Here is a 72,089-nt window from a genome sequence, read left to right on the forward strand (position 1 = left end):
GTCTTCCCAAAGTAAGTATCTATGCAAATGATTATGACATTGCCATGTCCACATAGTTCAAGAAACAGAACTACTAGTCATCTTGCATTCTAGTCGTCTAACGTTTTCTATGCGTCCAATTTTATAGAAAACTCCGACTATGGACCATTTTCAACCTTTGACATTCAAGTTCACTTGATAGACATTTCTTAGTCACAGGACTGGTCCTGACAGTCTATCTTGAATATATCGTCAAATTGAAGGGACTCATCATTTAATAAACCACAAATTAAATGGAAAAATGAATTCTTTTCATTTGTTGTGAATGATTAACCAATAACGTTTTACAAAGATTTAAACTCTAAAACTTTAAAACATTAAACAGGGTCATCAAAGCCATTCTCCAATATGCTTGATTCCCATAGCTGCAGTGTGCGAGTTGTGCTTCGCCTGCGGCAGAGGTTTAGTCAATGGATCTGATATGTTGTCATCAGTTCCAATCTTGTTTATCTCGACTTCTTTTCTTTCAACGAACTCTCGTAGAAGGTGAAATCTACGAAGTACATGCTTAACTCTCTGGTGGTGTCTAGGCTCCTTTGCCTGTGCAATAGCTCCGTTATTATCACAATACAGGGCTATTGGTCCTTTAATGGAGGGGACTACACCAAGTTCACCTATGAACTTCCTTAGCCATATAGCTTCCTTTGCTGCTTCATGTGCAGCAATGTACTCCGCTTCAGTTGTAGAATCCGCAATGGTGCTTTGCTTAGCACTTTTCCAGCTTACTGCACCCCCGTTGAGGCAGAAGACAAACCCAGACTGTGATCTGAAATCATCTTTGTCGGTTTGGAAACTTGAGTCCGTATAGCCTTTAACAATTAATTCATCATCTCCACCATAGACCAGGAAGTCATCTTTGTGCCTTTTCAGGTACTTCAGAATATTCTTGGCAGCAGTCCAATGCGCCTCTCCTGGGTCTGACTGGTATCTGCTCGTAGCACTGAGTGCGTACGCAACATCCGGGCGTGTACATATCATAGCATACATTATTGAACCAATCAATGATGCATATGGAATCCCATTCATTCGTCTACGCTCATCAAGTGTTTTTGGGCACTGATTCTTGCTTAGAGTCATTCCATGAGACATGGGTAGGTAACCTCGCTTGGAGTCCGCCATCTTGAACCTATCAAGCACCTTATTGATATAAGTGCTTTGACTAAGTCCAATCATCCTTTTAGATCTATCTCTGTAAATCTTGATGCCCAATATGTACTGTGCTTCTCCTAGATCTTTCATCGAAAAACATTTCCCAAGCCAAATCTTGACAGAGTTCAACATAGGAATGTCATTTCCGATAAGTAATATGTCGTCGACATATAATACTAGGAAAGAAATTTTGCTCCCACTGACCTTCTTGTATACACAAGATTCGTCTGCGTTCTTGATGAAACCAAAGTCACTGACTGCTTCATCAAAACGTATATTCCAGCTCCTGGATGCCTGCTTCAATCCGTAGATTGACTTCTTTAGCTTGCATACCTTTTTAGCATTCTTTGGATCCTCAAAACCTTCAGGCTGTGTCATAAACACAGTTTCTGTTAAAACGCCGTTTAAGAAAGCAGTTTTGACATCCATCTGCCATATTTCGTAATCGTAATATGCAGCGATTGCTAACATTATTCGAATAGACTTTAGCATTGCAGCTGGTGAAAAGGTTTCATCATAATCCACACCGTGGACTTGCCTGTAACCTTTTGCAACCAATCTAGCTTTGAAAACTTCAAGTTTCCCATCCTTGTCCTTTTTCAGTTTGAAAACCCATTTGCTTCCAATGGCTTGGTAGCCATCTGGCAAATCGACCAAATCCCATACTTGGTTTTCAGACATGGAGTCTAATTCAGATTGCATGGCTTCTTGCCATTGCTTGGAGCTAGGGCTCGTCATAGCTTGTTTGTAAGTCGCAGGTTCATCACTTTCAAGTAATAGAACGTCATAGCTCTCGTTCGTCAAAATACCTAAGTACCTTTCCGGTTGAGATCTATATCTTTGCGATCTACGCGGGGTAACATTTCTAGTTTGACCATGATTCTCACCAGATTCTTCTAAAGATCTCTGAGTTTCATCCTAAATGTCATCTTGAGCAGTCTCTAGAGTTTGTTGTTCGACTCGAATTTCTTCGAGGTCTACTTTTCTCCCACTTGTCATTTTGGAAATGTGATCTTTCTCCAAAAAGACACCATCTCGAGCAACAAACACCTTGTTCTCAGATGTATTGTAGAAGTAATACCCCTTTGTTTCCTTTGGATAGCCCACAAGGATACATTTGTCAGATTTTGGATGAAGTTTGTCTGAAATTAATCGTTTGACGTATACTTCACATCCCCAAATCTTAAGAAAAGACACATTTGGAGGCTTTCCAAACCATAACTCATATTGAGTCTTTTCGACAGCTTTAGACGGAGCTCTATTTATAGTGAGTGCAGCTGTATTTAGTGCATGTCCCCAAAATTCTAATGGAAGTTTGGCCTGACCCATCATTGACCTGACCATGTCTAGCAAGGTTCTGTTCCTCCGTTCCGACACACCGTTCCATTGTGGTGTTCCAGGAGGAGTCAATTCTGATAGAATTCCACATTCTTTCAGATGGTCATCAAATTCATAGCTCAGATATTCACCGCCTCTATCAGACCGCAGTGCCTTAATCTTCTTGCCTAATTGATTCTCTACTTCACTCTGAAATTCCTTGAATTTGTCAAAGGATTCAGACTTATGCTTCATTAGATAGACATAACCATATCTACTGAAGTCATCAGTGAAAGTGATAAAGTAGCTGAAACCACCTCTAGCATTTGTACTCATTGGTCCACATACATCTGTATGGATTAAACCCAATAGTTCATTTGCTCTTTCTCCAACTTTAGAGAAAGGTTGCTTTGTCATTTTGCCAAGTAAACATGATTCGCATTTACCATAATCCTCTAAGTCAAATGGTTCTAGAATTCCTTCCTTTTGAAGTCTTTCTAAGCGTTTCAGGTTTATATGGCCTAATCGACAATGCCACAGATAGGTGAGATCTGAATCATCCTTTTTGGCCTTTTTGGTATTTATGTTATATACTTGTTTGTCGTGATCTAATAAATAAAGTCCATTGACTAATCTAGCAGATCCATAAAACATCTCTTTAAAATAAAACGAACAACTATTGTCTTTTATTAAAAAGGGAAATCCCTTAGCATCTAAGCAAGAAACTGAAATGATGTTTTTAGTAAGACTTGGAACATGGAAACATTCTTCCAGTTCCAAAACTAGCCCGGAGGGCAACGACAAATAATAAGTTCCTACAGCTAATGCAGCAATCCGTGCTCCATTTCCCACTCGTAGGTCGACTTCACCCTTGCTTAACTTTCTACTTCTTCTTAGTCCATGTGGATTGGACATAAGTGTGAGCCACAACCTGTATCTAATACCCAAGAAGTTGAATTAGCAAGTATACAGTCTATAACGAAAATACCTGAAGATGGAACGACTGTTCCGTTCTTCTGATCTTCCTTTAGTTTCAAGCAATCTCTCTTCCAATGCCCCTTCTTCTTGCAGTAGAAGCATTCGGATTCAGAAGTGGGTTGACTGACCTTCCTCTTTAGAGATTTGGCGCCAGTTTGCTTAGTTGGGCTGGCCTTGTTGCCACCTTTCTTAGCATTCCTCTTCTTTCCAGATTTCTTGAACTTGCCCCCACGCACCATAAGCACATCCTGCTTATCACTTTTGAGCGTCTTTTCAGCGGTCTTCAGCATACCGTGAAGCTCAGTGAGCGTTTTGTCCAGACTATTCATACTGTAGTTCAGTTTGAACTGATCATACCCGCTATGAAAAGAATGGAGGATGGTGTCTATAGCCATTTCCTGAGAAAATTGCTGATCCAGCCGACTCATATTCTCAATGAGTCCAATCATTTTGAGAACATGTGGACTTACGGGCTCGCCTTTCTTAAGCTTGGTCTCAAGAATTTGCCTATGAGTCTCGAATCTTTCGACTCGAGCCAGATCTTGGAACATGTTCTTCAACTCACTGATGATTGTGAAAGCATCTGAGTTGATGAACGTTTTCTGCAGATCCGCACTCATGGTGGCGAGCATTAGACATTTCACATCCTTGTTGGCATCAATCCAACGATTGAGGGCTGCCTGAGTGACCCCGTTGCCTGCGGCTTCGGGCATCGCCTCTTCTAGGACATACTCCTTTTCTTCCTGCATAAGAACTACTTGCAAGTTCCTTTGCCAGTCAAGGAAGTTCTTCCCGTTCAACTTCTCCTTTTCGAGAATTGATCGAATGTTGAATGAATTGTTGTTTGCCATATTTAAAACTACAATTGAAAAGAATAAACAAATAAATAACCATTCACAGTTTCTCTTAATAAACTTAAATTCTAGCATACATGCATAATTCAATGTTTATTAAGCATTTTATTCAAGTTATGTGTTCCGGCAGGTGTGAATAAAATGATTCCAAGATCCTAAAATCATTGAAGAACTAAGCACAGTTTGTCGACTTAATCCTAAAACATCTTAGGTAAGCAAAAGCCTTTTGCTAATAGTCTAGAAACTATTCTTGGTTGATAGGTACGTCTAAGAACTTATTAGGTAAACCTTGCCCCTTTAGGACCAATAAGTAACACCTCGCTGAGCGAAAACTATTACTAGATTGATGTAAAGGATATCCAAGCAAGTGTATATTTTGGCATGACATCTTTTAACTCAATTTTTAAGTTTGGAACTTAAGGCTCTTACTATGTTGGTTAGATTTTAAGTGAACTAAAATCCTTAATCATGCAACATAATCAAGCTTTTGATCTCATGCATTTTAAGACATATTTAAAAGCAATAAATAACTTAAAACATGCATAAGATAAATGTGATCTAGTATGGCCCGACTTCATCTTGAAGCTTTAACTTCAAAGTCCGTCTTGAAAATCTCCGTGGGAGGCACCATTTTCTTCAAATAGGATAAGCTATAATTAAAACTAATTACAACTATTTGATGGTACGCAGACCATATTTGAATTGAAAAACAACTTTGGTACTTTAGACCAATTACATTCAAATTAATGGTACGCAGACCATATTTTCTATCCTATTTGGGCCATACTAGTCACTTCATAACCTGCAAAACAGTACATATACAATATATACCATTCACCCATTCATTATCATGAATGGCCCACATAGCTGGTTAGTAAAACACATTATGCATCACGTAAACATTTGCAGCAATTAATCAAGGGCACCAATAATCTACCAATTATTCAGTCCTTATTAATTCTAATCAAGTTGTTTTAACCTTAAGGATTTGTAGACCTAATCAAGAGTTTATGACTAAAAAGGGGGTCCCACTTAAACCAATAAATTCATATGCTTTACTAATTTTAAACATAAAAATGTATTTCTAGTCTAACCGGAAACATACAAATTTAATTAAAATTTTAAAGCTCATATAAATTTATAATTGAATCCAAAAAGTTTAATTTAATTTCAGTCGCATTTAAATTAATTCATGATTTTAATTTTAGTAAAATAATTAGAATAAATAAAATTTATTATAATTACAATATTCAAAATTAAAATCCAAGAAAATAATTTAAATTATTAATTTTAAAATTAATTAAAATTACGTAAACTGAAAATTTCAAATTAAAATTTCAAAACGATCTAATCGCAACGCAACAACCCCACGCAACGTACGCCCATGGGCCACACGCACACAGCCATCGCTGGCCATGTGCGCGCAGCCCATGCGCTGCGTGGCATCGCTGCTGCTGCTTTCCTTCGCAAGGCATCACGCGAGGTGGTGCTCGCTGCGCGCGCCAGCATTCGATGCACGCGAGCCATCGCTCGCTGCGCTCGCTCGCCAGCGCTCGCTCCATGCGAGCCAGCGCTCGCTGCGCGCGCTCGCCAGCGCTCGCTTTATGCGAGCCAGCGTTCGCTGCGCGCGCTTGCCAGCGCTCGCTTTGTGCGGGCCATTGCTCGCTACGCGCGCTCGCCAGCGCTCGCTTTGTGCGGGCCATTTCTCGCTGCGCGAGGCATTGACGCTAGGCGTAGCACTCGTGGCACGCGAGCTTGCGCTCGCTGCGCGCGAGGCTCCGCACGCTTGCGCGAGGCAGTGCGCGTTGTGGCGCAGCTCGCTTGCTGCCCACACGCGACTGTTGTGCCTTGCTTTCGCCCTCGCCCATTCGTCCATTGCTCACAGCCCACGACACAAGGCAGGGCTGCTGCCTTGTGCTCGTGCACCATGGCCTTGCTCATTGCATTCGTGCCGAATGGGCGACGAGCTCCCTTGCTCGTCGTCACATGCCCGCACTATACAACACCCCTTAAGAGTTACACGTAGCGTCCATTGCTTTGTGCGTGCAAGTTATATGAGCGAATCGCATAAAATTTAAAAATTTATATTTAAAATTAATGACAAATTAATAAATAATATTAATTTCATAATTTTAGGGCGAAAATCGAAAATCTATTATTCAATTGATTTCCGATTAACATGGATTCAAGTCTAGGTCATAAAAATTTAAAATTTAACATAAATTTACAATTTTTATGGTGGTTTTTAATCATAGGTATCTAATTAAATTATAATTAATTATGAAAATCAAATTAATTCTAAATTATTCTAATTTTCAACGAATTAATCATAATTACAAATTAGATTGCATAATTAACAAGGCTAGGCATTCAAACTTGTTAAACATATACAGTAGGTCAATCAAAAATTCAAGATTTATCAACAAGAATCGCAAACATTTAATTTAACATCTTAAATTTACGAAATTTTGCATTCGAAAAACTAAAACCTCCGAAAAGTCATAGTTAGGCTTCGAATTTGAGAATTCTGGGTTCGGCAGAAAAATAGTTTTTTTGTCAAAATTTTAGAATGCCTTTTACATGCGGAATTGACACAAAAATCACTCGATTTGGATGAGTAACGAAGAAACTGCCGAAAAACTGCGTACGTATAATTAAATAAACGCAATTTGCAATTAATTAACAATTATGAAAATTAATCACCCCTTTTAATTCTTGCAAATTTGTAATATTTAACCATGTTCATGCAATTTAGATTATGAAAATAATAAGAGGCTCTTGATACCACTGTTAGGTTATGATACATATGACAATTCATAAATCATGCGGAAAAAACCATTAAGCCAGGAAAACATATTATTTACACATAATCATTTAGCATAGTTTAGATGCATACTCTTTGTTGCGTGCCTTCCCTAGCTGCGCCCGAACCGAACAAGAACAAGTCTTTAGGACTCCAAGTGTCGTCCCTCCGTAGATAGTCCACAGCACGTCCAGATCCGCCTTAAGATTGACCAACTAGAATCGCCCTCAAGGTACTCTGAATTTTCGGCACTTTATAGGCAATTGTATGACTGAATTTTGCTCTCAAAAACTCACTTTGAATACTTGAATGCTCGATGTAAATATGTGACCCTAGGCACCTATTTATAGAGTTATGGAAAAGGATTTGGAATCCTATTAGGATACTAATTTATTTAATTATAATCCTACTAGGACTCTAATTAAATAAACTAAATCTTTTAGGATTAGATTTAATCATATGACAAATCCCGGTAGCTTTAGGATTCGAGTAGCACACAAACACACACGCACGCACAGCAGCCCACGAGGGGCGCCATGCGCGCGCGCGCAGCCCGCGAGCTCGCAGCCCACTGCCGCAAGCCCACACGCTGCCGTAGCCTTGGCGAGCGCTGGGCCTGCCTTGCGGTGGGCCTTGCGCAGCCTTGGCTGGTGCGTTTGTGGCGCGCTGGCTTGCTGGGCGATGGCCTGGCTTCGTGCTGGGCCTTCGTCTGGCAGGCCTCGTCCGATGCTAATTCGTACGATACGCTTCCGATTAATTTCCCGATTCCGGAATTCATTTCCGATACGAACAATATTCAACATTTTCGATTCCGGAATCAATTTTCGTTTCGAACAAATATTTAATATTTCCGTTTCCGGAATTATTTTCCGATTCCGATAATATTTCCGATTCTGACAATATTTCCGTTTCCGGCAATATTTCCGATTACGGCAATATTTCCATTTCCGATAATATTTTCCGATACGTACCATGTTTCCGTTTCTGGCAATATCTACGACTTGGATAATATTTATATTTCCGATACGATCCATATTTCCGTTTCCGGCAATATCATTGTTTCCGGAGTATTCATTTCTTGCCTGTGACGATCTCAGCTCCCACTGAAACCAAGATCCGTCGATTCCGAATATCCATAGATGGAGTATTTAATGCCATTAAATACTTGATCCGTTTACGTACTATTTGTGTGACCCTACGGGTTCAGTCAAGAGTAAGCTGTGGATTAATATCATTAATTCCACTTGAACTGAAGCGGCCTCTAGCTAGGCATTCAGCTCACTTGATCTCACTGAATTATTAACTTGTTAATTAGTACTGAACCGCATTTATTAGACTTAACATTGAATGCATACTTGGACCAAGGGCATTATTTCCTTCAGTTCGGGTAGAAACGGTTTCGGGTTGATGCAAACGGTTTGTTATCGGGTATCGGATCTTAATCGGTTTAATATTTTCGAGACGGTTCGGGTTCGGGTTGATTGTTATCGGTTCGGTTAGTTTTCGGGTTCCAACTAATGGGTTATTAACAGTTCGGGTTCTTAACGAATCGGATTAACCCAGCGGGTTCAACGGTTCGGGTTGAGATTTGACAGCTCTAACTCTAAGCACAATATCTTCATTTCAAAAGTATATACTTCGATACGACATTGAAACATTGTCGCACAATCACACTTAATAAGATACTACGAGCATTGACAGACTCATACTAGATATGATACGATATAACCAAATTCAACCATACATACGATATAACCAAATTCAAATATACGTACTCCATGCTAGAATATGTAAAACTTGACTTATGCACCCCAATCGTGTTTTTAGCCAACTTCAAAGCAGACGGGCTCGGCACGAGCGACCATCGTTACCGGTCGTTGGGCTAAAAACACCCACCAATTAAGGGTAGAAGAAAGAAAAATATTCCGAAGAACTTTTTAAGTAAAAACTAATCTACTCCGTAAAAACGATATTTTTGCCTCACCTGATCGGCGCACTTTTGCTAATCTATCATCCTCTCTCATCTCTCTACTATCTAGGGTACCATTTTCGTCTCACCCGCCATTTCTGTAAATCTTTCGAGCTCTCATCCTCTACTAAAAATGGTGAGAACTGTAAGACCTAATTATCCGCAGCAAGAGGACGAAGAAGACGACGCCGAAGATGTCGCTACTGGTACTGACACCTCTTCTCACCGAGGTCTCTTCCTTTCTATTTCGCTCTCCCTTTCTGAAATTTTCTTGAATTTGTGAATTGTGATGTTTGTAATTTAAAATGGATGAATTGAATATCTGAATTGTGGTTGACGCAGAAGGGAAAAGTGCGGATCAGAAACCTAGCAATTATAGGTCTAAGCATTCTGAAACTGAGCAGCGTCGTAGGAGTAAAATCAACGAGAGGTAATTCAATTTTAGGGTTCCCATTTCTTCTGAATTTTGTTATTTGAGCTGAATTTGGATGTTTTGTTCAATATGATTCCGCAATTTTGGGTCTCTTTTGTTACTCTTGTTGAATTTCTTTGGATATATGTATATGTGTTTGGCAATTCAGAATTTCGAGTGTCCTATGATAGTATGATTCCGCGAGATTTTGAAGTGATTTTGAAGCATGCGTAGGCTTAGTGAAAAATATTTGCGAATTTTGCTAATTGATAGCCTTTACGATCCTAAGAATCTAAGTTATGCATAAAGTGCCGGAATTCGGAGGAATTTCTAATGCTGACTTGGGTTAGGAATGATTCTCTAATTTCTTTTCTATTAAATAGTGTAGAGCTGCCAATACTTTTGAAGAAAAAATAGTTAGTTGTGGTCATTATGTGAGTCAAGTAACATGCTTACACAGTTACACTCTAATCTGAAACAAAAGAATTGTTGAATTGGAGGCCGAGCCTATAAACCCGGATGAAGTACCATTACAAGTTATAGAAGGTCACTTCTCACGAGTCCTTTTATCCTTTCGATATAACATCTCTGCTAGTATTCTGTTGCATCTAACCTCTAAGTCATTATTGTTGTGTCTAACTTAAAGTGTTGGGGAGGTGAATGTTGCGAGCTTAGAAGTTAGTATATTGAAAATGAGATAGGAGAAGCGTGTTGATATGTGGTGTGCGGCCTCTTTCAAGTCTATCCCTTAGCAAGGGTTTCAGAGTTTTTTTAGGGGTATGTAGAAACAGTCTTTTAAGGTGATTTATTGTTTTTGAACAATATACAACTTGTACATGAGTTGCAGAAATCATTGTCTGGTTGTTATCTTTCCCGGATTCTACATTATGGCCCAGGATAGTTTCTGTATGCAGTTGTAATTTTGACAAACTATATGTATCTACAGGTTCCAGATATTGAAAGAGTTGATACCCCCAAATGATCAAAAGAGGGATAAGGCCTCGCTCTTGCTAGAGGTGCATAATTCGTTTTACATGCTATTGCCTTTTGTAACGAGTATTGTTATTTTATTTTCTTTACATTTTTGGTTTCGCAAGGGACCTTCTCTGGAATTGGTTAACTAATTGTTTGAACTTTAAAGGTCATAGAGTACATCCAATTTCTACAAGATAAAATACAAGTTTATGAAGGGCCATATCAACAACAAGCATGGTCTCAAGAGGCCACAAAATTAATACCATGGGTAAGAAACTCAGAACTTTTTGCACCTATTCTTATGAGTTGTTACTCTTGACAAGTTTGAGAGTGCTTAGATGTATTCCTCTTATGATTTAGGTACGGAAGAAAGGCATGTGAATATCTACGTTGTTTTTTCTCTTTAATGGCATTATAGTGTTAGTCAGCCTGTGAGGGATTTTTAATATGTTGTCTTCGAAATAATTTCAACTACTATTATATGGTGCCCTTCAAGAAAACAAAATAATATATTTTCCCCATTTCAACCCTTTATAGTGCATTTGTGTATATGTATAATGTGGTGGATGTTGGGGTGAGGTTTGAGCGTTGTTTCAATGGCCTTTACATTTTGTGTTTGGTTCATAATATTTACAAAAAGGATATTTGGTGTTTGGTCATGTAATTTCATAACGTTCCTGTAAAAATAAGTAATTCCTAACGTATGAGTAGTAAATGGATGAATAGATGATGATTGATGAGCTTGGAAAATCTAACCGTTCAACTAGTCAAACGCAAACTTTTTTCATGCATTTCCTATTGAAACACACTAAGTGCACATGTGTAGCTCATTTTGTGCGTGCACATCTAGCCTTTGTTGGTTGTTAGCTCACACAGTTTTTTGGATAATAGCATGGAAGGATATCTTTTGGTGACACTGTAACCAATGGACTGCAGATAACTCCCTCTTGATTTCCTTATGAGAAAGCCCTCGTATCAACCTCTGTTTGGTGCCATAGAGGCTGTTGGAAAAATATATACATATAATCAAATTTCAACTCTACTACCCATTTCTTAAGAGACTCTTAGAGTCTTAGGGCCGTTTGAAAATTTCGATGAAATGTGGAAGGTAATGAATGCCCTAGGCCCCTAAGTCATCAAATGGCCAGCAAGGCTGTACAAAACACCTCTTTAAAATTTGGTTATCCTTGGTTACGGATAAATGTATGCTTCAGAAAGATAGCATAGTCATGGTGTTCGACTGCTTTCTTCAAATGATGAGTAATGGACTTCCCTGTTAGACCTTATTCTAGGTTGACCATTGGAAACAGCTTCTTTAAAACTTTCTTGTGTTCTTATAAGTCAGTCTCAAGTTTCCAAAGAAAGCATGGGTGAACCAAAAGGCCAAGAATCTACCTTAAACCTAACAAAACAAATGGAAGACATTCTCACTAGAGGCATTGGAACCTGAAATATTCCCATGAAAAGCTGAGGGTAAGAATAACATACTTAAAAGTTAAAATCTATTTTGATAAAATGCTCCGACTTCGTCATTGTGATAACAACAATTTTACCTTTCTTCCCCTTGTAAAAAGTCATTTTGAGCTTTCTAGCAATTTTGGGCATAAGAGTTGATATTGCTTTATTATGCTTTAGTGGTCTACCTCTGTGGTTTCTTTTACATTTTTGTTCAAGTAGCTCAAAAGAATTACAGGTTTTTGTGATTTCTTTGGGTGATCTGCGATTTCTATGTATTAGTTCCACCACTTTCATTAACTGCCTTGTTTTAAAAAAATTCATGTTGCCACCTTTTTAAACAGAGAGCTAATCACGGGCCAGTAGACAACTTTGCTAATCATTCTCAAGCCATGAAAAATGGCTTTCTGGATGAGAATACTTCAGTGCAATCCATGACAGCCATTCAAGGTGCAGTGGAGTCAGAGTTCAGTGGGGAATTTGCCTACAGAGTAGATCATCATCCTGCTGGACCAGTGAACCCTGTTGTTCCCTTAAACGTTCCATTGGCACCATGTTCTTTCCCTCCTGCAAGAGCTATTCTGCCTATTGAGACTGTTGCTTCCCATCCCCATGGATCATCTGGAGCTGATGGCTCTATCATATTAACTGAAGAGAGGACATTCGAAAGGGGCTCCAGTAGTGTTTCTGATGTTTATTCTCAAGGGTAAATATCTATTTAACTCTTTCATTTTTTGCTTGGTAAAGTATATTCCTGCTTGTGTCTGTTATGGATTACATGGCTTTTGGTGAAATGCCATTTGATTCCACATGATTCATTTGAACTTAGATCTATTTTCTGGTGTTTGTGATACTGATGCAAAGAGACTTTCCACAAAAACCCCAAAGGAAGAAAATAAATTATGAAAAATACTTAGTTGGTTAAGATGCTTGAATTGATTTAATGTCTGACTTTTGGTGTTGGACAGACTACTAAAGAGACTTACCCAGGAGCTGCAGACATATGGGGTTGATTTGTCTCAGGCCAACATCTCAATTCAACTTGATGTTGGGAAGGGAGGAAATAGTGGCTCAAATGCTATCGGACCCTCTACAGAGGTAGGTTATGAGGTTCCTTTCTTTTGTTATCACTATTCTCTGAAACTTAGAGCTGACTGACTGTTTGCCAGATTGCCTTTGATATTATGCTAAAATGACATCTACGAAACTTTCTTGACTGTTGAAAAGGCGTACTTGTATATGACTTGGTAATAAACCGGACCTTTACTGGATTATTTACTTCAAAATTTCTGATTGGACATGTATTGTACTTGAAAAGGTAGCCAGTTTGAGGATATCGCTAGATTGGTCTGATTTTTGCTGAATTGACCTACTGAATATGATGTAAACCGAATTAACCCGAACAGAACCCAGTCCAAGTGAATTCGTTGCCTTTTTTCTGCTACCCTGTTAGTGTTTCTAAGTGTAGTCTCCCAATTCAATTCCGCTAACCATTAATCATGTATTTTACATAGCTTAATTCCGATCCAAGGTTCTTGACCCAATCTTCCATTTTCTGGCCTTTTGAGTGGTTACTGGTTAGGGCCAGGTCTGTACATGATATGCTGTACACATTTTAACTAATGACACCCCCTCCCCCTCCCTCTATTGCTGTTTCCGTAGTAGAGTATTTTATTTGTATTAAAAACACTGATTGTCCTTCCAGGATGTTGATAGTCGGTCTCCAAATAATCAGCCTGTTTCACCTGCTGTGGAGGTAAGTACAAAGGATTCTATTCAGACTGCCAAGAGACTCAGGACTGGAGAAAGTTAGAAATTTGATTAGTCATATAGGTTTTTTTTTTTTACTCTGTGATTGCATATGGGGTTTCGGTTCTTCTTTCAAATGTCTGTTTGCCCTTTATGGCCAAGGGTAAAGAAGAACCAAAATGAGTTAGAAAAGAGGTTTTCGGAGTCTATTTTAACCACATCGACCCCAACCACCAGATTGATAGATTCCATTGTACATGTTTTTTGTGGTAGTGGGTTCTTAAAAGGATCCTAATTAGTAATTACTACTATTATTATATCATAATAATTATTATTATGACTTGTAAATCTTTTGCATTTCTAACAGTTCTCAGAACCAATTGGTTTTCTTCATTGTTGCTTGGCACTTGGTCAGTATTCCTGGTAAGTCGTAATATTTAGTACGAACTACCTCGTGTTTAGGCGATTCGTTTTCTGATGATTTAGGATTACTATAGTGGTGTGCCTCTTAAAGGCTTAACCGTTACTTTTCACTTTAACCTTCTGGTTTTGTTCATTGGCTTCGGGCTTCCTGATATCAGAGACTCAGTTTACATGCTTAACCTGGTGTGCTATTCTCAAAAGTTTTGTATTGGTGAAAAGGCAAGACTGACATCCAGATCCAGTTTTAAGGACCCATGTTTAGCTACATAGTCCAATTTTATAAGTTCTGAATTGTATATACTTGATTACATCATGAGGCAGAATATGACGTGTATGAAATTAGGGTGCATAATTAAATCTCAATTTGACCTTATTAATCAATTTTGAACTTTTAACTTAGTTAGGTGGCTCTTGGGAAACTGTAATTTGTTTCCTTGGATCTGAAAGTTTACCATATATGTTGGTTTTTGGATCACTAACTCCTATCGAAAATCGGGTCGCTTACTCTTAATTTAATTCTCTTTAATACGGGTTATTATCAAAACGTAACCCTGATAGATTAACAGGTAATGCCTGCCTTAATCCTGTGCCTAGTCCTCTCTTTCTCTCTCTCTCTCTTTCAGGGGGTCCTAACTCATAAATGACAGGTCAAGGAAACTAAGATCATTAGAGATTCTTTGTTTAGTATTTAATTATTTAGGAAGCCGGACTCACCATTAATCATGGGGTATAACCAATGGTATGAATATAATAATGCATTTATATATAAAATGTTAAATAATTATAAAAATGGGGTATAGTTTAATTGAAGGCGAATATCCCACCACAATATGTTGGCATTAACATAGCAATCAAAGTCACCCCCCTTAACAACCATGGAAAAAGATGCGTGTGGGTGGTGAAGGGGTACTGTGTTAATTATTTTGTTTGATCATTATCAATTATCAATAATAATTTGGTCAAATTAAAAATAAGAAATATATAAGAACTTGTGCTCGATCGCCAAGTGGCCTTCTCTCCAGTAGCGCAAGCTGTAACACTTTTATTAGCAAAACACCAAAAAGTAGGAGAAAGGGTGCGGTTTATTCATGTGTTTTTTACATGTTATCAACTTTGATTCTGTCTCCTGCGAAACTCCCTCCTTTTTCTTCTAAGCCACGCTTACAGATTTACAATTTCCCCCTTTTTTGAGAAAACAACGTTACATTTTGTCTATCGTGTCAACCGATTATGTGTAAGGTTGCATAACATGTTTGTTTTATGAGGAGTTCCTACTGCCTTCAGCGAGTAGACTAATAGTAACCACTCATGCCATCCTCAATTGGTAGATTGCATAACATGTTACACGTATATTCCGTAGTATATCTCTATATTCCCTTTCATTAAGATTGTGTGGGTTAGGATTTTGCGATAATCGATTCCGGGCGGTCAATGGTCGGCATGGGTTAAAAATAAGAAGTGCAAAGATAACATGGATCAAATATTCTCACGTTTTATTGGTATATCGCTGGAGACAGAATGTGTCGGTGAGGAAGATGAGGTAATTGCCGTAATTCATATATGAAAGGTGCATTCTTTCATTGTGCAAACTGCAAACCATGCATTCTCATTCAATTTTAAAGTATAAAAAGTTTAGCCACAAAATGATGTTCTTTTCAGCGTGAAGTATAAAGTGGACTTAAAATACCATGGAAATTGGTACAACGTGACGTTAAGTGATAGCTACCCCTTACTTGTCAAGAACCACAGACTTTCGAGTTCAGAAAGCGTAGTCAAAACTCGTGCATAAATCGCAACAATGATCAAATTTCAGTATATAATTCCGTAAGTACAATAATAAGAGAATTAGCAATAAAAAAAGATAGCTAATACGAACAGTATATGCAAAATCATAAACTCATGCTCGGTATGATCAATTTGAAGTTTAGAATTATTCAGATTCGGGAGCTTTTCTTCTAAGAAATGCTTCGAAATCCATACAATTCAGTATAAATAACATGGAGAATGGGAAAAAGAAAAAAAGAATTACAAAAATTTGAATGACCCTGTATATGCAAGCTGTAGTCTACAACTGTGGCTCATTCATATCAGGATAACCTATGAAAATACCAAGCTAGGTTTCTCTATACATGTAAATAAACTTATTAGCTAAGATTAAAAAATATGTTCATCATCTGCTGAAGCAAGCCTAAGTTGGTCTTATAGCTTAAAATCAGCCCTTGTGTATTTTGCTTATACCTGTCCTGTGTAGTGTATCAGTGTATGGGGGGAGAGGAGGTCACCGGTGTGTGTATGTGTGTGCACGATGCAAAATGTACAAAAGTTGCATCTGAATGTTTAAAAGGAACATCCCATCAGCATGGAAGAAAGAGAGAGAGACTAAAGAATTTTCACGCGATTTGCAATGCTTCATCTGGTTGTTGTTGTTCCAAGCATTCATATGGATTGGTATAGAAATAATCCTCTTCTTTAGGTTTATTTGGAATCACAGTTCGGGTATGTGGGCTTCCCATACGGTCAGCATGAGCTGCCTTCACAGCAGATGAGAATTCATCCCAACCCAATGATCCGTCACTGTATTCATCAATCAACTGAACCAGGAGCTTCCTATCCAGAGATATTGTCTCCTTGAAATCCTGATATCTGTAAACAAAACATTTGATGTAAGAATTAACATTAACAGTATATAAAAAACCAGAAAAGGAGGGTTAAATCAATCATGTAATTGTCTTTATCCATGCAAATTTACAAGTCAAACATACTCTGGATTTTACAAACAGCCAGTAACATAAGAAAACGAGTGATTAGGTGTAAAATTTGGTATCTAAAGCATGGGTACAGTACCTGCGGTGTCCCTCAACAACTCTAGCCATATTTCCATCATATGTAGGAACAAATATATCACTCTTCAATGAGACCAAATAGTCTAATGCAGCCATCTGAGACGAGTGATTCTGGAAAAATCTCAAGTCTGATGGTTCAAGTAGGGTCTCCTTCCTCACCTGTTTCATAAAAATTGTCAGAATTGTCCTCTTTAATATGCAAATTGTAGCAAGTAAAAGAGCGGCAGAGGATTAGACTAATACTAACCAAATTGGGGAAAGATGAAGCTAAGCTGGCCATTCTCCTTTTCCCTCCATATATTTCTCCAGAAGCAATATAAATTTGGATATTTCGATCAATCCCAAGTGCACTGAGGGTTAAGGCTGTTTCCTCAGGGGTCAACGGGCACAGGCCATCTCGTCGTTTAGCATCCGAGTCTATGATCTTTTCCTTCCACCAAGGGTACGAGTACCTGCATTGCATATTATTAAGCAATTCCAAGTCAGGAATCGACTCTATACGTGATATTTTTAACCACAAGTTAAGTTTAATTCTTCACCTCATTTCTGTCAGATTTCTAGCCTCATCTGCAGTGCAACCTTGAGTACAGCCTGAGAAAGCTAACATATCCATTTCATATCGAAGATGAAGCACCAGAAACGGGCCCTTTTTCCTCAGGATGCTGACAACCCTATCCCCCAATTCCTCAATTTGAGGAGTGAATTTCAATGCCTGAAAATTCACCTTACACCGTAACTTTTGAATGTCCAGAGGCAACCCATTATTCGCAAGCCGCGCATCAGTCTTATTCAAATGTACAATTTTATTCTTCATAAAGTATGGAAGGATCTGTTTTGGCATGGCAACATATAATTTGTCAGTATTAATACATGATGACAACATTAACCAATTACCATGACTGAATACATCCAAAGTTACAAATAATGTATATGATTTGAATCAAACTAACCTGGTTATTATAATATGAAAGGTCGGACCAGCTAACCGGAGCCAATGAATGAGCCGGCTTTTCTTCAATTCGACTCTTCATATGTGGAGGCAACTCTTTCAATATCCGAACTTCATCTCTCAATGAATTAATGAAATGGTCAACATCAAAAATGTCTTGGAAATCACTGAAAGAATAAAAACAAACCGATCAAAACAAGCTCTTTAAATTCTTAGTAATTTTTTCAACTTGAAAACTAGCATATGAAAATACCTAGGATCCTTCCAAAATGATGTTTTATCCAACTCTGGGACAATCAAGGTGACATTCAGATATCTTGCAATGGCAACCATATCACATATCTGCAAATAGAGTCAACTATAATGTTATTGGATGTCTAACTATGACAGCAATTACAACAACAAGTAAAATACAAATTAGACCATAAATTTGATTCAATTTAATACTTGTATTATGATCAACATACCGCGGCACGCATTTGATTAAGTCCACCATTGCAGGACACCATAAGATAACCATTGTTCTTATAAACCCCTGAAAAAAACAATTGCATTTTTACACATAATCAGCCTAAATTATACTTGCTTCCCAGAATACAACTAACTGCCAGTTCTAAACAATCACATGATTAAACCAACAAAACTACCGAAACTGCACAAAATTAATCAAACAGTAATGACAATTGAATTCCAAAAACTTTTTATTAAATACATGTCCAATAATGGAAAACATACAAAAGGAAATAAAACCTACAAAATTATCACAATTCACAAAAATCAAATTAACCAAACTTTAGAGAAAATAGACAACCCTTTACCCAAAAAGAGAAAAAGGGAAAATCATGAAGAAGAAGAAAAAAACTTACTTTTAGGGGGTCGAGCGATTTTGGGCAGGGCAACATCAACAACATTCATAGGTTCATCAAAACCTTTATTCTGGAAGCAACTAATAGGCCAACCTTTCATCACAGTTGGTTTCCAAGTATCAATCATTGTAGTACATATTAGCAAACATACCCACAAAAATAGTGTCATAAAACCCCTAATTGCCCATTGCTTCAATCTTCTAGATCGATGATTTGCCGCCATTGATGCTCTTAATTTATCAACTTTTGATGAATCACCCAATATATTTTCCAACTTTATATCCATCTTCCATTCTCTCTCCCCTCCACCACCACCACCACCGCCGCCGTTACCACCATTGTTAGCACCTTTTCTTTCCCGGATTAACTCACTTGATGATTCCTCGACTTTACACATGATTACTTTAAATTCTTGTGTTTTTGGCTTCTTTTCAACAATTCCCACCATTTATTGAACCCCAAAGTTTCAATCTTTCCCACTCATCCAGATTTATTCTCTGTATGTGATTATTGTGATTATGAGGCAATAACCAGGAAATTTAAGCAACTAAACAAACCAACAAACAAATGGGGACTGATTCAATGAATTTTAAAATATAAGAAGATGCCTTGAATTTATCAAAATTTAAGAGATTTTGCCTCGGAGTAAGTGATGAATCTGAGTGAAAAAAAAACAAAAAGAAATTCTCAAAAATTAGTCAAAGAAATTACTAAAAACTTTTGTGAAATAAAAAACCCAGTGTGTGATGGATGAAATTTAGAGGAACCCCTTCTCTTATTTATAAATTAAAAAAAATTCTCCGAAACCTACTAGAAAAAACAAAAACAATGTGGTATGATTTGATAATTAGAAGATCCCGGAAATTGTGACCGGAAAAGGAAGTGAAGAGAGAAAAAATAGGAGAGAGAAAATATAGAGAAGCAAAGAGAAGATATGAAGATGGAGAAGTATTTATGTTGGAATGAGAGGTTGAGTTCTACGAAAACTCTAATTAGGCCGTCGGTGAGGAATTTTACTTAAAAGGTAAAACATTAAATTTTAAATATATTTAAATTGCAAACATATTTTCTAATAGAAGACTGATTTATTATTTAAATATTTGGTAAGTTATATTAATTACAATCGGAGATGATTGTTTATTAGTAGGGTATGTATTTTATTATGAAAAGGAATGTTATTATGAAGATTGTATCTATTCATAATTCTAGTAGTAGAGTAATTAGTAAAATCTCGCTTATTTGGTAGGCAAGTAGCTAGTAATAAGATAAAATTGGGAATCTATCTGTACTTTAGCATATCATAGTCGATTTTTAATTACTTATCATGGTTGATTTTTACTTATTCAGTGGAGTTTTAGTCAACTTACTATTATTTGGTGTGCTTAATTAACGCTTTATTTAGAGAATCCTATTATATTGTAAATACTATAACATGGATATTACACTTCGTATAAGAAAATAGACAACATTAGAAAAGTGTAGTTCTAGTTATTACTCCGTATTAAGAAATTTGTCATGATTTTAGTTGATGTGAATAACAATAATGAGATAACTCTATTATTTATATCCTTAATCTATTAGGTTTAAGTTCTTTTTTTTTGTTTACTGTTTCCCTTCGTATAGCCTAAATATGTATAGATCCCGATCGTTGGTATGACCAAATTAATTACTGTACTTTTTTCTTATTAGATATTTGATAATATAATTATAAGAAGATAGAATTTTATGAAACGAAGGCGATCACGTTTGTTAACCAATCTTTTATCATGTAATCCTATTATATTTATAATATGTATTGTATACTCCGTACTTTGTATGAATTAATGATATCGTAATATGTATCTTACAATATATAGACCCGTTATTAGTATGCAATTTGGGTAGGAAGTGATTGACATACAATGTGATCAGATACTTAAATAGTTAAGTGTATAATAGTCTTTTACGGAGTATAAGAATTTGTTTACATAGTGGGAGTTAATCATAAGAATGAAACAATTAATTCTATGGAGTTAGGCATTGAAGATCTGACTAATTGTGGGGCAATGATCTGCCTTTCGTTCACTAATGACTTAACACGTCAAATTCATAATTTAGGGTCTTTAATTGTGATCTTCTTTCGCCTTTCCTAAATTTACTAGTCGTACTTGTTCGTTGCATATGTTTAGTGATTTGGGGTTGTTGGAAATTCATTTTTGACGTATTAAAGATTTTGTTTGAATTTTTGAAACTTTGCTAATTATTTATTTATCATATTTATGTTGTGGGGAACACTTTTTGAGATATTTTGTGGCTTCAAAACCTTCAATAATACTATAAACACAATAATGATAAAATCTTTAATAGTGAATTGATAGATATGTCAAAAATTATGCACGCATTAGTACTTCATTTCATTCACCTGTACAATCTAGGGTCGGCATGTTGTTCTTTTAATGCACAAGTTTAATTTATTGGTGGAGAAGGCTATAGACCCTCGAATAGTAATACTCCGTACTTCGTATGAATTAGGGTAAGTGTTTATATATACTTTGTTGGATCGTAGTATGTTGCTTTGATGAATAGGGGAAATTATGATGAAGGGTGTAAGTGGATGAAATGATTGATTGCAATTAGCATTATTTTGAGTACATATTTGAGAAAATCATTTTAGACATTTTAATATATGAAGAACATCTATTAAATGACTTAATTATATACTCTTATTAAAGTCCGTCTTACTTATAGGAACAGATGAATAGTACTCCCTCCGTTTCTTTTTGTTTGTTACGTATTCCTTTCACAATATTTGTTACGTGGGAGAATCTTTCCTTTTATAAACTTATTATACTATCATTTTTTGTGCCATCTTTTAATTTTAATTGGTCCAATTTTTTCAACTCATTAAATATTTTTGTAATTTCCCAAGTATGCTAAGTTAGCAATCTTTGTGCTTTTCCATTATTGGTTCATTTTGATAAATAAAACAATCTTATTGGTTATTGTAATGATTAGTGGATTTAGGCTTTAAATGGGTTTATTTTTGTAATAAAAAAAAGAAAGAATCTTTATTATACGTTAATAAACATGCAAAAGTCCAAACGTAACAAACAAAAAGAAACGAATGGAGTATAATTTTGTATTACAAAAATCAATTGAAACGACTTGTGTAATTGGGAAAACGATAAATCCAAGGAAGAATTTTATTTCTTCCAAGGAAATCAATTTTGAAAAATGTGAATTTCCTTCGAAGTAAAAAATTTCTTTGAATTTATCACCTCACGTGTAAATGATGAATGGGAGAAAATACTTTTCTTTTTTAGATTGCGGTGTTTTAATTTTCACGTCGGAGAAAGTTGATTGTTAATTATAAACAGTCTTTTTTTTTTTTTTTTGGGAGGGGAATCCGTTGTAAATAGTTAACTCTAGTGTCATCAATCTCATCATATCATATAGCAATGGGAAATGATAAATCCAAGGAAGAATTTCACTTCTTCCAAGGAAATCACCTTTAAAAAAATGTGGATTTCCTTGGAAGAAGTAAAATTTTCCTTGGATTTATCACTTCCCTATAGCAATTATATACAATGAACAGCTTTTTATTCTCTTGCATTGGTTTCTTTTGTACTTTTTTTTTTTAATAAAGGCTATTAATTATGATTTCACATTAATTAAGTTTTTCTAGTAAAATACTCATTATTTATTAGAGATATAGCCAAGTACTTTTGTTGTTGGTCGAAGACGAGGACGCACATAGAAGAAAAGAGCAGACTAAGATAAAAGGAAAAGGGAAACAAGCACCCAACTAGCCTTGGATTGGAGATTGGAGATGGTGAGGCACACACTACAAATAAAGTTATTAGTACCATATTACTATATTGGTCAATAAAAAGTTATTCCTTTAAGTTTTGTTGGTAAATAAATTGGATTATGGTATTTGAGATTCATGCCCTTGTTAAGAGGAGTATATGTTTAGGGTTCTTGTTGGGATAGTGTATTTACCTAGAGGATAAAATATCATATAAGATAGAGTACGTTATCCTTTTCTGTACTAAAACATACTCTATTTCTACCATTGATGGTTTAGTCTAGTGGTAAAGACGGAATTATGTATACTATATGTTACTGATTCGAATCTCCTTCCCGATTGATTTATGTATTGTCTTCGTAGCTCAGTTGCAACAAAAAAATAAAATAAGACAACTACCTCATTGTACTGTTATGAGCCGTCATCACAAACTTGTGCGGTAATGAAAATGTAGGAAGAAAAAAAACAATTCACAAATTCTTATTTATAATGGGTGTACAATAAATATTGTACATCGGAGTAAAAGTTAACTCAAAATGCTTAAAAGTTAAGCATATATATGTAAAAGTTATCTATTTTTCAGTGATAAGTTTTTTCATTTTAGTAAAACTTATTTCTTCAAACTAACTAATAAAGTATAAAATTAATCATTTAACCCTTTTAAATATTTATCTATTAATTTTTTTTACTAATATAAAAGTTAATCAAAACTAGGTTAAAGTTACAAAAAAAAAAGGGTTAAGTTATCTTGCTGTACAATAAATTTATTGTACACCTTGTGCGCACAAGACCTTTTGAAAACAATTTAAGTGAATTAGTATTACCATGAGAGTGAACATTGATTTTCCTTCCAAATTATATATACAAACCTCTCGTTAACACTTTTTATTACCAGCTATCAAACCGTCTAGCAAATAGAAAATTAAAAGAGAATAATTCAAGATATCTCTGTCTATGTCTTTGTCCTTTCTTCTGGATCATTTGACTTACTATAGTGCTCTTCCCCTCTAACAACGGAATGTTCTTAGCTTTAATTGACTCGTACATCGTCATCTCTGTACAAATGTAGAATGCGTCAACCATTGTGCTTTTAAGTTGCACATAAATTGAATTAGCTTTCTTAAATTAGGCCTCACTTTTTAAGTCAATAAATTGGTTCACTTAGACTTCTTTTGATTTTGTAAAATTGTTCAAACAAGTCAATAGATTGTTAACAATTATCACAAATTAGAAACATTTTGGTATTACTTACGTAAGATTGATTAAGCGAAAAAACATTAGAGAAGAAACATAATTGGTTTCAATCAAATTTGACGGTGTAGTTTTAGCCAAGTTAGTGGTACTAGCCATAAAATGTTACCATATAAGGTACAAGTAATGACGTTAGCGTCCACATAACTTAATGGTGCAAGTATATCGTAAATTGATGTGTACGTAATGCTATAATGTGTTGTTATATCAAATATCGACATATAAGCAATTAGTAAAATGACTAGCTAATTGTTTTCGGTAGAATTCAAGGTAGTAAAACGACTAGCTAATTGTTCTAGAGTATGAGCGTTAGTTAAAATGAAACTCTCCCGTTACTTTAACTTGTATTGTCATTATTCTAGGTTAAGTAATTACGTTAGGGGATAGTAGCATGGAATGTATCATCCATGGATGGAAAATCAACGTACTTACGTTCTATTTCAAAGATGATGTCTCAACAACCCGCAATAAATTTATATGGGCTCATTTTCCTCCCATATTATGATATATGGGTCCTTTATAAAAGACTAGGGCATGTTGTTTTTTCTTTGATAGATAGAATAAAACATGTAATTAATTTAGAGCGTACGTGTCTTCGTTTGCTTTTAATGCACATAAAACTTGGAAAAATGAAGTTAAGTTTTTACCTCAAAAAAGTGGAAGACGTTGACCCGAATTAGGGACCAGACCAAATTGGACCGAAGACAACTAATCCGGTTTTCAGATTGAAAAATATTAATTTTCGATATCCGGTCTCATCTGATATGATATAGAATTCTATAAAAACCTGTTTTGGGCCGGATCGTTTTTTCTCTTAAAAATTGAAGTATAAACAATTCAAAAATTAATTTTAGATTAAGAGTGCATTATATTCACTTGATTTTCATTTAATTTTTCAGTAAAGCTAAATTGTATTTGGATAGTTCTTATTTTTCTCACTTTTATCTTAATTGAACTTATTTTTTCTTAAATAAGTGAAAATAATTAAGGAGAACAAAACAATACCTAATTCTCCTCAAAAAAAAAAGATTAATACTTCCTCCGTTCTTTTTTAAATGACAAAATTATTTAGGCACGTTTTCCAATGCACGATTTCAAACACTAATATCTTCAATTATGAATAAGAAAAAATTATAAAAAGTTGATTTACAAAAAATATTTATTGAGACGAATATAATAAAGTTCCACACGACTATGTTTATTCTTAAGTATAAATCACAAAATAAAGTCAAAGGAACTTGTATGAATAGTGTCCGCAACCCAATTGTGTCATGTAAATAAGAACATAAGAAGTATATTATGTGGTCTTTTTTTTATCTTTTATAAAAGACATTAAACAATAGTTTCTATTTTTTTTATCATACTTTGTAGAAAAAATTAAAAAAAATAAAGAAATAAGTCACCGGTCCAAAGAGGTCTGGTACGGGTTTTGGACCAATTTTTTTTTCCCGCTCCGATTCGGTTCAGTCCCATCCATGTATAACCGCTATGTTCTTGGGGTCTTGGATTTTTAAAATACTGGTCTTTGTTCCGGTGGTCCGATCTGGATAAACCCCCCTAATTATTTATTGGGGATTCGAACATGTTACTTATTGTATACGTACAGGTCCATGTTTGTCTTTACAACTAAGCGAAAACATCATTTAGTTGTTTGTTTTTAAATTGTGATTAGTCGCGTCGTGAAAAGAATTAATGAACTATGTAACATATATGCATAGATAATGATAGAATAACCGAAAAAGGGTAGCTTTCTGTTTATGTGTTAGAAGGTACTTTGTATTACTTAGTTGGGTGATGATAAAGGTCGCAAGTTGCGACAACATTTAGTTGTCGCAATCTTACGTGTCGCAGTTTAATTGGTACATATAGGCGACACGTAGGCTATGAGTCATAATAATATTTTTACTATCAATGCAATATTTTTACTATGAAAATATGTAAATAAGGTAGTCGATATAAATAAGGAAATAAATTAGAATATTAAGATTTTCCTAGTTTTTTTTGAAACATTTAAAGTAGAATATATAAATTAAATATTTTATTTTCCAATTTAAATAATGACACATAAGCATGCCATGTCATCATTGTGACACGGCTTAAAGGTCGCATGTTGCGACCTTTATCATTTTCGTACTTAGTTATGCAGTGTACAAAAACACGTAACCTAGATGAGCTACTATACAACGTAAATTGATAAAGTTTGATAACAAACTATAACAGAAACATAATTATATAAATAATACTCCGTATTGAAGTAGTTTGGAACTAATTCAGTTAATCCTTAACTTTTTTTTTTTTTTTTTAAGAAAAACTTTATGAGGTCTTAAATTTCATTAAAAGCGAGACAAAAGGCCGTAGCCGACTAGGAACACTTCCCACCAATACTCTAGTACGAGTAGTTTCTTTTGATTTTGTGAGTTTAATTAATCATATTTTCAAAGCGGAAATGATAAAGGTCGCAACATGCGACCTTTAAGCCGTGTCACAATGATGACATGTCATGCTTATGTGTCATGATTTAAATTGGAAACTAAAATATTTAACTTATACGTAGTATAATCTATTATACATGTTACAAAAAAGGTAGGAAAATCTTAATATTCTATTTTATTTCCTTCTTTATATCGATAATCTTATTTACATATTTTCATAGTAAAAATATTGAATTGGTAGTAAAAATATTCTGATGACGCATAGTCTACGTGGCACCTAAATGTGCAAATTAAACTGCGACACGTAAGATTGCGACAACAAAAAATTGTCGCAACTTGCGACCTTTATCATCACCCTTTTCAAAGAACCCGATATAGTACTGGCTAGCTAGTAGCACATATTTTTCGTGTCTTGTTTGATTTTGGTTAATTGCTTCACTAGAGTATGGGTTAATTAGGATTTAGGAATGAATAATCCGAAAGCTATTGAGAATGCAATTGCGATGGACTTTTGATCTCGCTAGCTTTCCATGAAAACTAATACCTATGGGATCATCACAACATTTTTTTTTTTAATATTGTTCTAATTTTTTTCTTTTTTTGAATACCTAGTAGTGATAGATTTCTAAATTTAACTCGTTTGCTTTTCACATAAGATATTCAATATAATTCAAACAAATAATTAACAATGTACCTAAAAGCATCTTTTCTCTAATACAAAAGAATTACAGATCCCTAATTTCTCCCTTAAAAATCTTCCCACTAGGCATAAAAATATATTGGGTACCCTTCCAAATTAATTGAGCTTCTCACTATCCATGCCTAATCTAGGACTCTTGGTCATCCACCATGCATTTTAACTATCTCAAATCCTCCCTCCATCTTTTCCCATTAAAATTCTCGGTTTGATATAATGATCAAAATCAAGGAAATTATAACAATTTTATGTGTACTTTTGTAAGCAAAGTTCATGTTCGTCACCACGGTAATTATTTATAGAATCAATATCAATTATCATTGTCGTCGTTCATTGTCAATCAAACATATAAGTTTAAACAATGGTTAATTTATGAGAATGTATGGTGGGTTGGAGGGTCGGAGAGGGAATTTAATATTCCTTCTTTTTATTTTTATTTTTTATATCCAAGCTCTATTATTAATTTGCTTCATTTTCTATCAATTTTAAAACAAATGTTAAATACGGAGTATATAATAATCGCAAGTTTTGTAATATGACTTGTTAAATGATCCATACCTCGTTGTAAATGGGCATTAATATACACACATTCACAATAATATATAATTGTCAATTTGTGAGTAATTTAATTTAGTGTTCCCGATTTTGCGTATTTGTCATGGCAACGTTACATGGTGCATCATCATCCTATAATGAGTTCCCATGATTGGCAATTTTGGAATTATTAACACCACCTAAACTTTCTGTTCTTTTTATCTTTATTATAGTGGTGGCCTTCTCATTCTATTCTGCTTTTTCGTCCTTTTAAACTCCTCCCCTTTGGATCATCATCCAATCTTAATCATGAACTTCGACCTACAAATTCTTGAAAAATGCCGTTTGACATATTTAGTAAACTATAAATTTATATGTTCATATGTTAGTCACCTACCAACTGACTACCCAGTTAACATATAATTATATTTTTATTGATCATGGTTAATTTGACAGTTCAATAAGTATCTGACAGTCTGATAAAAGATCAACTAACTAATTTAACTGCAATGTAACCTATTCTTCCTCCTCCATTTCTTTGTTTTTTTAAATATCTTTATATTCTATACATAGTATAGGGTAGTTGAAAAATGCAAAATGGATACGTAGTGTATGAAAAAATCCAATGAGAACATATATATTTGACAAGGAAAAAAAAAAGAATTCATATGATATTCTCCGTAGCTAGCTTAGGTTGTATGTTTCTTGTAAGTTGTAACCATTAGCTCGTTGAGCTATGAGCCTATGATTCATAAAATCCTTACCGATAAAAATATTATCCGAATTAGTTTCTATATCCATAACAAGAATTTATTGGATAGTCATCAACTACTAACCAGTAACAAGTACTTATTTGGAAAAGGCGTGACTTTCATCACAATTCACAATACTTGAAGGAAATGCTATAAAAAGAAATTAATATTATATAAACACACCATTAAAATCTCAATAACCGTATTATTTAATTTATATATACATACGCGATTAATTTGAGGACAAATTTAATTTTGTTTCATCCTCATATCGCACTAATTTACTTGGTTACATCGGATATATTTAGATTGAGATTAATAATGGTTTTATATTGGTTTCCATATGTGACGTATGTAGTAGGATATATAACAAGTTAACAACGCAACCCATTCTCAGAATTACGTACTAAAATTGTTACTCGATCTATGTCCATATGTTTGCACGGTTAAGAACAAACTTTCATAGTGTTTTTTTTTTATCCCTAAGCTAGCTACTTAGCTACTCCGTAGTATAGTACGGAGTAGTATTGTGTACAACTGTACACCTCAAGCGACTAGCTAGTTACCACATTTGTTTCATAAAGATTTTTACATTTACTATTTGCACAAATATTAAGACAAAAGTAGAAAAGGTGATTGAATATAATAAAATATGGATAAAATAAGATAAATGTGTAAAAAAGTTGGTGAGTGTAAGAAAAAAAAAGAATAAAGTAAGACAAAGTGAGTAAAAAATTGTAAATATTGTGGGATAAGAAGGGTAAGATAGTAAATTTTGATAGCAAAAAAAAATCAAGCAAAACATAAATAACATTATAAAACGGACTAAAATAGAAAGTTTAAAGATCCTTTTAAAACGGATGTAGTATTAGATACATACCCTTGGACTCCATCCTAACTTTAAACTTCTTCCCATTTTATTTTGACAATGTGTTAAAATTATTAATGCAAATTTTGAACGCTAACACATAGATGAAACTAATTATGCATGGAAGCAAATTGTTGACTACATATATGATCAACCATTCGCATATAATTTCTTCTACGTACGTGATTTGGTCCTTTTAATAGAAAGTTATCAAGTTGAAAATTGAAACGTGTTTGACAAATATGAACGTTAGACTTATTTATGTGGTCCTTGTCCTTGCTCGCCCGTCGCAGTCCGCTGTCCGTAACTAAAGTTGTTGGATTACAGAATGATCAACACACACAAGTGCAGCCTCACCATACACAAGCTAGTCTTGCCCACACAGGATTACAGCTCTTGTAACTGAATTGCTGAAATGTGCTACCAGCATCAGCTTGGTTGTTAGCAATGCTGCAATATGATTGGTTGATGTACTGCTGCACTGTGATTGGTTGTTAGGATTATGCTGGCTTCTGATTAGCTATGACAGCAAGGCATTGTTGTCTTATATAAGTAGATTATTTCCTTTCCTAAGCTTTATTAATCATTCTGTTGTAATAAGCGTACACTCTAAGCAATTCTCTCAATAATATTCTCTCTATCTTAGCAAGCTTTGTTAATGGCTGCTAAGAACTAAATCAGTGCAATCTTCTCTTCTGCTGTTTTTAACATGGTATCAGAGCAGTGATACAAAGCTGCATTTCGAGTTCCTGTTTCTACAATCAGTCCTGTTGATTCTGGTATGATTTGTTTCTGCAAATTCTTTGATTCGAAGCTGTGATAATCAATTTTTTCTGCAATTTACTACAAATTCTGGAAATCTGTTTAGTTAGATTCCTAAATCTAGTGATAGATTCTGTGATTCAGTAATAGTCATTCTTAGTTGATATTCCTTTTCATCAACCTCAGTATCTGAACCTGTTTTTAGATTCTCTTTCAATTGAAAATGGGAGATCACAGTAACACTACACCTAATCAGGATATTACTAGTCCTTTCTACCTTCATCCTACTGATAACACAGCTAATCAATTGGTTTCTATCAAGTTTAAAGGAGATGGATATGGTGACTGGAAAAGAAGCATGATGATATCCATCTCTTCTAAGAACAAATTAGGTTTCATTAATGGAACTTTGACAAAACCTGATGTTGATCATCCAACATACCATGCATGGATGAGATGTAATGATATGATGATTTCATGGCTGCTATTCAACCTAGATTCTACTATTGCAAAGAGTGTCTTATATTTTCAAACAGCTAGAGAGATTTGGTTGGACTTGGAAGATAGGTTTGGCTTCATTTCAGGACCTCAGTTGTTTTCTCTGGAGCAACAAGTGTCAGAAATGAAACAAGGTGGACAGAATATCTCAGAGTTCTTTACTGAGATAAAATCTTTGTGGGATAAGATCAGTGCTGCAAATCCTTTGCCTACATGTACTTGTAATCTTTGTACATGCAATCTGACACAAAAGATCTTCAAGATGCAACAAGATCAGAGACTTATGCAATTCTTGATGAAACTTGGAGAACATCTAGCTATTGTTAGGGGTAATCTGCTGATGCAACAACCACTACCTACAATCTAACATGCATACAGAATGCTTGCACAAGAAGAGAGGCAAAGGGAGATAAGTACTCCAGTGCCATCACATGATTCTCATGCATTTGCTGTTGATAGAAGGAGATACAATGATTATCACAGAGGTGGATACAGAGGTCAACAATCCTCTAACAAAGGAAGAAGTGCTTATGGAAATTTTGGAGGAAACAAGTCTGCAAATTTCAGAAGGCCAGTGGCAAGCTATTTCTGTGATCATTGTAAAGTAAATGGACACAGTACAGAAAGATGTTTCAAACTGCATGGGTTTCCACCTGGTTTTACAGGATTCAAAACTGATAAGAGAGCAGCTGCAGCAGCATATTCAGATGAAGGGTATGGAGATGATATGACAGAGTATCAACAACAATTTTATACTCCAGAAAAGGAACCACAAAAAAGCCAACCTGGATTTCTGACTGCTGAACAATGTACTCAATTGTTGAACCTGCTAAATAAGCAACAACAACAGCCAGACAAGGTCACACCAGATACTGAGTTTGAAGAAGGAGATACATCAGGCCATGCATTCATGGCAGGTAATACTTATTGTTTTCTTACTTGTTCTAATTCCAGCTGGCTATTGGACAGTGGTGCATCTGATCATATGTGCTCAAACCTAAGTATGTTTGATCAATATGAATCTGTTAATGAAAATGATGAGTATATCACCATACCTGATGGAAGAAAGGTGTCAGTATATCACAAAGGAACTGTGACCATAGACAAGAACATACAACTGAAGGGTGTTCTACATGTTCCAGATTTTCAATACAACCTATTGTCTGTGAATAAGTTATGTTCAGATATGCAATGCACTGTCTCATTTACTGCTGATAAATGTTTCATTCAGGGCCATTCAATGAAAGGGCCACAGGTTCTTGGTAAAATGAAGTCTGGATTGTACAGTATAAATACAAATGAAGACAATGGAGTTCAATCAGCCACAAGTTGTCTCTCAGCTTCAACTACAACCAATAATGCAGATGCTCAGGTTTGGCATTTGAGATTAGGACATATGCCTTTCTTAAAAATGAAACATGTGATTGATAGCTTAGGAAATGTTTCCAATCATGATGTTATATGTCAGATATGTCCAGCTGCTAAGCAATCTAGGAATTCTTTTCCAGTTAGTAGTATCAAAACATCAAGAATATTTCAGATGGTACACTTGGATACCTGGGGACCTTATAAGCACAAAACACACAATGGATGTACTATGTTTCTTACTATAGTTGATGATTTTACCAGAACAACTTGGACTCATTTGTTAAAATCTAAAACTGATGCTGTTCCTATTCTTAATTCTTTTCTGAAAATGGTAGAGACACAATTCAGTTCAAAAGTTTTGTGTGCCAGGTCAGATAATGCATTAGAATTGTGTGAAGGAGAAATGAGAAAGATTTTAATAGACAAAGGCATAGTGCATCAAACCAGTTGCAGTGGAACACCACAACAGAATGGGGTTGTGGAAAGAAAACACAGACATTTGCTAGAAACAGCTATGGCTTTGCATTTTCAATCAAAGTTGCCTATCAGATATTGGGGAGAATGTGTCTTGTGTGCTACTTATCTTATTAACAGAATGCCATTAAGAAGTATTGGGAATCTCACTCCTTATGAAAAGTTACATGGTCACAAACCCTCATACACACATCTGAGATCTTTTGGGTGCTTGTGCTATGTTTCCACTACTAAGGTGGACAGAAGCAAGTTTGATGCAAGGGCAAAGCCATGTGTGTTTATTGGATATTCACCTACACAGAAAGGGTACAAAGTGTTGGATACTGAGTCAAACAAAATCAGCATCTCCAGAGATGTTACCTTTCATGAAACACATTTTCCTTTCCATTTGTCTACTGAAACAACTTCTGCAGTATCAGACTTTCCTCCATACATTTTCTTACCAGTACACACACCCCTACAACCTAATCTAGATATTCCTATCTCCACAGTTCAACAAACACCATTATCTTCATCTACTATACAGTCCACTATCTCTCCATCTTCTTCTACAACTTCCTCTATTTCTCCATCTCTCTCTCCTTCACCTTCTGCTTCTAACACTTCTCCTATCTCTTCTGATCTCTCATCTCCTTCTACTCTTTCTTCTTCTTCTTCTTCTATTCCTCTCATAAATCACCCTGATAACACACCTATCAGGAAATCCACAAGAACATCCAAACCACCCTCATACCTAGATAACTACCATTGCTTTACTTCCACACACTGGTGCAATCTTGTTTCTTATACCTGTGTGCCACAAAGTCATCATGCCTTGATTACCAAGCTAGAAAGTCTGACAGAACCAAAGAACTACAAAGAAGCTACTTTGAGCCCAGAATGGATACAGGCCATGGAGAAAGAAACTGAAGCTTTGTTAGCAAATCATACATGGGAAGTTGTGACCTTACCTACTGGTAAGAAGCCTATAGGGTGCAAATGGGTGTTCAGGTTAAACTTAAGGCTGATGGAAGTCTAGAAAGATGTAAAGCAAGACTTGTTGCACAGGGTTACACACAAAAATATGGCATAGATTATGATGAGACTTTTTCTCCTGTAGTGAAAATGGCAACAGTCAGATGTATTATTGCAGTGGCAGCTAACATGAACTGGGATATCTACCAACTTGATGTAAACAATGCTTTTCTTCATGAGGATCTCCATGAAGAAGTTTAAATGAGAATGCCAGAAGGGATTCCCAATCCAGAGAACAAAGTGTGTAAACTTACCAAGTCACTGTATGGGCTCAAACAGGCAAGCAGACAATGGTTTGCTAAGTTACACAGTGAACTGCAGAAACAAGGATTCATCCAATCAAAAAATGACTACTCACTGTTTATCAAGAAGCATGAGGGGTATATCACTTTGGCTGCAGTATATGTGGATGATATCTTGCTTACAGGTAATCATTTACCAACCATTACAGCTTTGAAGAAACACTTGAATGATGTTTTCAGCATCAAAGATCTTGGTATTCTGAGTTATTTCTTGGGAATAGAAGTTGGGTACATGTCTGATGGTGTAATTTTGACTCAAAAGAAGTTCACTAAGTCCTTGCTAGCTGACAGTGGTTTTGATGTCAAGAAACCAGCTTTGACTCCTCTGCCTATCAACACCAAATTGTTAATTGATGAGGGACAACCATACACCAATCCAGAACTGTACAGATGCCTTGTGGGGAAGTTGAACTTTCTCACACACACAAGACCTGATCTTTCATTTGCAGTACAGTTACTGAGCCAGTTTATGCACATGCCTAGACTACCACATGTTGCAGCTCTAGTTCATGTTCTTAGATATGTCTCACACACTGAGGGTCAAGGTATATTACTCAAAGCTTCCACCTCTCTTACCTTACATGCCTTCTCTGACAGTGATTGGGCTTCATGTCCCAACACAAGAAGGTCCATCACTGGTTATGTTTTACTCTTGGGTGATTCACCTGTCTCATGGAAGTCAAAGAAACAAGGGACAGTCTCTAAAAGCTCTTCAGAAGCTGAATATAGAGCCATGGCAGCTGCTGCTTCAGAAGTGACTTGGTTGGTCAGACTTTTGGAAGAGTTTGGGATTACTAATCTTAAACCAGTGACATTGTATTGTGATAACCAGTCAGCCATATACATAGGCAAGAATCCAGTTTTCCATGAAAGAACAAAACACATAGAAATAGACTGTCATTTTACCAGAGAAAAGGTCATGGAGGGTCTGCTTCAATTAACTTATTTACCAACTCACTCTCAAATTGCAGATGTGTTTACTAAAGCTTTGCCTTCACCTCAATTCACTGAGCTTCTTTCCAAGCTAGGCCTCTCTCCTAGTACCCCCTAGCTTGAGGGGGGTGTTGGATTACAGAATGATCAACACACACAAGTGCAGCCTCACCATACACAAGCTAGTCTTGCCCACACAGGATTACAGCTCTTGTAACTGAATTGCTGACATGTGCTACCAGCATCAGCTTGGTTGTTAGCAATGCTGCAATATGATTGGTTGATGTACTGCTGCACTGTGATTGGTTGTTAGGATTATGCTGGCTTCTGATTGGCTATGACAGCAAGGCATTGTTGTCTTATATAAGTAGATTATTTCCTTTCCTAAGCTTTATTAATCATTCTGTTGTAATAAGCGTACACTCTAAGAAATTCTCTCAATAATATTCTCTCTATCTTAGCAAGCTTTGTTAATGGCTGCTAAGAACTAAATCAGTGCAATCTTCTCTTCTGCTGTTTTTAACAAAAGTTAAACATTATTATTAGAATTTAGAAGTAAAAAGGGTAAAATGACATTTTTCTGATTTTTGTTTCTAATGGACTCCCCTCCGTTTCACCGTCTTATCATGCTCATCATACCATCTACTCGTATGATATTTAGTTAACTGTCCGATAATGTCTAATACTTCGTATTAGTATCTAACCGTATTATTTATATATACATACTCTTATTAGACTTTTATCAGACTCACTAACTGTCAGATCAAGTCTGGTAATATGCAGGTGGGTAGAAAATGAGTGGAATAAAATATATTTTCCGTTTTTTTTCAAATCACGTAAATTGCCAATGTAATATTTCAACCATTAATATATTTAATTATTAATGGGGTAAAAATTATAAAAAGTTGATATTATAAATCTATATAGTGAGACGATTATAACAAAATTCCACATGACTATATTTTTTTTCTTAAATATAAATCACAATTGATAATCAGGGTATATTATATAAATAGTGTCAAAAGTCAAATTGTATCATCTACATAAGAACAGAATAAATATGATATACGTAGTAGCAGATTTTCTAGGGGGTAGGGGATAACCGTTAAATAAATATAAATACAAAGTAGTATTTTATAAGAAGTTGTAAATTTCTTTTATTCAATTAATTATTATTTGCCAAAATAAAATTGCTACAACGAGTATGACCATTAATGCATGGGCACCTTAGTGCAATTCCAATGGTTAAAAAAAGAGTTTGCTTACAAAGATTCATGTAAGGAGGTAGCTTACAATTGATACAACAATGACATAAAGTCAAGTATTGTGTAATCTCGTATCATTCTCATTAATCACAAACGTATATATAATACAACTCAGTTACCTAAACCCTAGGTTACATATTAGGTAGCATACCTTAGTTAGGACTCTACAGAATATTCACAGAATAATATCTAATATCTTAACATCCCCCCTCAAGGTGGAGCATGAAGATCTCGAATGCCCATCTTGTTCAATTTTTTTTTCAAATTGCGCCTTCCCCAACGCTTTGGTGAAGATATCTGCTAACTGAACCTTCGTCGATACGTACGACGGACTGATGACCCTTCCTGGATTGCATCTCGAATGAAATGACAATCTGACTCAATGTGTTTTGTCCTTTTATGAAACACCGGATTCTGTGCGATATGCAACGTAGACTGACTGTCGCAGTACATCCTCATACCTTGGTCGTGTGTCACCCCCAAGTCGCGTAGTAGTTGTTTCAACCACTTCAATTCACACGTCAGAGCTGCCATCGACCGATATTCTGCCTCAGCCGACGACCGAGAAACAGTATGTTGTTTCTTGGTCTTCCAAGAAACTGGCGATATACCAAGTGACACAAACCATCCAGTCACCGGCCGACGCGTCATTGGACAACCCGCCCAATCCGAATCGCACCATCCCTCCAACTGCAACGCACTATCCGACTGGAGTAATATACCTTGACCCGGACACTTCTTCAAGTATCTCACTACTCGCAAACTGCTTCCCAATGTGCCTTATTTAGTGCTTGCATGAATTGAGATAGGACATGTACGGAGTAAGCGACGTCTGGCCGCGTGACAGCCAAATAAACCAGACGTCCGATCAGACGCCTATACTGCTCACCATCCGGCAGGTCTGGCCCATCTGCCAATGCCAACTTATGATTCTGTTCTATAGGAAAATCCACAGGCTTTGCTACCAACAAACCGACCTCTGAAATGATGTCGAGGGCATATTTTCTCTGACACACATAGAACCCTTGACTACTTCGTGCCACCTCTAACCCAAGAAAGTACTTCAGAGCCCCGAGGTCTTTCATTTTAAAGCACTCCCTCAAGTATGCCTTAGCTTAAAACTCTCAAGCGCAGACTTATTGTTGCCTGCGATAATCATGTCGTCCATATAAATGAGCACACTCAGCTGCAACGTACCTTTAGACAGAGTAAAAAGCGAATAATCCGACAACGATTGTCGAAAGCCATAGTGCGTCAGTGCAGTCGAGAACTTCTGGAACCAACATCTAGGTGCTTGTTTAAACCCATACAACGACTTTCGCATTCGACACACCTTGTCAGAGTTATTCTTCTGGAATCCCGGAGGAATCTTCATATAGATCTATTCCTCCAAGTCACCGTGCAAGAAAGCGTTGTGTACGTCCATCTGATGCACGTCCCACTGTTTGACAGCTGCGACAGCTAGGAAAGTTCGAACTGTCGCCATCTTCGCGACGGGAGAAAATGTCTCATTATAGTCCAACCCTTCCTCCTGATGATTCCCTAGACATACCAATCGGGCCTTCAGTCTCAACAAGTTCCCATCCTCATCACGCTTCTCAGTATACACCCATTTACTCCAACGTCCATGTCCCCTGTTCCTCCAACGCGTCGATTTCAGCAGCCATTGCTTGACGCCACCCCTCATGCTGCATCGCCTGTTTAAAACTCTTAGGAACTTGCCCTTCTTGCAATGCTGCTATATAATGCATGTGTTTTGACGAGAAACGCTCATAATTAACAAAATATGTGATAGGATAAGGAGTACCTGAGGGTGGTGACTGTAGACACCTACTTTTGTCCCCATTCCCGAAAGGGAAAGGTTCGATGATGAAAACATACATCTCCACTTGACAACGCATCTCCTATAAAATAACGAATCTCAATTCCCCTTTTCATTTCACCCGAAACCTGCTATTTATGGAAACCTGCTAAAAATAGTAACTGCCGTAATGGGCATCTGTTAAAAGTGGCAAGTCATAAAAGATAGAAACCTGTCAGAATTAGGTGTTGCACTCCAACATAAATCCTAAATGAGATAGAAAACTGCGAGGATCCTATTCCCAATATGATTCGGAAATAAGAGTTACGTATTAATTAAAATCCTAACGAGCCTAGAGTTCGTAACGGGCCCAGACGCATTCCGTCATGAAATTGATACGCACTAAAAGACTCGATTAAGTCTCAAACACTACGGATTTCAGGAATCCGAATCTGACTAAGAAAACAGCCCAGACCCTATTTTCAACGCCTGGCTCTGGGCGCCGAAATCTTCGGCGCCCAGGCCTGGGCGCTGAAAATACCGGGGTACGTGTTTTTTTCCTAATTCTTTGTGGATTAGAACTCTGCAATTCTATCTTTCCACAAACTCTTTTCTATAAATATAGCCCAAGTTCGACGTGAAAACACAACACACAATTATATTCTGAGTATTGACTCTAAACCCCTAAGCCTAAGCCTCACGCTGCAAAACTGATCACGCGTTCTGTCGCAATCGATCCATAAATCGAACAGAACGTATCCCGTCCCATAATTTGAGATTCGTTAAATAAAAGGAGAAATAGCAAAGTCAAAGTGGTTAGTTTTCTGAGAACCGTGACGCACCTCTCAAGGGTGCGTCGTAATGTGTCCCTTTTCCATGGTTTAATTGCTTTCCTCGCCCTTTTATGAACTGTTAAACTAACTAAAATCTTATTGTTCGATCACGCTTAATAAATATGATATTTTTGGGAAATTGGATTATCACGCTAAGTCCCTTAAAACAATCTAAATCAGATAATCGCGCTCGATCTAGTACTATGTGTTGCATATTGTTAAAATCAACTCAGATTAGTTTAATAGTTAACGCATGTCCCTTCAATCATTTATGCTGAGCTAGTAAGGATATCCTGCCTCTGGAGTTATCGAAGAGCGAGTACTCCTCTCGGTAGTTAAAGTCCCCCGAACCCTCAATCTCTACCCAGCGGGTGTACGTTGAGCGATCCCCACCACCAGGGATCACAAGGGAACCTACGGCCGTCGTGGTCAAACATAATTGCACTCCCTTTATGTCACGATAACCGGGTTTTGTCAGTTTTTCTCATTGTCGTTAAAAACTGAATGACGACTCCTATATTACTAGTCAATTGGGTGTAAACTCACAGGAAATCCAATTACACTTGATTGAATAAAAAGAATCGTCACACCCACGAGGGACGAGGTCACGCATTAGCCTCGTGGTTTTCCGACCCCCTCACAGTGGCGACTCCGCTGGGGATAGTGAAGGAAATACTCGTGCTTGTAGGTAATCAAAATAGCCGAAGGGTGAAACGATCCTACCCCGCGTTTATCTCCCCATCAAGTTGGGACGACCTGAAAATCAGCATATTAATGTGAACGGGCAGAACAGCATAACGAATCTCGGCTCCCTCGGGAGTTGGGACTAAGGATACCTTTTTTCTCCAATAGGGGGGTGCATACGCCGCGCATGTTGCCCACTCGGTACTTGTGAAGGTAGTACACCTATCCCGAACCCAATCGGTCGCTCATTAGGTCCCTCTCGCCTGCATGCCCCCTTGGCTTGCATTTGCGGGTTGGCCTCTTGAGCGAAATTCGTCTGTTGAAGACACTACCTCGACCGGGGCATGTGTTGGATCTACGATAGAAGCGGTACCAAACCAGGCGCAAATAACTACCCGTAGAAGCCTATCATAAACTACATGACATGTTATTATCGCCTCATGATGAATGTTAGTTATGTGTAGCGAAATATGTGATTGTGTGTGACAAACTATCCTAGAAAACCAACGACCTTAAAAATTGCCCAAAAATTCATAGACTAATTTGCCAAAGAGTTATACCGAAATACGTGTTCCGCAAACCCGAATGATCGCCACAAAAATAAGCGACGCTCGGGATGGCCTGTAACGAATCCCATAAACGCTGCACAACGCGTAAAGGACGTTATTAGGCAAGCACGCAAATCGAAGTCGCATAAACAGAAGTAGACGCAAACAGAAAACGAGAACCAGCCAGGGACGCATTTTCAACGCCCCTAGCTGGGCGCCAGAATTTCTCACGCCCGACGCTGGGCGCTGAAGTTGCTGCTTGGCCTTCTGGTCAGGCACAACAGCCTCGGTGCCCGCGCAAAAAAAACACGTAGTAAAAAAAAACTTTTCGTAAAAATTGCTGCAAGGGCGTATGAAAAGGCACTCGACTCTAAAAACGACTAAAAAAATAAAAATAAATAACTCTTTGTGTCGTTGTTAGGTCTCCTACAACGACAATGCTCGGCACCAAAACCGAGCATGTTAATTAAACGAACTTGAATGTCACATGGGCAAAGTATTCAAAAAATAATGTTCGAATAAAGTCTTCAAGAAAAAATAAATGTTCAAATAAATCCGAGTCTAGACTAGGCTATGCCAAAGTACAATCCAAATCCTAAGTCTTAGTTGTCTTATCCATAGAATCGGTCCTAATGCTTGGTGTCGTTCTGCAAGTTAAAAGGTTAAACCATATTGAGTCTCCCCTCCTAACATTTAAATCAATAAGCACCCATATGTAATTGTCATCCCTTGCTAAGAATCCACGGCCTCAATACTCTCTCTCACCAATAAAAAAAATATATTATAGTATTTGCAAAATGGAAACGGTCACATTCTGAAAATCATTTCCCCATAGTCGCACAACCCCCAAAGTGAACCTAAGGTGTCAATACCGCTAGCAAAAAATTTTAATGGCCTCAAGGCTTATGATCACATTGGGTCACGACTATCATAGTCCTCTTGAGCCACTCGCTCCTTGAAGTGCCCCTAAGTACGGACTAAATTTTTTTTCCATGAATACAACATGACGAACCATGAAAATACCCAAATCGGCATGCAGTAAGGCTACCATTGGGGTAAAGCAATACACACTAAGAGGGAAGCCGCACTAATGATTCTAGTCTCGCAAAAATAAAGATTCGATCTCCCCAACTAACTACCTTGCCAACATTAAGCAAAATGGCGCATGACAAATGAACACCCAAGGGTTAAAATCTAAAGTGTCAACCAACGAAAGTTATGGTCCAATTACCCTAAACCTGAAAGTTGCTTGGTCAAGTATTATAGGCTTACGCCACGTCATCATTTTGAGTCTAGGGCACCCCCTTGTATTCATACACGGGTCATAATCAGAGGAATTAATGAAAGTTCGAGTCTAAATCACAACTTCCAATTAAATACCAGAAACTGGAATCTTAAAAAGAAGCAAAAATTATTTTCGATGTAATTCTTTCGTTAAATTTCAATAAGGTAAAAACAACATTTTGAATCTACGCTATTTGCGCATTTTAAGAAACGACTAAATACGCTTGCAAAGTAAGACAATTTAAAGGTCCACCCTAGGCCTGCTAAAATTAAAGGTCCACCCTAGGCCTACTAAAATTAAAGGTCCACTATAGGCCTACCAAACGAGGCTCACTCAGTCTCGCCTCGTGACTCAAAGACCACAACCATCTACCTTTTAGCCCAAATAAAAAATTTTATGTTGGGGAGAAATCCCAAGCAAAAAGAGAAAATAGAAAGAGAAAAGGGGAGAGCGAAAAGAGCCATGGAATACTTATCCCGTACCTCCCAAAGTGCGAAATCTACCCAAGTAAACGAAGGAAAATAATTGAGTCAACCAATCCAAATCATAAAATTCTACGATGTCTACCCTTTCCAATCCTTATGCTCTTAGACACCTTCGCTCTGGGGTCCCTGTGCAGCTCATTTAACCCATCCATGTTCTCATTGCCATAACCCAAGAAACCATTACCTCAACTCTTGTTTTTGAACTTGTTATCAACCGCAAACCACGTATGGTCATTGACACGTGCGTCATGCCCATTATTTCCAAAACCCAAACCTGCTCTTACACCACCATTAGCATAAGGACCATATAACTTGTTTGGATACGTCCTGTTGATATACCCTTGAGCCGTCCCCATGCTACTCATTGACCTTGGTTGATTTAAACTCATGACACTAGCTTGAGGCTGCAAATTGTGAGTCCCAGAAGATGTAATCCTTATGCTTGACCAATACCTATACAACTCAACTTATCCTATCTCATTCAACCCATCTTTCAAGTCGTCTTGAGTCACGAATAAAAAAGAAAACAAATGAGAAGTACAAAAAAATAATAAATAATAAAAAAGAAAACTTTGCAAAGCGCCTTTAAAAGTTAGTCTAAAAAGAAAAGGAAGCATTTAGCGCACCAAAAAAGATCCGCCCAGAAATTATTTTTAGCGCCCACAGCTGGGCGCCGAAATATTTAACGCCCCAGCCTGGGCGCTGAATCTCTCTGCCTGCCAAATTTTGTCCAGAAGTGCTCGTCATTTTATCCGCACATGCACGGAAAAATAACGAACACTTGGAGGGGTACATCACGTATTCAAATATACGTACCAAAAAAAAAACACATGAAAAGATTTTTGTGCAAATACATGTACTTAAAATATAATAATAAAACAAATTTTTGGCTTACGGCAAAGCAGCAGATTAAAATAATGATGAACTTCACTTATCTCATCCTATTTCAAACATTACAATTCCTCCTCAGAACGTACTTGTTTAAAATCGGCATTCTAAGAAACCATTTTCTAGGCTAAGAACTACGCAAGACCTGATTCCAAATTAAATCCATTTAAGGCGGATACGTAGGCAATCCATGATTCGGTCCAACCAATTTGCAAAAATATTAAAGCCTATAGAAAAACAAGAATAAAGAATAGAAGTCCCTTATTGAAATTTAATTACTTGCAACCCAAGTCGAAAGAAAAGTCAAAGGAAGAATCCAAGTCACCAAGATGCCAAAACGAGCACACATCGAAAAATAATAAGGGCACGTACCCTTGCTAGAAGGAGCACTCACACTCTTAGGCACTTAGCCAAGACTCAAAAAGATCGCTTTGCCTCAATTGAATGGGGGCTAGCGCAAGCGTCCATGACCTCTAAAGTACTCGACTTGACCCTCCCTAAAGCGAACTAACTCACTTAAAGACTTTCTTTCACCACTAGACATAGTCGTTCGCTTAAAGACCTTCTTTCACCACTAGACACAGTCATAATCGCCAACAAGTAGTAAAGGCAGTAAGCTTGCAATAAAGAGGATTGTTCTACGGCGTCGCCCCATCGTTCCTTCAAACTCAGGGCACCCGTTCATGGTAATTCAAATGCTTGCGAATCCCCTTTGAAAAAAAATCAGACATTGCCAATAGGACTTGGCACTTAACCAAGGCTCACCCTACAGACATATGACACGGGCATCTAAAATCGAAATCTAAAAGCATCATTAATGGGAAGACATAATAGCAACTGGGGGCTAAAAAATTGAAATGAAAGAGCTAGGGAAAAGAACTAAATATACCTTGACCTTTTGTACGGACATACACCAAGTAATCTAAGTCAATTTGAAAACGGTTTATATTCCCGCAATTCTGGAAAAGATGGCCCTAAAAGCCTAAAGCATACGCCAAACGGGCACAAGTATATCTTGACGCCTGCACCCTGGCTTCCAGCAAATCCTTAGACAGCATTCCAAAAATCGTAACAGTATTTTGATTCACTCATGTAATCATGTACGAACCCTTCTATAAGTCAACCTACTTAGGACACCTCGGATTGTACACAGTAGGATTCGGATTTTAAATAACTTCCAAATAATTTTCAAAGACTTCTTCGAACATAATAAAGAGTCGTTGGTTTAATTTAAGTATGCGTTTATCCCGATGTTGCAAGTGAGTCAAAAAGATTTCTAAATATGATTATGGGTAAAGAAAGGCACCTAACTTTTGGACAAGGCACAATTCAACATGTGACTACCTTGACCATGGAAATGTCGCATAATACGACATTTACAAGAGAAGTAGCAGGTCACTACTCGAATGTACCTCGCACTAAACGAGTTTGGTTCAAACTATTCATGATCCATGTCACTATGAATGCATAAAGACGTATGCAAAGTATTATAGCACCAAGCCAATCCCGTAGCTACAATTGGGGGCTTGAGAAAAACACTCTAAAAATGCTCGAAATGACGATTTTATCGCAAATTCTCGACGCTAATGCTATACATACATCATAGGGGGCACAGTCCTAAGCTTTAATCGTGTAAAACGAACCTTAGAATGGCTACAACCCCTCCCAAATTCTAAGCACTACTTAGAATATATAAAGTCACCCCACTAACAAGGGTAACTGAAAATCGCGAATCACCAAAACTCCGATCAAACTACTGCACATAACGCTCGCCCTACAAGCGCCCGTTACACAGTCTACCTCGTTCCAAAGCAAAAGTGAAAGAAAAAATCAAGGATAAGAACCGTCAAAATATACCCAGAAATCATTTTCAAAGCCCAGAGCTGGGCGCCGATATCTTTAACGCCCCAGCCTGGGCGCTGAATCTTTCTGCTAGCCAAGTTTTGCCCAGATATAAAAATAAGAAAGAAACATCTATGACTCCTCGCATCGAACGAAGTAATAAGCCATGAACACCCACGCAGAAAGTGCTACACTTGTTGGGACACCTGAACGAGGCATGATGAAGTACACCAATGCAAAAAATAATAATGATATCCCAACACCTGGAGAAATGTTCTAATACATGCGGTTAGGCCACACAAGCCTACGTCGCACCATAAGCTCAACCATCCCACGGTACAAGTCTAAAAAAGAGTGAGGCATATTGCACTAATGCGAGCACGACCAAAGAGCATGTGTAAAAGACGCAAAGATTACTTATCGCCCAAATTCAAAATGCAAGCCACACGACTTCTACATTAAGGATTAAAGGTAGCAAAACATCACCTACCACGGAAGGGATAGCTCGCACCTACACGAGCGGAACCCCAAGGCATCTTTCTCAAAGAAAACCTACAAAATCATACGCCAAAAGGAAGCATCCCAACATGCATACTTGGGGGCTCCAAGCTACGAAACGATCATAGCAAAATAAAAAATCTCGAAGAAAATGTTTGAACAATCGAAAGGGCACGATGTTTGAGCTCACTTCATGAATGGGCCTGAACCCTATCAAGCTTCTAAGCAAACTATTCAAAATCAGTCATTGCTTAAAAAATGATTCAAGCAAACTGATTAATGGACCGCACACAACGGCCATTCTATGAACGCTCGTTCGCACATACATATCATCATTCTAAGTATCGAACATTCACGAACGCGTTCAAAAGGAAAAATATACAACAACAAGAGCGGTCAAAGTCTTACGCCTCAAGGTATGTTCCTCGGGCCATATAGACTCGCCCAACTATCACAATAACTGTACGCCTTAAAAGCAACAGTTCCTTAAAATAATCGCCCCGAAGCGACAGGCACCGTAGTCCACCAATCGGCTACGGCTTCTCAAGAAAATCATCACGTTCTAAAAACAAAGAAAAAAACAAAAAAGAGAATACATAGAACTTCCAAGTGAAATAAACGAATGAACAAGAGGCCAACTGTGTCACCAAAAGACCAGCCCAAACAACACTTTCAACGCCCCACCTGGGCGTGAATTATTTTAACGCCCAGGCCTGGGCACCAAAAATGAACCCAGACTCAAAAAAGGCCCTAACTTCTATTGGGCCCTGCCGCATCCATTCGACTCGAAAATTGCCGATTTCTTTACTGGAAGTCGCACCTCACAGCTTTGTCAAGAGTAGCACACCACTACAAAGATCGCTCGCACTTACGAGCACGATCCCAAACACGATCAAGGACATCACAAATTGCGTATCCCCAAGGAACCCCTTTGACAAGAAATGACCGTCAAGCACGAATGCTTAGGGGCTCGAGAGAAAATATATTATGCAAAGTTGAAAACAATATTCCCAAACTTCGCTGTACGAAGTCCCGTGTTTGGATGTCTCAAAAGATAAAACCGATTTACGACCTCAAGACAAAGGTCGCCGTTGATACTTATACATAGTCCCCTAATCAAGGACCCAAGTAGTGGCAAAATTGAGCCGTAAAGACTAGCTCAAAACCATGGAAGATGATGACCACGAGACAATGGTCGGTCTAAGCACGTTGTCAACCCATATTCAGGTTACAACTAAATCCGAGCATCCCTCGAAAAAATTCGCTCCTGCGAGAATGAATAAGAAAAGAAATTCTCAAAAGAAATCACGATGAACAAAAGCAATAGGAACTTGCCCATCTTCAGCGGGCAAGACCGCGTCACCAACCACGCGAGTTCCAAGTAAAAAAAAAACAAATTCAGGGACGTCCACCCTTAGCGGACAGGCTCGCCATCTTTAGCCGGCGTGGTCTACGTCACTAACCGCGTAGGTCCTTATTTTCAAAAACATCAAAAAATAGATTCGTCCACTTCTATCAGACGGGGTGTGAGGGGGTCGAAAAAGCACGAGGCTAATGCGTGACCTCGTCCCTCGTGGGTGTGACGATTCTTTTTATTCAATCAAGTGTAATTGGATTCCCTGTGAGTATACACCCAATTGACTAGTAATATAGGAGTCGCCATTCAGTTTTTAACGATAATGAGAAAAACTGACAAAACCCGGTTATCGTGACATAAAGGGAATGCAATTATGTTTGACCACGACGGCCGTAGGTTCCCTTGTGATCCCTGGTGTGGGGATCTCTCAATATACACCCGCAAGGTAGAGATTGAGGGTTCGGGGGACTGTAACTACCGAGAGGAGTACTTCGCTCGTCGATAACTCCAGAGGCAGGGTATCCTTACTAGCTCAGCATAAATAATTGAAGGGACATGCGTTAACTATTAAACTAATCTGAGTTGATTTTAGCAATATGCAACATATAATACTAATTCGATCGTGATTATCTGATTTAAATAGTACTAAGGGGCCTAGCATGATAATCAGATTTCCCAAAAATATTATATTTGTTAGGCGTGATAGAACAATCAGATTAGGTTAGTTTAACCGTTCATAAAAAGGGCGAGGAAAGCGGTTAAATCATCGAAAAGGGACACATTACGACGCACCCTTGAGAGGTGCGTCACGGTTCTCAGAAAACTAACCACTTTGACTTTGCTATTTCTCCTTTTTATTTAACGAATCTCAATTATGGGACAGGATACGTTCTGTTAGATTTATGGATCGATTGCGACAGAACGCGTGAACAATTTCGCAGCGAGAGGCTTAGGCTAAGGGTTGGAGTCAATACTCAGAATATAATTATGTGTTGTTGTGTGTTCTTTTCACGTCGAATTTAGGGGTCTATTTATAGGGAAGAGTTCGTGGAAAGATAGAATTGCAGAGTTCTAATCCACAAAGAATTAGGAAAAAACACGTACCCAGCTATTTTCAGCGCCCAGGCCTGGGCGCCGAAGATTTCGGCGCCCAGAGTCAGGGATTTAAAATAGGGTCTGGGCTGTTTTCTTTAGTCAGATTCGGATTCCTGAAATCCGTAGAGTTTGAGATTTAATCGAGTCTTTAGCGCGTATCAATTTTATGACGGAATGCGTCTGGGCCCGTTACGAACTCTAGGCTCGTTAGGATTTTAATTAATACGTAACTCTTATTTCCGAATTCTATTAGGAATAGGATTCTCGCAGTTTTCTATCTCATTTAGGATTTATGTTGGAATGCAACACCTAATTCTGACAGGTTTCTATCCTTTATGATTTGCCACTTTTAGAGGCTACCTTTTACGGCAGTTACTATTTTTAGCAGGTTTCCATAAATAGCAGGTTTCGGGTGAAATGAAAAGGGGAATTGAGATCCGTTTATTTTATAGGAGATGCGTTGTCAAGTGGAGATTTACGTTTTCATCATCGAACCTTCCCTTTCGGGAATGGGTACAAAAGTAGGTGTCTACAGTTAGCCCCCACTTTGACTAAGTCTTGGAATAAGACGATGGTCAAAGTATTAGACGGAGTGCGTCGCACAAGCCATGGTGACCTGTTTTGGCGAGGGTCTCACGAGCCCCCGAGTGATAACATTTGACTTAAGGGTTATCACTTGAAGTGTCGACATATCCCTCACGTGTCATTGGGATTTGTCAACGAATAGTATAGAAACTTCCTCCCTTTGTCATCGGAAGGATCTAAAGGTGCGCAGAAACTCCCTCACTTTGTCATTGGAGTAGCTACAGAGTTTTTCGAAATCAAAGCTGTAAAGTGTAATTGGGCCTGGCCAAGCCCAATTACGAGGTAAAATGTTTTTAAAAATTCTCATTTTCAAGGCTAGTTAAACGAGAAAACCCCCTTGTTTTTATAGGACGTAAAACGAAGGAAAATCCAGCACCCTGGTTTTTATAGGACGTAAAACGAAGGAAAATCCAGCACCCTGGTTTTTATAGGACGTAAAACGAAGGAAAATCCAGCACCCTTGTTTTTATAGGACGTAAAACGAAGGAAAATCCAGCACCCTTGTTTTTATAGGACGTAAAACGAAGGAAAATCCAGCACCCTTGTTTTTATAGGACGTAAAACGAAGGAAAATCCAGCACCCTTGTTTTTATAGGACGTAAAACGAAGGAAAATCCAGCAAAAGTTATCGCTGCAGCGACTAAGAACCTGCGCGGTTTAATGGCGCAGACCCCGCCGTATAAAGATGGCGAGCCTGTCCGCTAAGGGTGGACACCCCGTCCGATAGAAGGGGACGAATCTGCTTTTGAAATTTGAAAATAAGGACCTACGCGGTTTGTGGCGTAGACCCCGCCGGCTAAAGATGGCGAACCTTGTCCGCTAAGGGTGGACACCCCGTCCGATAGAAGTGGACGAATCTATTTTGAAATTTGTTTTGCTTTTTTGAGAATAAGGACCTACGCGGTTTGTGACGTAGACCCCGCCGACTGAAGATGGCGAGCCTGTTTGTGTTTTGAAGATCTCATTTTTTTAAAACTGAGGACCTGCGCGGCTAGTGACGCAGACCCCGCCCGCTGAAGGTGGGCGAGCCCTGTCCGCTGAGGGTGGACATCCCTGAATTCGTTTTTTAATTTGGAACTCGCATGGTTCGATCTTGCCTGATTGAGGTGGGCAAGTCCCTATTTCATTTTTTTTCTTGTGATTTTCTTTGAGAATTTATTTTTGTTCATTCTTGTAGGAGCGAATTCTTTCGAGGGATGCTCGGATTTAGTTGGAACCTCAATGTGGGTCGACAACGTGTTTAGATGGACCATAGTCTCGTGGTCATCACCTTTTCATGGTTTTGAGCTAGTCTTTTCGGCTCAATTTTGCCACTACCTGGGTCCTTGATTAGGGGACTATGTATAAGTGTCAATGGCGACCTTTGTCTTGAGGTCGTAAACCGGTTTTATTTTTTGAGACATCCAAACACGGGACTTCGTACAGCGTAGTCTGGGAATATTGTTTTAACTTTGCATAATATATATTTTCTTTCGAGCCCCCAAGCATTCGTGCTTGACGGTCATTTCTTGTCAAAGAGGTTCCTTGGGGATACGCATTTTGTAATGTCCTTGATCGTGTTTTGGGATCGTGCTCGTAAGTGCGAGCGATCTTTGAAGTGGTATGCTATTCTTGACAAAGTCGTGAGGTGCGACTTTCAGCAAGGAAATTGGCAATTTTCGAGTCGAACGGATACAGCAGGGCCCTATAGAAGTCAGGGGCCCTTTTTGGGTCTGGGATCATTATCGGCGCCCAGGCCTGGGCGTTAGAGATTTCGGCGCCCAGCGCTGGGCGCTGAAAATAATTTCTGGCGAGGTTTCTTGATGACACAGTTGGCCTCTTGTTCATTCGTTTATTTCACTTGGAAGTTTTATGTATTCTCTTTTTGTTTTTTCTTTATTTTTAGAATGTGATGATTTTCTTGAGAAGCCGTAGCCGATTGGTGGACTATGGTGCTTGTCGCTTTGGGGCGATTATTTTAAGGAACTGTTGCTCTTAAGGCGTACAGTTATTGCGATAGTTGGGCGAGTCTATATGGCCCGAGGAACATACCTTGAGGCGTAAGACTTTGACCGCTCTTGTTGTTGCATATTTTTCCTTTTGAACGTGTTCGTGAATGTTCGATACTTAGAATGATGATATATATGTGCGAACGAGCGTTCATAGAATGGCCGTTGTGTGCGGCCCATTAATCAGTTTGCTTGAATCATCATTTTTTTTGAGCAATGACTGATTTTGAATAGTTTGCTTAGAAGCTTGATAGGGGTTAGGCCCATTCATGAAGTGGGCTCAAACATCGTGCCCTTTCGATTGTTCAAACATTTGCTTCGAATTTTTTTTTTATTTTGTTATGGTTGTTTCGTAGCTTGGAGCCCCCAAGTATGCATGTTGGGATGCTTCCTTTTGGCGTACGATTTTTGTAGGTTCTTTCGAGAAAGATGCCTTGGGGTTCCGCTCGTGTAGGTGCGAGCTATCCCTTTAGTGGTAGGTAATGTTTTGTTACCTTTAATCCTTAATGTAGAAGTCGTGTGGCTTGCATTTTGAATTTGGGCGATAAGTAGTCTTTGCCTCTTTTACACGTGCTCTTGGTCGTGCCCGTGTTAATGCAATATACCTTACTATTTTTTTAGACTTGTACTGTGGGATGGTTGAATTTTATGGTGCGACGTAGGCTTGTGTGGCCTGACGGCGTGTCTTAGAACATTCCTTCAGGTGTTGGGATATTATTTGCATTGGAGTATTTCATCATGCCTTGTTCAGGTGTTCGAACAAGTGTAGCACCTTCTGCGTGGGTTTGCACGGCTTATTACTTCGTTCGATGCGAGGATTCATAGGTATTTCTTTCTTATTTTTATATCTGGGCAAAACTCGGCTAGCAGAAAGAATCAGCGCCCAGGCTGGGGCGTTAAAGATATCGGCGCCCAGCTCTGGGCGTTGAAAATGATTTCTGGGTATATTTTGACGGTTCTTATCCTTGATTTTTTTCTTTCGCTTTTGCTTTGGAACGAGGTAGGCTGTGTAACGGGCGCTTATATGGCGAACGTTAGGTGCAGTAGTTTGATCGGAGTTTTGGTGACTCGCGATTTTCAGTTACCCTTGTTAGTGGGGTGACTTTATATATTCTATGTAGCGCTTAGAATTTGGGAGGGGTTGTAGCCATTCTAAGGTTCGTTTTACACGATCAAAGCTTAGGATTGTGCCCCTATGACATATGTATAGCATTAGCGTCGAGAATTTGCGATGAAATCGTCATTTCGAGCATTTTTAGAGTGTTTTTCTCAAGCCTCCAATTGTAGCTACGGGATTGGCTTGGTGCTATAATTCTTTGCATACGTTTTTATGCATTCATGGTGACATGGATCATGAATAGTTTGAACCAGACTCGTTTAGTGCGAGGTACGTTCGAGTAGTGATTTTGCTGCTTCTCTCGTAAATGTCGTATTGTGCGACATTTCCATGGTCAAGGTAGTCACATGTTGAATTGTGCCTTGTCCAAAAGTTAGGTGCCTTTCTTTACCCATAATCATATTTAGAAATCTTTTTGACTCACTTGCAACATCGGGATAAACGCATACTTAAATTAAACCAACGACTCTTTATTATGTTCGAAGAAGTCTTTGAAAATTATTTGGAAGTTATTTAAAATCCGAATCCTACTGTGTACAATCCGAGGTGTCCTAAGCAAGTTGATTTATAGAAGGGTTCGTACAGGATCACATGAGTGAATCAAAATACTGTTACGATCTTTGGAATGTTGTCTAAGGATTTGCTGGAAGCCAGGGTGCAGGTGTCAAGATATTACTTGTGCCCGTTTGGCATATGCTTTAGGCTTTTAAGGCCATCTTTTCCAGAATTGCGGGAATATAAACCGTTTTCAAATTGACTTAGATTTACTTGGTGTATGTCTGCACAAAAGGTCAAGGTATACTTAGTTCTTTCCCTAGCTCTTTCATTTCAATTTTTAGCCCCCAGTTGCTATTATGTCTTCCCATTAATGATGCTTTCAGATTTCGATTTTAGATGCCCATGTCATATTCCTGAGTAGGGTGAGCCTTGGTTAAGTGCCAAGTCCTATTGACAATGTACCATTTTTTTTATTTTTTTCAAAGGGATTAGCAAGCATTTGAATTACCATAAACGGGTGCCCTGAGTTCGAAGGAACGATGGGGTGATGCCGTAGAACAATCCTCTTCATTGCAAGCTTACTGCTCTTACTACTTGTTGGCGATCATGACTGTGTCTAGTGGTGAAAGAAGGTCTTTAAGCGAACGACTATGTCTAGTGGTGAAAGAAAGTCTTTAAGTGAGTTAGTTCGCTTTAGGGAGGGTCAAGTCGAGTACTTTAGAGGTCATGGACGCTTGCGTTAGCCCCCATTCAATTGAGGCAGAGTGATCTTTTGAGTCTTGGCTAAGTGCCTAGGAGTGTGAGTGCTCCTTCTAGCAAGGGTACGTGCCCTTATTATTTTTCGATGTGTGCTCATTAATTTGGCATCTTGGTGACTTGGATTCTTCCTTTGACTTAAATTTTTCTTTCGACTTGGGTTGCAAGTAATTAAATTTCAATAAGGGACTTCTATTTTTATTCTTGTTATTCTATAGGCTTTAATATTTTTGCAAATTGGTTGGACCGAATCATGGATTGCCTACGTATCCGCCTTAAATAGATTTAATTTGGAATCAGGTCTTGCGTAGTTCTTAGCCTAGAAAATGGTTTTTTAGAATGCCGATTTTAAACAAGTACGTTCTGAGGTGGAAACATATTATTTGAAACGGTAAAATAAGTGAATTTTATTATTATTTTAATCTGCTGCCTTGCCGTAAGCCAAAAATTTGTTTTATATATATTTTTTTGAGTACATGTATTTTTCGGTGGTACGTATATATGAATACGTGTTGTACCCCTCCAAGTGTTCGTTATTGTTCCGTGTATGTGCGGATAAAATGACGAGCACTTCTGGACAAATTTTAGCAACCAGAGAGATTCAGCGCCCAGGCTGGGGCGCTAAAGATTTCGGCGCCCAGCTGTGGCGCTGAAAATGACTTCTGGGCGGATCTTTTTTGGTGCACTAAATGCTTCTTTTCCCTTTTTAGACTAACTTTAGAGGCGCTTTGCAAAGTTTCTTTTTTACATTTTTTTTATTTTTATTTTTACGTTGAGCGTAGAATGTACTCTTCATTTGTCTCTTTTTTATTTGTGACTCGAGACGGCTTGTAAGATGGGTTGAATGAGATAGGATAAGTTGTATAGGTATTAGTCGAGCATGAGGATTACATCAACCAAGGCCAATGAATAGCATGGGGACGGCTTAAGTGTATATCAATAGGATGTATCCAAACAAGTTATATGGTCATTATGCTAATGGTGGTGTAAGAGCAGGTTTGGACTTTGGAAATGATGGGCATGACGCACGTGTCAATGGCCGTGCGTGGTTTGCGGTTGATAACAAGTTCAAAAACAAGAGTTGAGGTAATGGTTTCTTGGGTTATGGCAATGAGAACATGGATGGGTTAAACGAGCTGAACAGGGACCCCAGAGCGAAGGCGTCTAAGAGCATAAGGATTGGAAAGGGTAGACATCGTAGAATTTTATGATTTGGATTGGTTGACTCAATTCTTTTCCTTTGTTTACTTGGGTAGATTTCGTACTTTGGGAGGTACGGGCTAAGTATTTCATGGCTCTTTTCGCTCTCCCTTTTCTCTTTGTTTTTTCTTTTTGCTTGGGATTTCTCCCCAACATAAATCCTTCAATCAATTTTTTTTGTTTAGGCTAAAAGGTAGATGGTGGTGGCCTTTGAGTCACGAGGCGAGACTAAGTGAGCCTTGTTTGGTAGGCCTATAGTGGACCTTTAACTTTAGTAGGCCTAGGGTGGACCTTTTAAATTGTCTTACTTTGCAAGCGCATTTAGTCGTTTCTTAAAATGTGCAAATAGCGTTGATTCAAAATGTTGTTTTTACCTTATTGAAATTTAACGAAAGAATTACATCGAAAATAATTTTTTGCTTCTTTTTCAGATTCCAGTTTCTCGGATTTTAACTGGAAGTTGTGATTTAGAATCAAACTTTCATTAATCTTTCTGATTATAACCCGTGTATGAATAAGGAGGTGGCCTAGACTCAAAATAATGACGTGGCGTAAGCCTACAATACTTGACCAAGCGACTCTTAGACTTAGGCTAATTGGGCCATAACTTTTGTTGGTTGACACTTTATATTTTAACCCTTGGGTGTTCATTTGTCATGCGCCATTTTGCTTAATGTTGGCAAGGTAGTTAATTGGGGAGATCGAATTTTTATTTTTGCAAGACTAGAATCATTAGTGCGGCTTCTCTCTTAGTGTGTATTGCTTTACCCCAATGGTAGCCTTATGGTATGCCGATTTGGGTATTTTCATGGTTGGTCATGTTGTATTCATGGAAAATCTTTTAGTCTGTACTTAGGAGTATTTAAAGGAGCGAGTGGCTCGAGAGGACTACGATAGTCGTGACCCAATGTGATCATAAGCCTTGAGGCCATTAGTTTTTTGCTAATGGTATTGACACCTTAGGTTCACTTTGGGGGTTGTGCGACTATGGGGAAATGATTTTCAGAAATGTGACTGTTTCCATTTTGCAAATACTATAATATATTCTTTTTATTGGTGAGAGAGAGTATTGAGGCCGTAGACTCTTAGCAAGGGATGACAAAACAATATGGGTGCTTATTGATTTAAATGTTAGGAAAGGAGACTCAATATGGTTTAATCTTTTGACTTGCAGAACGACACCAAGCATTAGGACCGATTCTATGGATAAGACAACTAAGATTTAGGATTTAGATTGTACTTTGGCATAGCCTAGTCTAGACTCGGATTTATTTGAACATTTTTTTTTTCTTGAAGACTTTATTCGAACATTATTTTTTGAATTTTTTGCCCATGTGACATTCAAGGTCGTTTAATTAGCATGCTCGGTTTTGGTGCCGAGCATTGTCGTCGTAGGAGGCCTAACAACGACACAAAGAGTTATTTATTTTTTTATTTTTTTAGTCGCTTTTAGAGTCGAGTGCCTTTTCATACGTCCCTGCAGCAATTTTTACGAAAAGATTTTTTTGCTACGTATATTTTTTCATGCGCGGGCACCGAGGCTGTTGTGCCTGACCAAAAGGCCAGGCAGCAACTTCAGCACCCAGCAGTGGGCGTGAGAAATTTTGGCGCCCAGCCAGGGGCGTTGAAAATGCGTCCCTGGCTGGTTCTCGTTTTCTGTTTGCGTATACTTTTGTTTTTGCGACTTTAGTTTTGCGTGCTTGCCTTATAACGTCCTTTACGCGTTGTGCAGCGTTTGTGGGATTCGTTACGGGCCATCCCGAGCGTCGCTTATTTTTGTGGCGATCGTTCGGGCTTGCGGAACACGTATGTTGGTATAACTCTTTGGCCAATTGGTTCATGAATGTTTGGGCAATTTTTAAGGTCGTTGGTTTTCTAGCATTATTTGTCTAGCATTATTCGTACGCACAATCATAACATAGTCACATAGTTCGCTACATATAACTACATTACAAACATGGATTTGAAAATTAAATATGTCACGTAGTTTATGATAGGCTTCTATGGGTAGTATTTGCGCCTGGCTTGGTACCGCTTCTATCGTAGATCCAACACAAGCCCCGGTCGAGGTAGTGTTTTCAACAGACGAATTTCGCTCAAGAGGCCAACCCGCAAGTGCAAGCCAAGGGGGCATGCAGGCGAGAGGGACCTAATGAGCGAGCGATTGGGTTTGGGATAGGTGTACTACCTGCACAAGTACCGAGTGGGCAACATGCGCGGCGTATGCACCCCCCTATTGGCGAAAAAAGGTATCCTTAGTCCCAACTCCCGAGGGAGCCGAGATTCGTTATGCGGTTCTGCCCGTTCACATTAATATGTTGATTTTCAGGTCGTCCCAACTTGATGGGGAAATAAACGCGGGTTAGGATCGTTTCACCCTTCGGCTATTTTGATTACCTACAAGCACGAGTACTTCCTTCACTATCCCCAGTGGAGTCGCCACTGTGAGGGGGTCGAAAAAGCACGAGGCTAATGCGTGACCTCGTCCCTCGTGGGTGTGACGATTCTTTTTATTCAATCAAGTGTAATTGGATTCCCTGTGAGTATACACCCAATTGACTAGTAATATAGGAGTCGCCATTCAGTTTTTAACGATAATGAGAAAAACTGACAAAACCCGGTTATCGTGACATAAAGGGAATGCAATTATGTTTGACCACGACGGCCGTAGGTTCCCTTGTGATCCCTGGTGTGGGGATCTCTCAATATACACCCGCAAGGTAGAGATTGAGGGTTCGGGGGACTGTAACTACCGAGAGGAGTACTTCGCTCGTCGATAACTCCAGAGGCAGGGTATCCTTACTAGCTCAGCATAAATAATTGAAGGGACATGCGTTAACTATTAAACTAATCTGAGTTGATTTTAGCAATATGCAACATATAATACTAATTCGATCGTGATTATCTGATTTAAATAGTATTAAGGGGCCTAGCATGATAATCAGATTTCCCAAAAATATTATATTTGTTAGGCGTGATAGAATAATCAGATTAGGTTAGTTTAACCGTTCATAAAAAGGGCGAGGAAAGCAGTTAAATCATCGAAAAGGGACACATTACGACGCACCCTTGAGAGGTGCGTCACGGTTCTCAGAAAACTAACCACTTTGACTTTGCTATTTCTCCTTTTTATTTAACGAATCTCAATTATGGGACAGGATACGTTCTGTTCGATTTATGTATCGATTGCGACAGAACGCGTGAACAATTTCGCAGCGAGAGGCTTAGGCTAAGGGTTGGAGTCAATACTCAGAATATAATTATGTGTTGTTGTGTGTTCTTTTCACGTCGAATTTAGGGGTCTATTTATAGGGAAGAGTTCGTGGAAAGATAGAATTGCAGAGTTCTAATCCACAAAGAATTAGGAAAAAACACGTACCCAGGTATTTTCAGCGCCCAGGCCTGGGCGCCGAAGATTTCGGCGCCCAGAGTCAGGCATTTAAAATAGGGTCTGGGCTGTTTTCTTTAGTCAGATTCGGATTCCTGAAATCCGTAGAGTTTGAGATTTAATCGAGTCTTTAGCGCGTATCAATTTTATGACGGAATGCTTCTGGGCCCGTTACGAACTCTAGGCTCGTTAGGATTTTAATTAATATGTAACTCTTATTTTCGAATCCTATTAGGAATAGGATTCTCGCAGTTTTCTATCTCATTTAGGATTTATGTTGGAATGCAACACCTAATTCTGACAGGTTTCTATCCTTTATGATTTGCCACTTTTAGAGGCTACCTTTTACGGCAGTTACTATTTTTAGCAGGTTTCCATAAATAGCAGGTTTCGGGTGAAATGAAAAGGGGAATTGAGATCCGTTTATTTTATAGGAGATGCGTTGTCAAGTGGAGATTTACGTTTTCATCATCGAACCTTCCCTTTCGGGAATGGGGACAAAAGTAGGTGTCTACACGGGGTGTCCACCCTTAGCGGGCAGGATCGCCATCTTTAGCCAGCGGGGTCTGCGTCACTAACCGCTCAGGTCCTTAGTCGCTGCAGCGATAACTTTTTTTTTGGTTTTTCGTTTTTCCCAAAAACGATGTGAGTAGCCTTTGGTTTTCCGTTTTTCCAAAAACGATGTGAGTAGCCTTTGGTTTTCCGTTTTTCCCAAAAACGATGTGAGTAGCCTTTGGTTTTCCGTTTTTCCCAAAAACGATGTGAGTAGCTTTTGGTTTTCCGTTTTTCCCAAAAACGATGTGAGTAGCCTTTAGTTTTCCGTTTTTCCCAAAAACGATGTGAGTAGCTTTTGGTTTTCCGTTTTTCCAAAAAAGAGCGATGTGAGTAGTTATTGGTTTTTCGTTTTTCCAAAAAAAAAAGAGCGATGTGAGTAGTTTTTCCTTTTTTCCAAAAATTAAAGTATTGGTTTTCCGTTTTTTCCAAAAAAGAACGATGTGCTGGATTTTCCTTCGTTTTACGTCCTATAAAAACAAGGGGTTTTCTCGTTTAGCTAACCCTGAAAATGAGAATCTTTATAAAACATTTTTACCTCGTGATTGGGCTTGGCCAGGCCCAATTACACTTTATAGCTTTGATTTCGAAAACATCTGTAGCTACTCCCAATGACAAAGTGAGGGAGTTTCTACACCTCTTTAGATACTTCCAATGACAAAGTGAGGGAGTATTCTATACTATCCGTTGACAAATCCCAATGACACGTGAGGGATATGTCGACATTTCAAGTGATGACCCTTAAGTCAAATGTTATCACTCGGGGGCTCGTGAGACCCTCGCAAAACAGGTCACATACACCATGGCTTGTGTGACGCACTCCGTCTAATACTTTGACCATCGTCTCATCCCGAGACTCAGTCAAAGTGGGGGCTAACTGTAGACACCTACTTTTGTCCCCATTCCCGAAAGGGAAAGGTTCGATGATGAAAACATAAATCTCCACTTGACAACGCATCTCCTATAAAATAACGAATCTCAATTCCCCTTTTCATTTCACCCGAAACCTGCTATTTATGGAAACCTGCTAAAATAGTAACTGTCGTAATGGGCAGCTGTTAAAAGTGGCAAGTCATAAAAGATAGAAACCTGTCAGAATTAGGTGTTGCACTCCAACATAAATCCTAAATGAGATAGAAAACTGCGAGAATCCTATTCCTAATATGATTCGGAAATAAGAGTTACGTATTAATTAAAATCCTAACGAGCCTAGAGTTCGTAACGGGCCCAGACGCATTCCGTCGTGAAATTGATACGCACTAAAAGACTCGATTAAGTCTCAAACACTACGGATTTTAGGAATCCGAATCTGACTAAGAAAACAGCCCATACCCTATTTTCAACGCCTGGCTCTGGGCGCCGAAATCTTCGGCGCCCAGGCCTGGGCGCTGAAAATACTTGGGTACGTGTTTTTTTCCTAATTCTTTGTGGATTAGAACTCTGAAATTCTATCTTTCCACAAACTCTTTTCTATAAATATAGCCCAAGTTCGACGTGAAAACACAACACACAATTATATTCTGAGTATTGACTCTAAACCCCTAAGCCTAAGCCTCACGCTGCAAAACTGATCACGCGTTCTGTCACAGTCGATCCATAAATCGAACAGGACGTATCCTGTCCCATAATTTGAGATTCGTTAAATAAAAGGAGAAATAGCAAAGTCAAAGTGGTTAGTTTTCTGAGAACCGTGACGCACCTCTCAAGGGTGCGTCGTAATATATGTGTCCCTTTTCCATGGTTTAATTGCTTTCCTCGCCCTTTTATGAACTGTTAAACTAACTAAAATCTGATTACTCGATCACGCTTAATAAATATGATATTTTTGGGAAATTGAATTATCATGCTAGGTCCCTTAAAACAATCTAAATCAGATAATCGCGCTCGATCTAGTACTATGTGTTGCATATTGTTAAAATCAACTCAGATTAGTTTAATAGTTAACGCATGTCCCTTCAATTATTTATGCTGAGCTAGTAAGGATATCCTGCCTCTGGAGTTATCGAAGAGTGAGTACTCCTCTCGGTAGTTACAGTCCCCCGAACCCTCAATCTCTACCCTGCGGGTGTACGTTGAGCGATCCCCACCACCAGGGATCACAAGGAAACCTACGGCCGTCGTGGTCAAACATAATTGCACTCCCTTTATGTCACGATAACCGGGTTTTGTCAGTTTTTCTTATTGTCGTTAAAAACTGAATGGCGAATCCTATATTACTAGTCAATTGGGTGTAAACTCACAGGAAATCCAATTACACTTGATTCAATAAAAAGAATCGTCACACCCACGAGGGACGAGGTCACGCATTAGTCTCGTGCTTTTTCGACCCCCTCACAGTGACGCCGTAGGTGTTTTGTCGGAAGTACTATATTTTTCCCGTATTGTATGTATCACATAGTCTTTCAGCTTTGTCGACGGAAACTTCGCACGCTTCCCCCTTCCTAACTCCGTATCCTCCACACACTGCCCTGTCGCACTCTCATCACTACCCTTCGTCTCATCGACACCTGTCGTTGATGAGACGACGTCTGATTCCACTCGACTAGGTGTATCGTGTTGTTGTTCCTCCCTCACAGGCGACAATACTCCCCTATCATCGACACTGGTCAACGACACCTCCCCATTATCACATGTATGCGACAACACTCCCCCAGTATCACCTGTAGGTGACGACACTCCATCAGTATCACTTGTAGGTGACGACACGTTCTCAGGACCCGTAGTTCCACTCTCATCCAAACTCCAATGGTCAAACTCCCCCTCACCATCATGCACCAGTGGCAACACATCCGATGCATCTGCGAAAGGAAACGTCCCTTCATGAAACCTGACATCCCGTGAGACGAAGAACTCACGTGTCTCTAGATCATAAAGTTGCCATCCCTTCCTGCCAAACGGATAACCCAGAAACAAACATCTTAGGTTACATATTAGGTAGCATACCATAGTTAGGACTCTACAGAATATTCACAGAATAATATCTAATATCTTAACACATAAACAATTGTTAAAACATTGTAGCTATTTTGGTCCTCAAAAAACAAAGGTACATCAAATAAATAAATTATTTAAATCTATACTAATATATTAAAAGGCATTTTGAAGAACGTATACGTGTCACGTAGACCTCTCCTTATTACACCACTTCACCACTAATTAGCATCATAACATGTCATTACAACCAAAAAACATCTAATAATTTAAGGATCAAACACAAGACCTCTTTGTTAGAAGTTACACACTTCTTACCATCTTAACCAACTGCAACTTATGTAATATCTTGCCATATAAGCGTTTATATTCTTTTTACAATAAACAATACATAGAATAAAGGTGAATGCAAAAAAGGGAATGATTATTTAATTTATAAATGTATAGTTATTACTTTGAAGAAAAGGATCCGGCTTTGTTTAGATTTTTGAATGTGGGGTTTTAGATCTGGGAGGTTATTGATCGGCCACTAATCTTATGTCACCACCGTAATTTGATGATGACGCCATCTATACGTGCACATAATTAAAAAAAAAAAAAACCCGAATAAAAGTCAAAACCCGGGGCAACGCCCGGGCTACACACTAATCTAATATACATATATAAAGGAGGCATATTTGCTGAACTATTAGAGTGCCACCTAGGATTACTAATGGTTTCGGCCAATGAAAAATAAGATTTCTAAATTATTTTTGAATTAAAAAAATCGAGTACCACGTAGATAATTAATTAGGTGCCACGTAGATATTTAAATTAATTAATTAATTACTAATATATACAATTCCATACAAAATCAAACGCTCTAATAATTAAAAAATAAATCTAAAATAAAATTCATCCAAAATCAAACACTAATCTAAAATAAAATTCAATCCAAAATCAAACGTTAATCCAATATTAGAGCGCCACGTAGGAAATCTAATGGTTTCAGCCAATGAAAAATAAGACTTCAAAATTATTTTTGAATTAAAAAGTCGAATGCCATGTAGATAAATAATTAGGTGCCACGTAAATATTTTAGTAAATAATTATTAATATTTCTTATATACAATTTCATCTAAAATCAAACACTATAATAATTAAAAAATATATCTAAAATGAAATTAAATCCAAAAAAAAAAAAAATCAATTTAATCTAATATTATTATACTAAGTGAAGCATTAATGTAAACTGGAATTTCAAAGATGAACAACTTGAAAAGGGACGAAATTAACTGAAATACAGAATATTACCAGTTTTGGGAGGTGTAAATTTCTGAAATCTAATCTTTTATATATATATATATATATATATATATATATATATATAAAGGAGGCATATTTGCTGAAATGTTAGAGCGCCACCTAGGATTACTATTGGTTTCGATCAATGAAAAATAAGATTTCTAATTTATTTTTGAATTAAAAAAAACCAAGTGCCACATAGATAATTAATTAGGTTCCACGTAAATATTATGTGCCATATAGATATTTTAATTAATTATGTTATCCCATTTTAAGTTATTACTTTTCATCAGTGTTGTAATTCTATAAGGAGTCCACTTGTCAAATATTGCTGAAAATTCTGAATATTATTACCGATCAAAATCAGTATTTATAATACATAAGTATACGAAACTAATTCCAACCCAAACTCTAACTTAGAAGTAGTACTTTAGTTATGATGAAATACTAACTCCTAACTTTACCCTAATTATGCTGCTACACATATTAGAATGATAGTTGTATTCTAATTCTATGTAATCTAAATCTATTATATTCCGTAACACCATTCCTTAAACACGATGAAGTTTAAGCCGTACGGTTATCAAATAGGTGCAGTAGTAGTAGTATTAAATATGTAATGTAAAGTAAAGATACAATTCAAAGTTTAGAAAGTATACAATTACATAGATTAAAATACCAATTTGATCGGGAACCACGTAGCTTAAGGAATATGAAATTTACTATTTAAACTAAATAATAATAATAATAATAATAATAATAATAATAATAAATAATAATAATAATAATAATAATAATAAATAATAATAATAATAATAATTAAGTGATAACTAATAAAAATAATAATTATTAATAATAATAATAATTAAGTGATAACGTATATATAAATCATGAAAGTTCTAATCAACGCAATGTACTTACTAATGCACTATAACTTTTCAAGATAGGATTCTAATCCAATCATGATTCCAAGTTACGTACTAATACTAATGGACTATAACTATTCAAGATAGATATTGAAAGTTCTAATCATATTCAAATTTATAATTGATTAAGTCCTATAAATTGATCGTATTGTTCAATTCATAACCCTTACACAATCACATATTTGGCTTTTAATTTTGGTTATCAATGGCTACTTCTTTGATCCATGATTTAAATTCCACTAGGAACGACTGGAAAATAAAATTAAGTTTGTGTTTCATACTTGATTGATGTGGTGAACTTCCGCAGAAAAAATAGTTTAATTAGTTTGGACATGGTCCTCATCCACGAAGAGGTATATGATTCTTCTAATATTTACTTTATGATTTTAAAATAAACTTCTTAAATTAACTTATAATGTTATCATTTAACTGCAGGGTGATTATGTGCATGCCTCAATTAAATCAAAATTTGCCCTAACACTTTCGTCCAAAATTAATAATCAAGATAATGATAATTTTTTTTCAAAATACCGTTGTTAGGGCCATTGGGAATATAGATAAGATACCAATGCATCGATTTGATTGTGTACAGTTATAACACTTGAATCAGTTTGTTAAAAACTACTCACTTCTTGGTATGTATAATTTTGTTATTTATTCCGTAGTAAAGTTTATTTGAGTTATTGTGTAACAATTTTGCTAAATACTTTCACTAGTGGAAAAAGGCTCATTTGCATCGGTGAATTTGCGTCGCAACCATAGACATGCGACGCAAATGAAAAATTTTAGCTTTAATTTTAGTCATTTGCGTCGCAGTATTACTAAACTGCGAGGCAAATGACTTTAAAATGTTCTTAAAGTCATTTGCGTCGCAGATTAGTAGAGCTGCGACGCAATTGAGTCACTCATTTGCCTCGCAATATTACTAAACTGCGAGGCAAATGACTTTAAAAACCTCTTAAAGTTATTTGCATCGCAGTTTAGTAATACTGCGAGGCAAATGAATTTGAAACTTTTCAGAATTTGGTTTGGCACTCACCTAGCTATTCTCACTTTGCTCTAACCTAAATCGAATGTCTGCTTCTCCTTTCACTGCCTTGTCCTCCTAGCCCGCTTCCTTCCTTGGTCCAACTTCTCACTGCACCCAGGCCAACTGCGACGGCCGTTCTTCCTCCGGCAAGCATACTCGTCCTCCGGCCTCTTCTCCCTGCGCGCTGAACCTCGTCTCCTCCTGCACAGTGGTTGTCCTCTTCTCTGTCGTTCTCACTGCCGCCGCATCTCCTCGCTGCACACTGTCGTCGCGGCTAACAGCCGCCGCTGCTCTCACAGCCGCCGCGGCTCTCACATCCATCGCAGCTCACAACCCCTGCACACCGCCCCTGCACACCTCCCTTACTACCACCGCCCCCTGCACGCCGTCCCTGCTCACAGCCACCGCCCCCTGTGTCGTCTGTCCTCTCTTCAATAATTAATTAGGTATTATTTACATTTAAGATTGAATTTTAATCTTGATATTATTTAGTTGAATTTTAATTGTGCAATTTAATTATTATTGTGGATATTTTGATTGAATTTTAGTTGTTCATTTTAGTTGAATTTTAAGATTGAATTATGAAAGGTGCACACCCGAAAATAGAAGAACCGGAACATGGATATTGATGACAGGTGCATCTCACTAAATCTCCCTTTGATATGTTCTATAAATCCAGAGAGGGGAAGAAATTATATGAATTATTATGAATTTATGATAGAAATGGGCCAATTTGGCATTTCTCTTTGCATTTGTATTTAATATGGATCAAATATAAGGAAATTGCTAAATGTCGCCCTCAGGGGACTATGTATCACAGGCCTTAAATTAGAAATACTATGAATTATTAACTTTGAACAAATTGTAATTATGTCATAATTCCGAAACTGATACTATTTTTGGAAATATAAGGGATAGCAAAACACTTGATTTTAAACTGACACCAACGAAGGAAAATCTCGTAATTTTCACCCTTCAATGGAACTTTTTTTTTCTTTCTTTTTTGAGTTATTTGTTGTGGAGCTTTTTGTATATAGAAAGAACTGCAGGAAAAGACACTGCCAAAGTATATTATGAAAAATTCAAAACCCTGTCGTCATCATCGTTATGAAAGAAAGAAAAAGAGATTGTCCATTTCTTATTAATCTAGGTACCTCTCCTCTTTGACAAAGATTATATGAGGGTACATGAATCTTGAGATATTTGATTATTTCTCGGGAAAATTTCCATTTGATTACCTATTAAGGGAACTGGAGCCTCTTCATCCTTTCCCACAACATTTCTCTATGTTAAGTAGTTAAATTAGTGATTGAAATTAAGCATACATGTGATTTGGTTTAAGATTCATATTGAAAGAAGCATCAATATTCAGGTAATAATGATATGAGTATCTGATTTTACTATGGTAACATTTTTATTAATGTTTTACCTTAAATATGATGCTGTATGGTAATTTCGTTTATTGAGACTTGTGATTTGGGGTAACAGGCAATATCTGTCGAAGGATTGAAGAATTCCCTACAGACAGACTACATACAAAAAGTAAGTATATGATAAAACCTGCCTCATATTTGATTTTGTAGTTAGTTTGTGGACTATAAGTTTGCAATCAATCATGTGCTCAACTAATCGTCATATGTTCCCTTGCAGATTCTTGGTCTAGGTATCTGTGCTGACACAATGATTGGTGATGCTATGAGGAGAGGCATCTCAGGTGGTCAAAAGAAAAGATTGACTACAGGTGCTTCAGTTAAAAACAACTGTTGTAAAACTTAAATCTGATCATGCCCATTATTCTGAAGAATCATGGTAATAATGGAATTTTGCAGGTGAGATGATTGTTGGGCCGATTAAGGCGTTCTTTATGGATGAAATTACGAATGGCTTGGACAGTTCTACTTCATTTCAGATTGTTTCATGTGTTCAACAGTTGGTCCATGTAACAGATGCATCTGCATTGATTTTTTTGAGAGCTGTGGTTTTAGGTGTCCTAAGAGGAAGGGAATAGCTGACTTTCTACAGGAGGTAAGAGTTTCCAACTCTGGTATCTGGTGATGCACACTTACCATTCTGAAGTGACTGCAATTTTCTCTAGCTTCCATGAATTTTTTCTTGAGTTAAACTTTCCATCCCTTTATACCTTAGTTACAGGTTATTTCACAAAAATGTATATAGCTTCTTCTGGGAATCTAGGATAGTTAACAAAACAGTAGCTATGAAACTTTAAGGTTATGATTTAAACTTCAAATCTCCTAATAAAAAGCACAGATTTTTTATTGATTGAGTCCACTGCTTGTTAAACATAGTTCCAATTTTTTTTCTTAATTTATTTGCTGCCTGATTTGTTTTTTTTTCACCCTTTTTTTTTTTTGCAGTTGGTCATTTTAGCTCTGTAAAAATGACTGTATATATGCGTACTCGGATGCATGTGGACATTCTTCTTGCTAATTATTATTTGAACGCCCTGTTCTATGGTCTTATCGTGCTTCTTACTGACTGATTTCCAGAAGTGTCTGACTATCATGAGACTTCCTGTTTTCTTCAAAAACGTTGTAACTAAAATATTAAAAAACGAATTTTTTTTTTAAAAAAAAAAGTCATTTGCAACGCACATTTAGCTAATGTGCGTGGCAAATGACTTTTTTTTTTTCGCCTAAAAGTCATTTGCGTCGCACATTTAGCTAATGTGCGTTGCAAATGACTTTTCAGGCATGGTGCTGAAAAGTCATTTGCGTCGCACATTTAGCTAATGTGCGTTGCAAATGACTTTTCAGGCATGGTGCTGAAAAGTCATTTGCAACGCACATTTGCTAAATGTGCGACGCAAATAAGGTTCATTTGCGTCGCACAAATGTGCGACGCAAATGACTTTTAGTCATTTGCGTCGAGAGCTTTTGCCACGCACGATGTGCGACGCAAATGTGCTTAAAAGTGCGATGCAAATGACCCTTTTTCCACTAGTGTTTGTCTTGCGATGCACAGATTCTATTAAATTGTTAAGTTAAAATAAAACTCATATATATCCCAACTGATATATTATATTAGATTAGATAATTTTTTATTTTGGATTGAATTTCGATTTAGATTAATTATTAGATTGTTTGATTTTGAATGGAGTTATACATATTATTAGTAATTAATTAATAAAAATATCTACGTGACACCTAATTATTATATATGTGGCACTCGACTTTTTTAATTCAAAAATTATTTCGAAATCTTATTTTTCATATGGCCAAAACCATTAGGTTTCCTGCGAATTTTATTTTAGATTAGTGTTTGACATTTGATTGAATTTTATTTTAGATTTATTTTTTGATTATTAGATTATTTGATTTTGGATGGAGTATATATTTTTAATTAATTAATTAAAATATCTACGTGGCACCTAATTAATTATCTATGTGGCACTCGATTTTTTTTATTTCAATAATAAATTAGAAATCTTATTTTTCATTGGCCGAAAACTTAGTTAGAATTAATATAATTGTATTTATCTTTTTCATGATTAGTGTATTGGTACTTAGATACAAGTACTGGACCAAACCTTTATTAATCATCATAAAAAGAGTTTAACATTAGAAAGTATTAGAGATATAACAAAAAATTATTTCATGGTACTATATACGTTAAACACAGGATATTAAAACCAAACCGTGCATCGCACGGGCTTAAAACTAGTTAAACATTATAAGGAGCTACAAGTTATTGTAGATTTATAGCCCACCAATATAAAAATTTATAACTTACATTAATTATAACTAGAAATTTAATGTGGCAAACTTAGCCACAACACCTTATAAGGCACCGTTAAAATTGCTGTTACTTACGTGTTTGAGAGACAGATATCAATCAAGGTTTTAACTCAATAACTCCTATTTCTATTTATAGTACGTGGCTTTGTGTCGGTGACATATGAACCATGCGTCCATGCATGCTAGGCTGCTAGTTTATTGCAATATTGAAATTGACCTCCGTTTCCTTGCCGAACCTACTTTTTTTTTCCTTTTCTTTTTTGTTACCGTTACATCACTTTGTTTATAGGTGAATCTTAATCAAAAAATTACAGATGTCAATATTTAAAAAGTTAATATGTGGGGCGTCTTATTCACCTTGAAAATAAATAAATTTTAGGTCCAATAAATTAAGATAAGTTTTTATAAATTAAGATAGGAAAAGTTAATTATAAAAACACAACATTTAAGCGATCTGTTTAAAAAGGGCCGGCTTTATATTTATGTAAGAATAACACAACCTTTTTATCCTATTTTCTTTTAAAAGGCTTCCTCTGTAATAACTTGCTAAAATAGTTAATATGCTACAATATTTTTTAATCTTCTTGTTAATTATATAAAGAAAAAATGTTTAATTTGTGAGGTTGGTTTTCATATTACCTATTGTAGCAAGTCATTTATGAGGGGAACCCTTTAAAAGAAGACAGGTCTAAAAGGCTGTGTTATTCTTAGTTAAACGAAAAGTCGGCCCTTTTTAAGCAAATCGCTTAAAGGTTGTATTTTTAGAATCAACTTTTCCATTAAGATAAGGTCTAATACGTTTCAATATTATTAATAATAATAATTAATTATTATCATTGTTGTTATTTCATCATTCTTATTATTATTGTTATTCTTCTTATTTTTTTATTATTATTATAAATCTAATATATCCTAACACTTATAAAAGAGAGAAGTCTCATTTACTATTCATACAATAGTCAATTTACGATTTTACCCCTAATTTCATGCCTATTTCGTTTTTGTCTTTTAGCTTACAGACAGTGTAAGTATGGTTTTACCCCTTCTTCTTTTCCCTGGCTCCTTCTTCGCTTCTCTTCATCCTCTTCTTCTACCCTGCTACTATCTCTCCTCATTTTCCCTGAAATCGCATTCTCACAATGGCGATGAAGAAGTCACCACTCACCAAGCATCAACGAAGCATCCTTCCCCTCAATTGCTACTGAAGGTGAGTCGGGAAATCTAATCTAGGATTTAGGGCATGAATTCCTGGATATTTCTGCAAATTTAGGGTTTCAGCTTTTCAGAAAACAATCAGATGTTCGCGGATTTTTGATCAGTTGGATGCTGTCTTCCCTTCTTTTCCATGGAGGGTCTTTCTTTCCATTCCATTTCAGTAAGTCGGCTATAGATTGCTTAATATGGTGTTTTTTAAATCTTTTATATGCTTTGATTCATTGATCTGGATGTTATTTCTGTGGTTTGATGTTTTTTTTTGGGTTTTTTCTATGCTATTCTTATCTGGATGTTGTTTTTGTTTTTCATATGAATTATCGATTCTAGATTTGATCTGGTTGGACTTGAATTTCTGGGTTTTTGTGTTCTAAGTTCAACTGCTTCATTCAAATTTCCGATTTTTTTCTTTGTTCAAATGTCCCTAAATTATTGTCTTTTTTGGGGGGGTTTTAAAACTAATTACTAATATTCAGTGCAAATGAATGTTTATGAATTTTTGTGTTCTTGGTTCAAATGTCCCTAGATTTTTGTCTTTTTTAGGGTTTACAAACTAATTACCAATCTTAAGTGCAAATGAATGTGGCCTTTTTAAAATGAAACAGGTGTCATTAGCAATTTTTGCATTTATTTAATGTTATTAACCCACGGCTATAGATTGCTTAATATGGAAGATTTTAACCATATGATATTTTGTTGACCAGTATGTATAATTTTTTTTAAAATACAAACTATGTGGTTCGAACTGGAGGGGGGGGGGGGGGGGAGGTAGGCAGTGTGAGGCCTATGGAGTAGCCCTCATTTGGTGAGGAATCCAACGTTTTGAACAGTGTATATCATACTAGAAGTATATGCTTGCTGGTTTTAAATATATTGAGGTTTGAGGATCATATTATTATGTTCATCTTCTTTTTTTTGGTAAAATAACGAAATTTATTATGAAAAGGTAGAAACAATCGAAATCCAAACACAAAAAGGTTGAGTACTTTGGGGAGCAACTATCTGGTTTCGGTTTCACTGTTAACGGGTGGGTCCAATCTTATGGGTCTCGTTGTGTCAAGCCTCCCATCATCTATGGTGATGTAAGTCGGCCGAATGCCATGACAGTCTTCTGGTCTACAATGGCCCAGAGCATGACTAAGAGGCCCATGAAGGGGATGCTTACTGGCCCTGTAACGATTTTGAACTGGTCTTTTGTCTGAAACGATTAACCTAGGTAACAATGCATGTGTTCCTGACACAATGTTTTGTTCATGCATTTTATGTTATTTTTTCAAACAAAGTACTGTTGTATGTTAATTATTTTGTAAACACATTTCTGTTCCACCTCTTCCAGGTTCGAGAATTGCTATCGGATTGCCTTGGCCATCAAAGATGAGATTGGGGATCTTGAGAAATCTGATATCACTGTCATCCACATTGATGAGGCCGCTTTGAGAGAGGGTTTGCCTTTGAGGAAGTCCGAGCAGTTTTTCTACTTGGATTGGGTCTTCCACTCATCTAGGATAACCAATTGTGGGGTTCAAGACACAACTCAGGTTTCCATTATTTATTTGGACTATTTTAATTTGAGCAATATTTAAGCAAATAAATTATGCAATGTTTTTGAAATTTACAGTTTGTCTTTGGGGTTTACAGAAGTAAGAAAGAGAATGAAACCAGAAAACTTGCGAGCTCTTGATTCTTCTTTGTGTAAGGTATCTTAAATTTCTCATTTTTCTTTTGTAATTTATCTTTAATTGATGTTGAAATTTTGAATTAGGATTCATGTATAATAAATAATAAATAATAAATAATAAATAATAAATAATAAATAATAAATTAATAAATAATAAATAATAAATAATAAATAATAAATAATAAATAATAAATAATAAATAATAAATAATAAATAATAAATAATAAATAATAAATAATAAATAATAAATAATAATAATAAATAATAAATAATAAATAATAAATAATAAATAATAAATAATAAATAATAAATAATAAATAATAAATAATAAATAATAAATAATAAATAATAAATAATAAATAATAAATAATAAATAATAAATAATAAATAATAAATAATAAATAATAAATAATAAATAATAAATAATAATAATAAATAATAAATAATAAATAATAATAATAAATAATAAATAATAAATAATAAATAATAAATAATAAATAATAAATAATAAATAATAAATAATAAATAATAAATAATAAATAATAATAATAAATAATAAATAATAAATAATAAATAATAAATAATAAATAATAAATAATAAATAATAAATAATAAATAATAAATAATAAATAATAAATAATAAATAATAAATAATAAATAATAAATAATAAATAACAAATAATAAATAACAAATAACAAATAATAAATAACAAATAAAAAATAATAAATAATAAATAATAAATAATAATTAATAAATAATAATAATAATAATAAATGTTAACTAATAACTAAAGAATAATTATTAATTAATAACTAAATAACTATATAATAAATAATAATAATAATCTGTAATTGATTACTAAATAATTACAATAATGATAAATAATAATAATAATAATAATAATAATACCATATTTAATAACTAATAACTAAATAATTAATAACTACTAATCCGTAACTAATTAATAAAAATAATAATAAATTATATTACTCCCTCCGTCCTAGAATAGTCGTTACACTTACACTTACAAGTGGTTGTTTGGTTATCAATTGTTATTTTATTGAAAAAGTAGATGTGATAGGAGTTAGTGGGGTATTTTTTTAATTGAATGAGAGAGGGTGTGGGGACAAAAAAAAATTAGTGGGAAGAGAGAGACAATATAATAATTGTGGGGTCATTCCTAATTTAGAAGTGTAACAACTAATCTGGGACGGATGAAAAAGAAAAGTGTAACAACTAATCTGGGACAGAGGGAGTAATTATTAATAAATAATTAGTTATAATAATAATAAATAAGTAATATAATAATATAAATATAAATATAAATAATAAGTAATATAATAATATAATAATATAAATATAAATAATAAGTAATACAATAATGTAAATAATAATATAAGTATTATTATAGTATTATTATTATTATTAAATTAAATTGAATTAAACGGAACTGAACTTAATGCTCCTGAACTGAACTGAACTGAACTGGACTGGACTGAATGCTCCTGAATTAAACTGAACTGAACTGAATTGAACTGAACTGCCAAATAAGTCCTGGAACTGAAATTAAGGCAAAAAGAACAGGGCCTAAGAGATAAATTTATTAGGAGTCAACTACCATGCTCTATATAATGCAATGCAACTACTATTACATGAAAAAGAACAAATCTCCTTAACGGAGGTCGGCTATTTATGACGGGCTCAAATCTCGGCTTTTAAGTGAAATATTCTACAATGGAATCATGTCGTAATGGTTCTTTTACGATGGAAAATCCAATTGTTAATACTTTTAACTCATAAAAATAGTAACAAGTCATGCATTCCCTATGTAATTTTACTTTATCGATCCATGCATCACACGAGCTTAATTTTAGTAGTACAAAATTAGGTTTAATCTTATAAGAAAGACCAAGACAAAAATATTATTCCGTATTTATGAAGTCACATAAATAAGATTAACCCAAATAATTGTGAGGTTGATTAGAACCAACTTCATAATACAGCGTGTCCTATTAGCATGCATCATTTATCACATTGACGTACAATTAATTAAGTCCTTAATTTTCATTGGATCCAATAATTAATTAACTCAATGAAAACAAAGACTTGTATATGGTTAATTACATTTGAAACTACTTTAGGTAAATAATTAAA

At 36.7% G+C, this 72,089-nt stretch overlaps 3 protein-coding genes and 1 long non-coding RNA gene across 7 annotated transcripts; 3 read left to right on the plus strand and 1 right to left on the minus strand.

Moving 5' to 3' along the window:
• The first annotated feature begins 9,066 nt into the window (after positions 1–9,066).
• On the plus strand, positions 9,067–14,093 carry LOC110799506 (transcription factor BIM2). 3 transcript variants are annotated; one of them, XM_056836474.1, is made up of 7 exons: positions 9,067–9,339; positions 9,455–9,539; positions 10,468–10,537; positions 10,663–10,764; positions 12,296–12,657; positions 12,920–13,049; positions 13,657–14,093. In XM_056836474.1, the coding sequence occupies exons 1-7, from the start codon at positions 9,243–9,245 to the stop codon at positions 13,762–13,764; spliced, it is 954 nt and encodes a 317-aa protein (XP_056692452.1). In that variant the 5' UTR covers positions 9,067–9,242; the 3' UTR covers positions 13,765–14,093. The 3 variants fall into 3 exon arrangements, with proteins under 3 accessions (XP_056692452.1, XP_056692454.1, XP_056692448.1); XM_056836476.1 differs by having other exon boundaries at positions 9,067–9,315; positions 9,452–9,539; XM_056836470.1 differs by having other exon boundaries at positions 9,070–9,339; positions 9,452–9,539.
• A 1,912-nt stretch (positions 14,094–16,005) lies between these two features.
• Positions 16,006–19,757, minus strand: LOC110799502 (rhamnogalacturonan I rhamnosyltransferase 1-like). The gene is made up of 8 exons (XM_022004768.2): positions 18,782–19,757; positions 18,383–18,450; positions 18,169–18,257; positions 17,917–18,082; positions 17,506–17,795; positions 17,214–17,418; positions 16,968–17,125; positions 16,006–16,766 (listed from the first exon to the last, which is right to left on the minus strand). Exons 1-8 carry the CDS (start codon positions 19,227–19,229, stop codon positions 16,514–16,516), a joined length of 1,677 nt encoding a protein of 558 aa, XP_021860460.1. The 5' UTR covers positions 19,230–19,757; the 3' UTR covers positions 16,006–16,513.
• A 10,330-nt stretch (positions 19,758–30,087) lies between these two features.
• LOC130465520 (uncharacterized) lies at positions 30,088–30,729 on the plus strand. The gene has a single exon (XM_056834311.1). It carries the CDS (start codon positions 30,088–30,090, stop codon positions 30,727–30,729), a length of 642 nt encoding a protein of 213 aa, XP_056690289.1.
• Positions 30,730–63,615: 32,886 nt separating this feature from the next.
• LOC130466027 (uncharacterized) lies at positions 63,616–65,867 on the plus strand. 2 transcript variants are annotated; one of them, XR_008926046.1, is made up of 6 exons: positions 63,616–63,735; positions 63,851–63,924; positions 64,778–64,831; positions 64,940–65,030; positions 65,119–65,314; positions 65,665–65,867. It is a non-coding gene; the product is annotated as an uncharacterized lncRNA (long non-coding RNA). The 2 variants fall into 2 exon arrangements; XR_008926045.1 differs by having other exon boundaries at positions 63,629–63,924.
• Positions 65,868–72,089: the final 6,222 nt, after the last annotated feature.

Source organism: Spinacia oleracea, chromosome 1 (genome assembly GCF_020520425.1).
Source record: "Spinacia oleracea cultivar Varoflay chromosome 1, BTI_SOV_V1, whole genome shotgun sequence".
In the NCBI taxonomy this organism is placed as follows: domain Eukaryota; kingdom Viridiplantae; phylum Streptophyta; class Magnoliopsida; order Caryophyllales; family Amaranthaceae; genus Spinacia; species Spinacia oleracea.

Coding starts and splice junctions, on each gene's coding strand:
- LOC130465520 (XM_056834311.1), top strand. CDS start 30,088: ATGGGAGATCACAGTAACACTACACCTAATCAGGATATTACTAGTCCT.
- LOC110799502 (XM_022004768.2), bottom strand. CDS start 19,229: ATGGTGGGAATTGTTGAAAAGAAGCCAAAAACACAAGAATTTAAAGTA. Junction 18,258..18,382: donor TTAATCAAATGCGTGCCGCG/GTATGTTGATCA, acceptor CTCTATTTGCAG/ATATGTGATATGGTTGCCAT. Junction 18,083..18,168: donor TCATTTTGGAAGGATCCTAG/GTATTTTCATAT, acceptor TTATTCTTTCAG/TGATTTCCAAGACATTTTTG.
- LOC110799506 (XM_056836470.1), top strand. CDS start 9,243: ATGGTGAGAACTGTAAGACCTAATTATCCGCAGCAAGAGGACGAAGAA. Junction 9,340..9,451: donor TGACACCTCTTCTCACCGAG/GTCTCTTCCTTT, acceptor TGGTTGACGCAG/AAGGGAAAAGTGCGGATCAG. Junction 10,765..12,295: donor CCACAAAATTAATACCATGG/GTAAGAAACTCA, acceptor CTTTTTAAACAG/AGAGCTAATCACGGGCCAGT.